At 38.7% G+C, this 66,352-nt stretch overlaps 1 protein-coding gene across 1 annotated transcript; it reads left to right on the top strand.

Annotated features, from left to right (window-relative positions):
* The first annotated feature begins 7,921 nt into the window (after positions 1-7,921).
* R3HDM1 (R3H domain containing 1) lies at positions 7,922-59,782 on the top strand. Its single transcript, XM_010192028.1, is given in 26 exon segments — positions 7,922-8,108; positions 9,002-9,212; positions 16,623-16,664; positions 17,106-17,195; positions 22,650-22,764; positions 25,246-25,324; positions 26,711-26,770; positions 26,852-26,992; positions 29,477-29,585; positions 29,682-29,777; positions 31,129-31,166; positions 31,249-31,299; positions 31,441-31,667; positions 34,308-34,562; positions 37,662-37,816; positions 42,815-43,072; positions 43,911-44,031; positions 48,785-48,939; positions 49,132-49,229; positions 49,231-49,266; positions 51,339-51,442; positions 54,978-55,141; positions 55,368-55,512; positions 56,960-57,042; positions 57,841-57,925; positions 58,924-59,782. Coding segments are annotated over 25 exon segments (3,246 nt in total). The 5' UTR covers positions 7,922-8,108; positions 9,002-9,041; the 3' UTR covers positions 59,292-59,782.
* Positions 59,783-66,352: the final 6,570 nt, after the last annotated feature.

Raw genomic sequence — 66,352 nt, forward strand, 5'->3', positions numbered from 1 at the left:
GCCAATAACAAACTCCTGCTGATCTCCATAAGGACTTCAATACTGTAGTTTCCTATCAATATGTAAAATAAAGATGGCTCTAGTCTTGCTGGTTGTTAAATTTCTCAGAACCAGCTGCCTCTGTGTAATTCTGGTTTCTATCTTGTAATTGTATAGAGCTGCTTTGAATTTTCTGTTAAATGAATGGTAATCTTAAAATTAGCTGCTACAATTTTATAAAAGCTGTGTAGTAGATATTAAAACTCTGAATACCTGAGCCACAGAGGTAAATAAAGCACTGATTGAGAGAGGGAAGGTGGAACTTCGGTTGTAGACCTAGGCTCATGGCTCTCAGCATCAGTGAGCGTAGCTTGATCTGTTCATGGGCAGGAGACTTCTTGTTCCCTGTGAAATCTTCCCTTGCTCTCCAACTCAGGACTTTTAAGGTTGTGTGGGAGGTTTGTTTTTAATTTTCCCTTCCTCTCTTTTATCACCTGAGGCAGTTTCCTCTGGTCCTTTCCCTGCCCCTCCACTAAGGAAGGTTTCCCAGAAGGGACTAATCTGTTAATATCAATGTCTATTGGCTCGTTCATCTTCAGTCTCAGGATTCATCTACAGGCTCTCACTTAATAGATACTTTGTTTAAAAAAAGAAAAAAATAAAGTATTAACCTACACCTTCACATAGCTTTATTTTAATTAGACTGGTGCTGTTGAAGATTGTCCTTAATTAACTGCTGGGGCAGAGCTGATTATAAAAGTCACCACTGCAAAAAGAGGGAAGTAGAGCTGTTGCTCTGTCCCTCTTGTTGCTTACTTCATGCTGGTTAGTGCTCATATAAACTTCCTGTGCACCACCATAGCTCTGTAGCCTAACAAAAACTACCCTCTGTGGTTTTTGGTCACTTCTTGTTGAATCACACCTTGGAAGAGTTCAGCAAACGCCAGATCTGATGTGAAGGCGGAGGTGGGATCACGCTTCAAGAGCATGGGCAGAGGCTGCTGGGAGAAGAAGCAGCAGCAAGACCTCCCTTTTTAACAGCAGTGAATTCTCTGTCTGAGATAGGGGACTAACTTGCCAAAATGGTTTCTCAGAACCCTGTGTAGAGAGTGGTCCTTGAGAATGAAGCAGTAACTGGATGCAATAATTTTCTTTTAGTTAATGTTTTTGTTACTGTAAGAATGAGATCATTTTGATTGGTATCTTTCTGCTTAATGTGTGACCATTTTCCCCTTTCATCCTTACAAAGAAACACATGTAACTTTTTGAGTGTTGTTGGTTGGAAGGGTTGGTGTTTGTTCTAATCACAGGAACCCTGAGGTTATGATGCTAATATAAATGTTTATATTGTGTTTAAATGTTTCCTAAAATAATTGAGGTAAAAAGTAGCTGGAAAAAAAGCTCTTCTTTTGTTTTGTTTTTTTAATGCAGCTACTACTACAACAGTTCGTGAAATAACATGGATCCTGTACAAAGTTGAGGTCTTCCAGAGGAAAACCAAATGAATGTAGATTCCCCTTAAGTAGCCAGTACAGGTTCTGATGAGGACAATACTAGTCTGGGCTTTTTGTAGTAAAGGTAATTGTTTGGTGCAGAGCATCTTTTAGGTGTTTTTCTCCCTTCCTGGTACTTCCTCTCTAGAGAGGATTATCCTTATAATCCTGCTTCAAAGAGAACAGCAGTAAACCCAATGTTGATTCTTCTCAGTGTAATGAAATACAGCATAAATAGTATAGAAATTTACCTACTGCTGTGATTCCTCTGGGCATGTGTACATGCATAAAAAGGTCTTTCTTTTAAGCAGAGAAATGTCAGCGCTGTGACTCCAAGCTAGGAGAATTAAGAAATAAAATGTAACGAAAGCAAACCAACAGTGCAAATGTATAATTGTAGATTATCTTTTATTGGATTAATATTGTCGCTTCTCAACTCTGTCCCCACTGGTTTGAGCACATACCCACCCTCTTAATTTAATTGTGAAGGTGGTTCTTGTATTTGTTAATGTAGATTCCTGATGCTGATCAGAAATCTTCCTGTGTTCGTCTTCCCTAGCATTGCTTTTCTGAAAGATATGAAAGACTTTGGAAGTGTGAAGCGTTTTAGAAATTTGAGGTAGCAGAGAGAATCAATTTCTGTTTGTATCTCTTTTCACACTTGTGTATGGGAAGCTGTATGGGAGCTGTATAACAAGTGTAACAAAACGATAGAAATTGTTCACGTGTATGTAAAACACTGGGGCAACCACCAGACTTTCTTACTGCCTGTCTCTGTGCCTTGACATTTACCTCCCCCCTCCAGCTGCTTCTTGGTCCTGTATCTCACCTGTCTTTCCTGTGGTTGTTGGTCTTCTGGTGCTGGGATAGACAAACAACTCAACTACTACTGCTTCCTTCTTTCAAGTTTATTACACTGATTGTTTTTATCGTCGAATCATAGAACTGTTTGGGTTGGAAAAGACCTTTAAGATCACCGAGCCCAACTGCTAACTTAGCGCTGTCAACTCCACCACTAAAACATGTCCCTAAGCACCACATGTAGAAGTATTTTAAATACCTCCAGGGAGGGTGACCCCGTCACTTTTCTGAGCAGCCTGCTCCAATGCTTGACAACCCTTTGTGTAAAGAAATTCCTCCTAATATCCAATCTAAACCTCCTCTGGAGATTTTTACTTTATTTTGTGTAAAATCTACCATAGATAGATATACAGTACAAGTATGGATTTGTACTGCTTCACATAAACTTGGTCTGGTTTCAGGGGGAGTACAGATGGGTAATTCCTTTAGTGCTCAGATAATAGAGTTAAAGCCATTTCAGAGGAGAAGTACAGCTTTACATGTAACTAAAACAAATGCTCAGAGCTAAGACAGGGCGCTGTACACAGCCTGGAGATTTCTGAATGACTTGCAACAACTCTTACTGGGAACTTACCACTGACTCATTTTGACTGTCAGGTTAGGAGGTAAACTACTTAAAATTGTACTAAAAGTGAGGTAGGTGGATATTGCCCACAACAAGGGGTACTCTCGACCTGTGCAAGGAGTCTATTGAGATATCTGGTGAACAGAAGCCTGTTTAAGACATAAATTTTCATTTTACCTTTCCACTGGTAGTGTCCACTTTATGTTGAATGCAGATTTTTTTTTCCCCCACCCCCACCCTTCTAATCCAATTTCCTGCCCTGAATTTGATTGATACCAGTTATTTTGACAGCTGCTCTTGGGGTCTTTTTCACAGTAATGGTATCAGTAATAGCTTTAACAAAGAACAAAATGATCACCTTCTGTCTTTTTTCTTCTTTTTAAAAGAAAAAGATTCAATTTCTTCCCTCATGGGCAGAGCAAAGCTTCCTATCTCCATCTACAGCGCCAAGAAGGAGGAGATAGAGGTCTCGATGCTTATTAGAGAAATTGGATTAAGTTGAGTAGCTCCTGTTCCCAGAAATATCCTCGCTCATTACAAGACAATTTAGTGGGTTTGCATATGATGATTTTCAAGTCAGAACCTGAAATGAAGGACCCAGTGGTTTTCCACGTATCGTGGTTCTGGAAGCTTGTGTTATAAAGTTCAGCAATGGCTTTGCTTGATGTCTCTTTTTTTATCACTTGTCTTCTGGGTTGTGTGAAAGAAAGCAAAGAGCACAGCATGGACAGTTTTATGATCTTCTGACTGAAAAGCATATACCTCCATTGTACTGGACTTCCATCTCACAGCTGATAATAATTTTACCACTGAAAAGGGGCACATTCAGAATAGTTGCCTCGACAAAGTGACTACCACTCTTCAGAAAGAGATTTGATAGAAGTTAGGGTGAATGGTGGTGGTGTAGTGTTACCTATATGACAAAGGGAGGGGAAGAGCATACATTTCAACAGTAAGTGTTGAAATGGGGACAGCAATCCTGAAGGTTAAAGAAGATAAATATGACCTATTATCCTCCACTCTTGCGTAAAACTCCATGTACTTCCTGTCTATTAACATAGGTGCCTGTTGTCACCGATAAAAGATACTGACTTGGAAGGCTTTGTTCATGAGACCTAACTAACTGTTTGAATCTTTAAGTGCAAAAGCAGGTAGTGTTCTGCCCCTAATATTCAGTCTTTATAGGGCAGAGATGTCATGTCTCTCTTACTAAAACCTGTTAATCTATATTGGTCGATATTGCCATCCAGTCTATGGCCAGTGTTGGGAGTTGGTGTAAATCAACTTAATCGGTTTGTTTACTAGAATCTATTTTCTCTCCAAACAGTAGAGTGAGTCTTTCTTCTCCTTTTTGCTGTCCTGCATGGGACACAAGAAATTAATACCCAACTATATGGGGAGGTAAAAGAGGTGGGGTTCATAAGGATGGACTGTGATCTGTCCCCACCTTCAGTCTGCAGCACAGAAAATTCCCCAAGTCTTTTTTTTTAATCCAATCTGTGCAATTTTGGAAACTAGAGCCAAATTATCTCAGCTATGAAAATTGTCTAAATTGGAGGAAACTTCATGGATGGAATGTTATCCACGTGCTAGTAACTCACTGTTGTGGGTCACAAACACAAGGTTGCTTTACCAATTTCAATGAATGTATGGCTGTTGTTATTAAAAAACCCCACAAACTCAAACCAAAAAAACCTCAAAGAGGTAAGCAAAGGTTCAGGTTTTGGTTATGTGTGTTTTGCTGTTAATCTGAGGCAGAGTTTGTCATTTACTCATAGGTGTGCATGTAGTGATTCCAGTTGACTCAGAATAGCTACGCTTTATAAAGTGTGAATTGAAACTACACAGATTTTCCTTTTTTCTGTAGGTTATATAGCACAAAATCTGCAGGCTTTAAATCTATCTGCAGGTGAAAAATCTGTTCATAACAAGTTACAAGCTGATTTACAGTTAGGTGGTTGTAGAAAATATAGGGACTCTTTTCTTGTGCATCAGTTTTCTGGATTGGCATAGGCAAGCAAATGTGTTTGCAGCATGAGTTTTGTTACCTGAGTATACTGATTTTTTTTTTAATTTTATTTTTTTTAAGTAGTGTTGCAAAGGGGCAGGAGTTCTTAGTGAATTTGATATAATTAAAAACAAACCAAAACCAACCCTTAAAGATGTTGATTACAGTTACTACATTTGTGACTTGTGTGGGGAATAGCAGTTAAATTACACTTAATTTCCAAGATTATATTTGCAACTAGACTTCTTTTTTGCTGTCTTCGACCTGTAGTTTGTTTTAACATTTCTCCAATACAATGCAAATCATATGTCAGTCAATAAAATCAGACAGCATCTCTAGTCAAGTCTTGTTTACAGTAAAGGTTGTTATATGAACTTCTTCATAAGTCTTAAATCACCATCTGGATTGTCTGGAAAAACTAACTCGGCATCCGAACAGTGCTGTGTATCCTCTGCTGCATTTCTGGACCTTTTTATTTCCAATTTGTACTTTCAGCTGTAATCCTTACCCCCCCCCCCCCGTTGGATTCAGTGAGTGGGGTCTTCTACAGGCCTGAATCTTAGCTCGTCTTCTGTCTTTCTTTGCAGTAAGATCTATTAAGTAAAAATGTCTGTAGTATTTTATACTTCTTATGAAACTGTATGTTTCTTAAGATCTAAAAAACTAATTGTAGGTAGGCTTTTAATCTCACCTGCAAGGAAACCTGGGAGTCTGTGGTCTGTAGTTCAGCACGATGAGATGTTCTTCTCGGAGTTGTAGCTGTTTATGATAAACTAAGGTATCTTGACACTTAAAGAAGAGGTGTTAAATGCTACATTCCTTTAAATGATAATTTAAAATTATTCTTACTCAAGAACTTACCTTTTTCAGAACTATCTGTATTTGGGGGCAAGGGGAAGGTACATTATTCTTCATGTAAGTGTATCTTCTTGAAGCATTGCTTTGTGCTGTTTTTACAGTTGTTTCCCAGGAAGAGACTAAGAGATTGTGATGTCTTTGTGTATACAAAACAATTTGAATACAAGGCTGGTCAAACTGTTGTGGAATGTAGAAAATATAAAGTATTTGCTTTCCTTTGTTTCATTGCAAATGAACATTGTAACATTGTTACAAAGTAACATTGTACTTCCCCTCTTCAGTTCTGTAGGTTTTCCTTCAAACAAGAAACAGCTTTTCTCTCATGTAAAGTCAGTATTCCATTTAGCTAGCTTTCTGTTTCGTTATTTTATATTAAACTCTTTGCTGAATTATTACATTGACAAAGCATTAAACCCGATAAAAGGCTGGGCACTGTCACAGCCTGACCTGTCATTTTGATATTCATTACTTTCTGGTGACCTCATACTGCAGAATCTTTAAATGCTTTAAAATTCTTTCGGCTCAGCTGCAACTTGTCGCAGACATTAGGATCTTGTACGACTTGTCTTTCCATCCTTTCTTCCTGCATGTAGTGCAACTCTTCACTTTGAAAGAGAAGAGTTTAGGGCAGTTTCTTCACCTCCATCAATTAAAATTGTGTTTATAACCATGGTGTAAATGTCTAATTTGATTCTTAATTTCACTTTCTCACTTCCTTGTTTGTTTTCCTGAAACAATTCTAATTAGCATGTTACTCACATGGAAATTAAGTAGCTCAATTGAGGTGACAGAAGGTATTCTTGATTATTATAATTTGTACTGGTTTTAATAAGCCTCTGACTACTTATGAGAAGAGTGTTTGGGAAATGCAATACAGCTATGTTATTTCAGTGTATCTTTCACAAATTTGAGAGAGAGTTATTTGTGTTCTTTGCTTTAGGCCGTTTTTGCTGTGTTCATAGGTTACATTTTGTTTGCTATCAGATGTCTGTAGTTGTCTGCCACTTCAAATGCAGGCTTCCTTATGGATGGTGATATTACTTATTTCTCAGAAAAGCAAATCTGAAAAAGAGGAAAGATGGAACTGTGTCAGTTTTGTAGAAGTTTGTAAATCCTCATTCAAGGGCAGTTACTTTGTGGAATAAAATAAAATTGTCTTCTGTATTCATGTTGCCTAAAATACAGATTGTGTTGTGCTTGTAGATTATTAACTATGACAAAGAAAAGAATGTTGTAATGCTAACAGGGAATTGGTTACTTGTCTGTCCTGCTTTAGTGGGTCAGAACTTTAGAGTCAGTTTTCTCTTGAGGAAATCTGCAGTTTTGTAAGGACTGCGGCACACTGTTTTATGGGAACAAAGGGATAAAACTTTGTTGTAGGTTTCAGCTTATCCTGGTGTACAGGTTGCCATAAGTGCCCAAGATCTGTGACAGTCTTGAGTTGACTAGGTGCAGAAGTTAGGAGGAGCAAGAGCCAATTAATAATTATTCCATACCATAAACACCACATTCACTATGAATTGGGGAGTTTGCTGGGGACCGCACTTCTCTTCTTCCTCCTCCTGTTCCTTCCTCCCTATTCCATGGCTGACATCTCGAGAGGACCTTGTTTATCATCCTACCCCTGAGGCCTGCTCGCCCACAGTATTGGCTGAATATAACTCTGTGTGTTTTAGATTATAACAGTTATTACTGCTAGTTGTTATTATTTTATTAAATGTCTTTCTATTCCAACCCATGAATCTCCTTTCCTTTTCCCAACCCCACCCCTCCCTGGGTGTGAAGGAGGCATCAGTGATAGAGCAACTGTATAAACCACAACATCGTCCTCATTTGCTGGGCTGCTTATTCCAAAGTTACTCAGATCCTTCTGGAAGATACCTACTTGTTTATAGAAACAGAGTTTCACTAGGAATGCCAACAAAATATTTATTATGAGTACTTGTTAACTTTGTAATACAGAAATAGCATGAAAGTGTAATGAAAAATACTATTACTGCTAAATAACAAATAGATGTGACAAATGCTGATGACTTCTGTGCTTTTTTCCTTGAAATGACTGTTTAATTTTTTGATTGTCATCATCTTCCTTCCCACCCCACATAAAAGTATCATGTATTTCCTTTGATTTTTAGGCATTCAAAAGGGATGTTCTTGCTGATTCAAGACAACACAGTTCTGTCCAGGACTCTACACAGGGGATAAGGACATGGGACTCCTCTTGCCGGATTCCAGATGGTTCATTACAACTGACATCTTGGTTGACAACTGTGAAAAGGAACTTTGGATTATTTTATTTTTTTTTTTTGGGAGATCACAATCCCCAAACTGTAGGACATATCAGGTACTAAATCAGATACTTAGACTCTTCCATAATGTTATTTGTGAAGGACTTTTAAGCATTCGGATCTTATTTGTTGTTTCTGTTAAGAAATTGAAATTTTGCATCTTTACATCTTGCACTGTTGCTGAGTAATGACAAGAAGTTGTATTTCTTAGGGAAAACTGGGGTGGTTCTGTTATAGCTTTAATCATTAAAATGATTTCTATTTAAAGATATTTAAAAGTATTTAAAGTATTTAAAATTATTATTGTAAATTATAATTACTGGTAATGGTTGTTATTATCCTCATTACCAAAGTCGTCTCTTTCTTTCTTTTTTTATTGCTTTTAAGAGACTGCTTAATTTTATTAAGACTCGTTTCACTACATTTAGTAGGTAAGATAGTTCCTGCATTCAGAACTTATCCAGTTGTTACCTGGCAAGTAGGAAGCTTAAGTTTTAATGAAACTTATGAATATTTGCCTACTTGGTACATGATGATTAATCTATTTACTTTCAGCCCTTTAAAAATAACTCTGTAGGTAATTTTCTTTTCCTTTCAAATGAGAAAAGCATCCCTTGTTTCTGCTGGAAGCTGATTTGATTTGGAGTATCTGAATGCTTGGATGTTTATTTTAAAATACGGAAGGGAAAATCTGCAAGTGTTATCTTACAGTGTAGCTCTTAGTTCTCATTTGTATAGATGTCTGTTATTATAAGCCTCTTGCTAAAATTGGTTAAAAAGAAAATAGTCACTTTCTCCCTCTGATACAAGACAGTGAAAAATATCATGACAGGAGGGGGAATCCTTTTTATAGCAAAATAATATTTGTTTGGGGTAGCTGTTTAGGTATGTAATTTTTTTTTAATTAATTGAAAATTACTCAGTGATCTGCTCTTTCTTTGTCCTAAAGGTTCCATATTTCTTGTAGAATTTTAAAATAACCTTTTCTAATGAGGATGTCTGATATTCTTACTATAAAAGATGAAACTGATACAATGAAGGGTTCAGAAGCTGAATTTAAAGATACAGACCCAGTTGAAAACCTTATAAAATCAGGAAGTCAGGAGCAGATTCAAGTGGAAAAGGATGAAAATAGTCCTGATAGCAAAAACAATATGCCGGTAAGAAGATTTTTGCTTTATTTTTCCCTAGTATATCGTGTTAAATAAGTCTGTGTCTTGTTCTTCTCCCTTTCTCATGATCCTCTTACATGTTTCTTTGGTACAGGTCAGGAAAACGTGACCAGTGTTAGGATGATTATTGCTTCCTCTCTCCTCCTTTGCCCCAGTTCTGTGTTTATATTTGTGTAAATATGAGTGTCAGTAATTTTTAATTGTTTGAAGTAGAGGAGCAGTTCTCATGGAAACCAGACAATTTTTCCGTATTTGTTTTTTTGAGTGCATGTCTGAAGCCAAGTCTTTTCATTGCAGCAGAACAAGGGAGAAACTCAGCACTCAAGCTGTCCTTTGCTGTTGCTGAGTCCCGAGTTTCAGACTGAGGTCTGTTAAGAATGCACAATGTAATGATATTTGAGATTTGATCAAAACACTCAAATGTTGAGTGTTCTTTGTACGAACAAAGCACTACAGCACAGCTCAGCATGTGTGCCCTCAGTGCAGCCCTCAATCCAAGGCTCTTGAGCTACGTGCAGCTTACAGGTGGCTCAGGTGTAACTTTTACAGCAGAGCTGTACAGCATAAAGCTAAAGTAATCCGATGTAGGTAATCCAAATCTCCGGGTGTCAGAGGAATCAAGTCAGCAGGGCTCCTGAGGCCAGTAGGTCTGGGCGCTGCCTTACCCACCAGCAGAAGGTCCAGCCTTTCTCCCTACATCAGTGGCAGGGTGAGCTATCACCCCATCTTGGCTGCTAGGCAGTGCTCCCTGTACCTTCCCTTTTCCTCTGTTCTTCACTACCTGGCAATTTTGGTACATGACTTATTAGGTAGGAAAGCTTAGGCAGTCCTCCTGCATACACTGAAGAGCTGATGCATATAAATGTATGACCTTTGCAAGGTGGGAGATGTACCTATAAAGAAATTGTGGCATCTGATTTCAAGTGAGAAAGAGAGGGGAAATAGTATGAAAATATTTTGTGTTAAAGGAAAACACACCAATAAGGATGGGTTGAGAATGTTTGGCAGCAGATTTAACAGCTCTGAGGTTCAGTTGTGCAGTTAGTGTTTATTTTCGGGAGTCCTGAAAGATACAGGTCTCTCTCATGGGACAAACTATTGGCTGAAGCTGCTCACTTGGTCATTGAAGACTAGGTGTCTTAGGTGAGGAGTTAGGGAAAGCAACTGAAATTTTCTGGCACAACCTAGAAAACAGGGCAAATTTCTAGACAAAAAATAACTTTCTATAGGAATTTTTAGTCTGTGGGTTTAGCAATAAACAGTTTTCTGATAAAAACCCTGATTTGGGATGTGGAGTATGGCAGTATTCTCTTCTGGGTTGCAAAAACGGGACAGTAGCTTATTAGATTCTGCTTATTGAGAATTGAGTAAAAGGTTCTTTTGGGAGTAGTTTGTACAAGAAGAACAATTCAGATTTCCACTGAGTGAAGTAAGCTCTGCTATGTTAAATTGCTTCCAAATGAATCTTGTAGACCACATAACGGTGCAGTTTTACACTTTAATATCTGCTGGCTTTATTAGGGCTGGCATCAGCCTAAATAGCTAATATTATGGAAAAAACAAATCCTGAAAATGAAATACTTCTCTAACCTATGAGAAATAACTGCTTCTGGAAAGCTAGTAGATATTATATCTGAGCTGGTATTTTCTTTAATCAATGGAATATCCCAGCAGTGAGTAATTTCGGGTTTGTTTATTTTCATATGGTTCAGTAACTTGAAAAAATCTCATTCAAATTTTCTTATTCAACAAACCTCATTCAACACATTTTAGTGTGGAAACTTCTGTGAGCCTGAAGTGGCAAATCTGCCTTCCTGGAAATAAGTGTTGCTGTAGTCTGGCCTAGTCTAGAGAAATGAATCTGTCGGTGCTGTCAGTGGCTGTGGGGTTTGACGAGGGGGTTGGCTGCTTGGTTTTGTTCTTGTACAGGAGTAATAGCTGATGGCTGAAATAATCATCTAACATGCATGAGGAACCGAACCACTGTGTAATGAAGGGTGTTTGGTGGAGACAGCTTTACTGTCATCTTCATTTAGTGTTGATGTGGTTGTTGTGTTCAGCAGTCTCCATCGGAATCAGAACGTTGCTGTTACATGAGTAGTGTAATTGAAAAGCAAGTTTGTAGGCTGAGAATGTTGATTTCTAGAGTGGTAAGAAGTCAGTTACACAGTGGAGCCTTGCTGCTTTAAGCCTTTTGCGACAGCTGAGATCAGGAAACGGTGGTGTTGCTTGAACTGAGATAGCTATTAGTACAAATATATGTGTCATATGCATGAGATTTTTTTCATTGAAAGTGTGTCTAATGCTAACATACAGAACAAAAATGTTGTCCTGTCCATAGTAAACAACTTCTCTGAATGGTAGAGGAGTCAGCAAGGTTTTAGCTAATGGTTGATTAAATAGTTCGACTAGTGAAATGTCACTGGATGCACTACGTTTCGTTACTTTCAGGTTAAATGTAGTGGTGGGAAAAGGAGCAAAGGATTTACTGAGAATTGTTAGAGATGATTCTCAGAAGCTTATATATATTATATGTAAATATTAGAATTTGTTGTGTTCTCTTGTTTACTGAGTGAGTACATCAGAGGATGGGCTGGGGGAGGGAGTTGTATGGAGTTTGGTTTTGGCTTTCCTAGCTAATAGCTAATTGCTTAATAGGTTTCACACCTATTGGCAAACTACAGTAATATTCCTGAGTACAGTTACCACTTGATTTTTGGGTTGCTATTTAACTCCTTTACAGCCAAGTAGCAAACAGGCTGTGAGGTTTCCTCTGTCTAAACCTATCATGAATTCAGTTATGTTTCTGGATCTTCACAGTTCCAGAAACTGGTGATTATATTTTGAAATATAACCGTGGCTCTATATTCCAGATTATTTTGAGATCATGTGCATTAGTAACCTATTTACTGTTGTGTATGCTCTTGGAGGTACAATGTGAATGGGAAAAATATCTTACTAGAGTATATGGCTCGCCCTCTCAATTTGTTTAAGCAGTGTGAGAGCAGTATAATTGATATAGAGATAATTAGGGAAGGTTTTTGAACTGTCAAATTTTGAAGTGACCATCAAGTAACATTTAGATGGGACTGGAAATAAAATGCACTCATATGAAAAGTACTTTCCCAGAAGTCAGCACGATGGTAGTTTTTGTGATCAAAAAGGTTTTGGTTCAACTATAGGCACTATAAGGACTGTTGTTACAAAGCTAACATGTCAGGAAATTAAATAAACAGCCTGAACTTACCTTACAGGATAGTGCCTTTTATTCACTATTAGGAAGGCCTTTTTTTCTTTTTTCTTTTGTAAGCCAGAAAATATTTAAATGTCCATAATAATTCACATTGGCTTATGTATAATCCAGAAAAGGAGGTTTGTTCTGATTCGACACTCCACGCAGTATGGAGGTTGGGAGGAAGAAGAATGTTAGTCTTAAATACTGCCATCTCTGCACTGAAAAATCACCATTAATAAGTAGCTATAAGATCCTTGATGGGATGATGATTGCCAAGGCAGTAAAAGACAGAGCAAACAAGCTGAATACCAGTACATATCTGGAAAAGCACTTGCAAGCTGTGGAGATTAAAAGGAAAATACCACCAACAGAAAAAGCCTCGTGGAAGGATGGAGGCTGGTGCATGAATGCAGAAGTTGTTTGCATCCACTCTGTGATAGGGGCAAGGCAAATGTTGTATAAGTGAGTATAATTCTTTTTTGGGATTTATGCTGAATAAGCAGATATCCTTGTCCTTCGGAGGAATTGGGTTATTTTTTTTACTTAGTAACTAGGCATCTCTCTTTCTACAAGGTTTTTCCCTCCATACTAGGACAAACCTCTGTTTTCTCTCTCTGTTCCACTGCTTGAGTTCTCTGAAGCCTTTCTTTGCCTCCTCCCCAGCTGTTTTGGTCTTGTCAGGATTTACCTCTCTCTGTCTCCAGAATACGACGTAATACTTCATAATAGATGAATGATTGGGCAGATTCTGTTTGGTTACTTCTGAACTGTTGAAAATGCCTCTGTGTCCAATGGTGAAACTATTTTTCCATCAGTCATCTGCTACTGTGTCATGGAAAATTGCTGTCACTGCTCGCTAATAGAGGACAGCAAGTAACCATAGACCACACTGTTCTTTCCTTCAGTATTACAAAGCTATCTGTGCTTGTTAGGATTGCAGCGCTTAACTGGATTTAAAATTAAGACCTAATTTAGAAGAAATTTAAGACCTAATTTAGAAGAAAGGTGAAAAACTGAATGTCCTTAGAACACTCTTGGTTCGGGTATGTCAAGTCATGCCTGTCCTCTGAAATGCCCAAATGGTACTTCAGAAATAGATACAGTACCTTCTCGCTAAACCTTTCACACCTCTAGGTTTGCCATCTTGTGCCTAACCTGTTTTTATCCAACTTGTTCAAACAGCGTAGTGATGATAGAGGAAGGTGTGTAACAGGTCCAGATCTTTACTTCATATTTAATATTTAATGTGATCTGTGGAGGTGATTAGGAAAAAATAAAATGGGCAGATACTCCTACTGAAAGCCCGGATATATATGCTTGTGTGTGCTTGGTAAACTCTTTATTCCCTTTTTATTTTGTAGTTGGAAATGAAGCATAGTAGTTGGTCTTAAGTTGCTGGGTTTTTTGTAAGCTTTATTTTTTATTTTTATTAAGATGAAAACCTAATCATTATTTTCACTATGCAATTGTTTGGAGTACCGGCCCATAATGACTTAAAAATAAATTTATGCTTCATTTACTTGCTTTCATTAACACAGTTTTTTCTCAAGTCAGTAGAAGTCTGAGAGCTGCAAATACAAGGAAGCTGCTTAATGTGCACTCACTAAGGATTATGTATTCTAAAGTAGGTATAAATTATTTTTTACAAATGGGGAACATAAAGATGCTCTGTAGGAGCAAAACTTAGTAAATGCAGAGCAATTAGTACAGATCTAAAATTTACAGACCTGGGAAGACCTGTGCCTTTGCAGCTACAACAGGCTTTGACTACCCTATTGTTGTGGAACTCCAATGGAAATGTAGTTATCCTCAGCCAGCATGGTTTTGCCCAGAAGGGAACTGTGCCCCACCATCTTCAAGATTCATGAGTGCAGTTACTGTTGATACCCCAGGACTTTGGGTTTTGTCTCTCCAGGTGCAGACCTTACTTCATCGGCCTTTTCTCGTGTTTGCTGTCCCTGCAGTCCATCCATGCCAGATTTATTGCAGTGCTTCTTACCTGTCAAGTGTGTGGTGCTTATTCTTCTCAGTTACAGCTGGATGTGGGGGCTTGTAGTTCAGGTTTTAGCATCCTTAAAATCATGCAGGAAAGCAAAGAATCCATGCCTATCAAAGGATAGTTTTACGAGGTAGTTTCTTGATAACAAGTCTCAATATGATGGGTGGGATGATACTTATCTCATGTGTGTCTTTGAGGTTTGAGTCATCTCAGTCAAGGGAGAATCTCCCTCCTACAGTGCCCACCCAGTTCTCCCCAGTGTTACTGGTATGGGTTTGGTCCCTGAAAACTCTGCTCATGCAGTCAAGCACCATGGTATTCAAATAGCTTAGTTTACTGCCCTGAATATCCTATATTGCTTTGATTAACTTTTTCCCCATAGGTTGCAAACACCTATCTTTAAAAGAAAAAAAAGCAGCAACTTAGGTGTAAAGTCTTGGTTAGCAGTGTTAGAAATACTGTTTGGCTAGTTTAAAATGTCTTGCGTCCCATGTAACAAAGTTGATTTTTTTTTTTTCCCTCTTCCACACCCGTCCTCCCTCTAAAATGGTGGATGTGGGGTTTTTGCTTCCGTATACTCTTTCCAGTTATATACTGACTTCAAAGCTTCCAAAGTTTTACGAAAGGAAAACAATTGCCAAGTGTACATTCTTTTGCCTGTTGTTTTGGTGGTGAACTGAGGAGTCCACTGGCAGTGCTGATTTGATTATAACTTTGCATTGCTTGGTTTGAGCCCAAGTAAGATAATTGATGCTGGAGTACTTGGTAAAACTGGGAAATCGCCTGGTTCTTGAAAGTTGTATAGCTTGGTATAACAGGAATTTTGCCAAGGATATGCAGAGTGCCAGCTTTCAGTAAGCAATGTATGCTTTCAGCATAGCTCGTTGAAAGAAAAAAATTTGTAGGCAGCAGCAAAACTCAAAGTCTGTGTTGTTCCAGGTATGAGAGCATTTGAACTGTCTTTGCTGCTCAAAATCTCGGCAAGCTTCCTTTAAAAACAATGGTGATGAGTTCAGTTAGTTTTCAGTGCTGCTATTTAAAATGCTGTTATATAGAGAAGTGAGCTTAAATGAGCTTCTGCTGCTTTTCAGCTAAGCTGGCACAACATTGAAAAAGACATTTGGGACTTGAGAAAATGAGATAAATAGCAGTGGTTCTGTCTTTGTGGTAGAACCCTTTACTGTAGCTTAGGCGTACTTGTTAGCAAGATGTGTGTCCTGCTAAGAAATTAAGGTACTGGACAGACATCTGCTTCTGGGAGCCTAGGCCAAGGAGGGGTGTCTTCATGTCCTTTTCAAACAGAATTTTTTAGTTTCCTTCTGAAAGGATACCCCTTTCATAAAGGAGGAAATATTCTCTGTTAAACTGCATTTGAAATTATATTACCGATGTTGAGCTAGTTTTAACTGTGCAGGAAGAAATTGTTAAAACACTTCTGTTGATTCAAATGTACCTTTCAATCATGCACATTGCGGTAAAATTCTAGTAATGCTTTTTTTTTAAAAAAAACCAAAACAATAGTAGAAGGGATCTGGGAAGAGAAAGACGAAGTTAGTGCATAGTAACTTACTAAAGCGACTCTGGAAGGAGAAAGTATATTCATGCATAGTAAGTCACTAAATTAAAGAAAAATATTGACAAGTAGTCCATTTTAAAGTCCACTTACAGAGGCCCTAAGATGAAAGGAAAAATACCTCCTTTTTTTCACCTGCTTATGATAGGTCGTCATCTGCTTCCCTAGTAGAGGCAGTGCTTTTTCTTTTTTTTTCCTTATCATTTTTCCAGCTAGGTTTCAAGAATAGGAAGATGATTTATAAAAACCGTGTCATGTTGCCAAGGAAATTAGGACACGAGAATTTAAAATGTAGGAGCTGGCTGAGAGAGTTAAACTGCTTGGATCTTACTGAATAAGAATAATTCTTGCTTCCTAATGAATTCCTGTGATATCTGTTGTTGGTAAATGAAGAAGAGAAATCAAGGACAAGCACAAAGAAATTGGGAGAGGACATAATCCTTCAGCCAAAAGCACCTGCTGTTCCTTTCGCAGATTTGACCATCATGTCAGTAATAACTGTTAAAACCTTTCTCTTATACAGGCTTTTGCCTTAATAAAATTGTATTATTGAGTTTAATATAAACCTTTTCTGTTGTGCCTATCATTCAGCGGCCAGTGCAGTCTTTTGGACAGACAGCAAAAAGGTCGAAGGTACGGTAGACTTGTGTGCTGGCATGCTAAGGAAGCCCTTCATGCTTGATGAAGCTTTGTTACTTTGTGAAAAGTGCCTTTAGTTTTAATTTTTGGCATTGAAGCTTTGTTTTATTCTGTTGGATTTTTGTCTTGCCTAGTTGTCTGCTTTTGTGGTTTGCCTTTATAGTTTTGGTGGCTTTTTATTGTTATGGAGAGAAACACTTTGCCAAAGATTTTATTTACTTTTCATTAGATGTGCGCTATTGTGCTGACAGTGCCTTCAAAAGCTGCAATTGCTTGGGTATTTTCATCCTAAAGGAAATTATTCAATTGAAAATATTCAAAATGCTGGTTTCAGCCATTTTGTTTTGCATAAAATGAATGAAAAAATAACGGCTTATGGTATATTGATATAAGTTTTGTAAGCCATAGTTTTTAATTTTACATACTTTCCTTCAGTCAAACACAAAGTTAAAGTTAGTTCGGAGCCTTGCTGTATGTGAAGAATATCCACCACCTCCCACAGCTGAAATATCACAGGACCTCCAGGTAAAAATCATGTTACTGAAGTTTCTGATACAATTCAAAGTAACTTACTGTTCAAAAGAAAATCTTTTGGGTACTCTTTAAATATGCACACACCATATGGTTTAATTGATTTTTTTAATACAGCTTTAATTGAGCTGGGAATATCAGATGAGGAATTTGCTGCTTTATTTTTGTGAAATATAATGGTTGATATCTGGGGAACAGGGAAAGGGGTTTTGTTAGTTGTTTTAACTTTCTAGAGTTGCAGTGCATGTGAGGCAGTCTTAAACTGCTTAAAGTGCAGTTTGCCATCAGTAAGACAGAAAAATGGTGATTAATGTGCAGCATAACTTATAGGCTTTTTATATTTAGAAAATTTAAACAGTTGTAGGATCTGGTGTTTTAACTGAATTTCTGCATATTAATCATAGTTGCTGGTACTTCTGTTAACACATGCCTGAGATATGTCTGAAGACTAATCTATTAAGATGGTATAACACACTTAAAGAAGTTCCTAAATGCTGGACAAAATATGTAAAAATAGGTAATTTAAAACAAAATTTAGCTTTCTGGACTTTACCTTCATACTAGTCTGTATTTTTAAAGCAAAATACTGTTACTGGTTTAAGTTCTATGTATGAATGGGGGGCATCAAAATGCATTTCTTTTTTCACTCCTAACAAAGCTGAAATGGTCCTTAGTGGCTTACTCAAAGCATGTTGACTTATTTTGCTCTTACTTGAAAAGCTTCTAAACCATCTTATTATGAAAAGTCTCTTTTCTTAACAAGCAGAAGGAACCAGTAGAACAGCAGGGTGTGAGGGGGTTTTGCTGGTGGGGGTGGTAATTCAGTTTTGGGGAGGGTTGGGGACTCTTACAGGTATTTGTCAAGCTAATAAAATTGTGTAAGATTGAACCACGAAGTAGGTTGTTTGTTGTTTTTTTCCTTGGGAAAACTGAGACAATAGTATTGTTCATAGTCCTTCACTAATATTTGAAGAGTTGACTGCAGATATTTTGAAACTGGGCCTGCTAATTTGATGAAAATCTAAGTCTTAGACTGTTATAGGCTGCAGAGCAGGAAATTAAAAGACAGCAGAAGAGCTAATGCTATTTACAGTGTTTTACAACCCTGTTGTAATGTTTTGCATAAGATTAACAAAATTGTCTGAGAGAGGTCTAGTTCAGGCTTAGTTGTTTAGTCTGAAGCAGTAGGGTTTAACTTTTCCAGTCACTGTATCTAATTACAGGAAGAGAGAATCCTAATTTGATGCACTGGTCATCCACAGTATGTTCCAAACATAAGAGACGTTAGGATTTTAACAACCTCCAGCACTATGTAGCACCATGTATTTAATGGTTTGAAGTCAGACATTCATAGTAAGCATTCTCTGCAGATTACATTTGTCACCGTGTCCTCTGGGAATCTGTCCTTAGCTGCGTACTACAAGGTGGTTCTTGAAAGGAGTTACTGTAGTAGTAGAAGAGATGTAAAGGTCAGTTGTACAGAATGAATTTATTTGTGTGATAATCTAAGTTTGTACAAAAGGAATTCCATCAACCAAATTGTATATTAAGAAACAAAAATTAGATCTAGCTGTGAGTTTTCTGTAGAAACAGTAATCTAGAAAAAATGGAATCCCAATAACTATGTAAACGATTTAGAGAACAAATTGAATGCTTGCCTGTAGAGTAGAGAAATGCATGCTGAAGAGAAGAGTTAGAAGACTGAATTTGTTAGGAGTTCCCATGCTGGAGTGCACATCCTACGGGGCACAGCTCTTCCATGGCAATCTGTAACAACTCCTACAGGCGATTCCTTCACTCATTTTGCTTGCTTTCCCAAAGAATCTTGGGGAACGGCATGGAAGATTTCTGCAGGCACCCATCGGCTGCTGGCTGCCTCAAGCCCCCCACACTTTGACGCATGATGCATATGCTTTAATGGTGCTGGGGACATGAGGAGGTCCGCTGGGTAGGTGACGTGAGAGACTGTCCTGCACAGCCCTGTCTGGCAGCACGAGGACAACCTCTGCGATTGCTTCCTCTTGCTGGAAACATCTCTCCTGCATTATATCAGTGATTGCAGCTGAAAAATGACCTCCAGTTCTGTGTTTGAACTTAAAATGGCTTTTAAGAGCTAGGAAGACTAAAGTTCAGGATAATGTTGCTGATAATACTTGAAGAATCCCAATGTTTAATAATTAGAAAGTGTTGGCCTTGATATGATGAAAAATATACTTACTTGGCTAGAAACTGGTGTGAGTTTTTGGGATAACTCTTCAGTCTGGCCTGTGGCTGTTTATCAGTCACCCCTTCCTCGCTAGCGTGAGCGACAGCCCTTCGCAAGGTAAAACCCCATGGCACAGGCAGGTGTGGAAGTCACTTTGCAAGTCACTGCTGCTGCTGAAGTCTGTAACGAAAGAGGTTTGACAGACCAGACATTGTCTCGAGCAGATGGATTTATTTTCTGATACACTTGCTTGTATTTTCTTGAGCAATTGCAACATGATAGAAGATTCTGTTCCTTACTGAAAAACCTAGGTAAGAGCTCACAAATTTTTAAGCCTTAATTGTTAAAAAGCACTGGGAGCACTTTACTAAAAGGTGCTATGAAAGCACAAGCTTATCAATTTATTGCTGGAGAAAGGCCCTGACAGATTTATTTTATCTTATATCTTTGTAAATACACTAACTCTTTATTCTCTTGCCGTCCTTTGTCTAAATACAAGGTGCTGGGGTTGTTCTGACTCTGTATGCTCTAATATGAAGTATGAACACTACCAAAGGATGATCTTTTTAAGGCAGGGCTGTTTTCACATGATTTTACAGTTGTTATTGTGGGTAACAAGTAAATAAACCTTCAAAAGATTGAACTTTTTCATCTCTAGCAAAATAAAACAACCCCAAAGAGGGGGAGTGAGGGGAGAAAACCAGGATACTGACCTGTGTAAATGCAGGTTGTTGTTGGTTTAAGAGGTTGCTGGTAAAAAGCCAAGATTGCAGGACATAGGCCTTTCAGTAATACACTGTAACATTTCCTGACTCTTACCTTTTTCTCAACTGTTTTCAGCTGGAGGAATTATTGGGTCCTGGGGGTTTTGCTTCTTGTTTTAATTTTTCTTGTTTAATTGAGATTTAGTGACAGTTCCTTCCACTACACTGTGGACTTCAGATAGGTGATCCGAGTTACAGTGAGGAGTCCGTTAAATCAGTATTGACAGCAGAGAGCTGCTACACACAGGCTGAGATTAAAATAAGTCTAGGGGAATAGAAGTTAAAAGGTTTTTTTGGCAGCTTTCCAGTCAAGTAGGTCATACTTAATGAGATGCTATAGTTTTTATAGCATGAAATCACAAGAACGTGCCCTTTGGTGCACAGTGCTGTTGTATCACACTTTGAAGTAGAATTGGTGGCTGTTCAGATGGCTCTTCCTTTTTTAGCTCTTGTTGGGGAAAGAAGTATGAAAATGATTACTTGCTGAAATCCTTGGACTAAACTGTTGCTGTATGCTTTTACTTTGGGTGAATTTAGAGTATGCATCAATCAATTTTCTAGTGAAGGCAGATCAGACTGAAAATTCCCTTAATTTACTGATAGTTTTGTAGAGTTCTGTTGTGCAATGGAGAACAGCATATTGGTGAATCCAGCTCAATTAATTTCTTAGTAAGGCATAAACTATGTTTCTTTCGTTTTCAAATAATGGTTATGCAGCTACTAGGTGAACAGTAGGTGTAATGCACTTCGTAGTGACAAATAAATTGCTCATTTGAATTGTATTCAGGTTTATGAGATGAGGAATGCAAAGATTTATTTTGGACTCTTAAGATCTGTAGCCAAGTGAGTTCTCAAGACTAAGAAAGAACTATACAAAGGGCGTCATTATTAGTGGTTGGTAATGGTTTTTATTAGACTTGGCTGTAGATAATCTCATAAAAGCTGAGAAATCTTCACACTTATAATGCTGTTTTGCAGGGTTTGTATTAATTAAGTTTAATTAGAATGTTTAACGTGGTGAAAAAATTGTAATGAAAGAGAGATGATTAAAAAAAATAGCTGATAGTTTTCTGTCTTTTGAAAGAGTTGTTTCTTCAAAAATGCATATTAAAACTAGTTTTTAACCATAACCTCAGTATACGTAACCTTAGTATAGGGTTGCCATTGCCCAGCTCAGAAGGGACCAAGGGAGAGAGCGAGCAGTCTGGTGTGCTAGGGCAGGGAGGAGCATTACTGCAGGTTGTGCAGGGCTGTTTGCATGTGAAACGGTCTTTAGCCGTGGTGAATCCTGACTATATTTAACTCTGGTCAGCTTACACGAGTGAGATCAAGCCTGTGGAATGACACACGAGGAGGAGCTTAGTGCAGGTCCCTGGGTGTGGGTAAGGATTGTTTGAAGGCAGAGTGAGGACTTGCATGTGAAAGGATCATGTGCAGGACAGAGGAGCAATAGGCAAGAATGGATGAGGGGCAGGTTCTTCAGCGTGGGGAGGATCAGGTGTTCTTGGCTGGGGAGGGTGACAGCATCAACTCAGTTGGCATCTGAGGGAGCAAAATTGGCATTTGAGGGAGTTGAAGATAAAAGGTGATGGAGAAGTCTTGCTCTTACAGGACTCCTCTTGGAGTCACTCTGACAAATGGTGTCTCCCTCTCCCTCTACATCTGCTTTTGCTGTCTGAAGTATGTTAGTCCTTCACTAACCGTCTTGTTAAAGAGTAAAGAGGCATGAAAAACAAAGTGCATCTTCCACTATTTAGTGGGCCATTATGTCACTAAAATTTCACAGGCTGACTCTTTTTTGCTGTATTTGGGAAACAGGTATTATGATAGCTCATCTGCTTGTATAAAACCACGGATTTTTGTGATGATTACACACAAATCTACGCTGTCAAATCATACAGGGTTACAAGTTAAGAATCTAAGCCTTGATGACAGTAAGGTTTGCAAAGTTTGCCTTAATATATTGTACTGTAAATACTCCCCTTTTCTGTGGATCTGGGTATGCTGCTCTGTCTTAGATTGAAACATTTGCTTTCTTTGTTTCTCTTGGTATAAACAAAACTGAAACCTGAAACGAGCTTTTATAGTCAAGAACTGTGAAAAATGGGGGGGAAAAGTATTGTGGATGATGCATTACTTAAATTTAGAAGCTATATAATATTTATACATCTAAAACAGGAATATTTTCATGTGTATCAAGATACTTTGGATTTGTTTTGAAATAGCATTCAGGGCCTGGAAGGGTGTGTAAATTCTAAAATGTGTATGGCACTTTCTATGTCTTCTCTAGAATGTTTGTGTAGCTGATAAATAATTGTGTTTTGTGGTCACATAAGGCACATGTGGGATCAGAAAGAATATGAAGGCAATTCTTTTCCTTGTAACTTCTTTATTTTGCAGGCAATATAGTACAGAAGCGTTCTCCTGAAGGTATTATTTGAAATAATTTCCCTGATGACTGGTTTTTACTTTTGACAGGAGAAAATTCAGATCCAGTTGTCACAGTCTTTTGAAAAAGAAGAAAAGCCTGCAAAAGATGAAACGGAAAAGGAAAAATCCAGTGATAAACTGCCCAGAAAAATGTTATCGAGAGGTTTGCTATCTGTCATTATGCTTTTAAATATACTGTGTAGATAAAGAGCATTTAGAGAAAATGCAGTTTGCTTCCTGGGCATTGCATAAACATGAGGGTTTTTTTAGCAAATGAAGCAAATAGATCAGGCATCTTTGAGCTGGAGAAGGAATACAGTGTTTTTGGAGAGTCTCTGTCCCAGAGAATAGAGTGTTTTTGAGGTTTAATTAAACGCCTCCCTCCAGTAAATGCTTTTCCTTTCTCACCTGTCCAGCTGTGCACATCAGCATAAGAGCAGTTGTGCTGCCTCAGTTGTGTCCAAGTGTTCTTTGGAAAACTGGCTTTACTGGTCAGCGGAAGTTACTGCCTTATTCCTAGACTTTGTTGTTACAGGTTTTGTGAAATTTTAGTGAGAATGACAACTATCTCTGTACTTTTTCTGATCTTATGCTTTAAATAAAGGATACAGGATGTTTATCTACAATCTTGGATTGACCACTGTGTAGGAAATATCTTTAAAGGTAGAATTCTTTTTGAGATGGGTAGCATTTGTCCATCTTGTGTCCCTCAATTCCATAAGGCCTTCCTCATGTGGCATTTTTGTCCCAGCTGGCAGCAAGGTATTTGTGAAGTAAAAGGCACTGGAATGGAGAACTTATGGGCATTTATAAATATCAGTCTTTGAAATGATGCCTTAAAAAAAACAAGGTTTTCTTTCAGAGCTGACTTGCTCCACTGTTAAAGTACATGCCTACCTTCTAAAATAAAAAATAAAATGTAAAAAAAACCCCCACAAACAAACAAAAAACACCAAAGCCAACCCCAACCTGCCTCCTTCCCCCAAATACCCACCATATTAGGTAGTGCATGAGGAGTTTAGAACAAAGTTACAAAAGGCTTAAGGTGGAGGTAGCTGTTTTAAATTTACCCAGTATCTCCTGTGGAGGTTAGTTACTTCCCAATTTAGGATATGCCAAAATAGAAAATGATGAAGCATCAGTCTTCTGGTAATTATAACTAAATAATTGCTCGCTTGCAAAGTTAGAAAATTAAAGTAAATTATTATTCCATCTTACAGTTGTTTTACCAGGCATACCTTCCCTGGCCCCCTCCCCTTAGAATCGTAGAATGGGTTGGGTTGGAAAGATCAAGTCCAGCCCCTTTGCTGTCCCAAACTGTAAATGGTCAGACTTGCTTGGTTACACTTATGCTCTCTTGATAATATTTGGGCACAAGTGATAGCATAACGAGCTCTGCAGATAAAGGAGCTCACTGTCATTTGTCTTTAGGGACCTAGACAGTCCCTGTCCTTAGGTGGACTTGGATGCTCTCCAGGAAAACATGTAGGCCTCATTTTGAAGACTGGACACATTGGTCACCCAGTTTCCCCCTATGCCAAGGGACTGCTGTGCTGGCACTGTTGCTTCTGATGAAGAACCTGCACGGGTTCTGTCTCCACGGTGTCCTCCCCTTACCTGGTCAGTAGTGCCCTCACTGCTGAGAGAAACTTATCTGCAGTGACTGCTCTCCATACCGACGACAACACCTGGAACAGCCAGGACGTAGGCATGTGTTAGAGCTGTGCCTAACCTGAGACTAGGTTGACACGTAAGGAGTTTTTGGAAGAAAGCTGGTTCCAAAACTTGTTAAAACACCTCAAGCTTTTACTTCCAAGACCTGGAACTCTGGAAGGTGCTCATGAAAAGGAAGATTTGGTTTCAAATAGTTTCTTTCAGTGACAGATTTTAGAGAACAAATTGTAGCTTTGAATACTTTGTTTCACTGAAACCAGAAGAGAGACGGAAGGTTGTGAGACTTCTTTTTGCTTTCACAATGTAACATTTAGAAGTTCTCACAGTCCAACGGAACAAGAGGTTTTAATAACGCAAAGCTACATGTGTGCCGGTTAAACTGTTGCATTCACATGTCACACATGTTACATTCATGTCACACATGAGTGACAGTATTATTTCAGGCAATGTGCAGTAATTCTGTAGATGAGCTGCTGGTCCACAGGAGCGTATACAACAGTGCAATGCAGTGTAATGAGAAAGCAGGTGACTGAAGGTGATCACAGAATCACAGCATATGAGGAGCTGGAAGGCATCTTGAAAGCTCATCCAGTCCAAACCCCCTGCCAGAGCAGGATCACCCAGACCAGGTCACACAGGAACTGGTTCAAAATATATAGCCATTTGTTAATAGATTGGCAATGTTACTGAAACTTTTGCTTCTGTATTATGCTTGAATTAGGGGAATGGGGGAGGTGGTGTTGGGTTTTCCATTTGATTTGGTTTGAGGCTTTGTGAGGTTTTTCCATGAAAAAAAAAAAGAGTTTTTTTTATTTGTGAGGCTTTTCCATGAAAACTGGAGATGTTTAATTTTGGGAATAACATGCCTAATAGTGATATAGTATTGATCCATATGTTCAGCAGTAATTGTAAAAAATAGTAGTAATGTTTTCTCAAAGTGTAACTTTGCTTTCTTCTTCCCTACTCTTAGATTCCAGCCAAGAATACACGGATTCCACTGGTATAGATCTTCATGATTTTTTAGTAAACACATTAAAAAACAATCCCAGGTAAGCATCAGCAATGTCAACTTTCTGTGTTGTTTTTTTCTTGTCATTGCCCAAGGTATAACACCACCTGTTTTTTGTTTTATTTTGTTTTTCCCTTACATGTCTAAGACTGTATGTCAGTTATGCTGGATGAGATTTTGTTGTATAGGCTACCTGAAGCACCAGTCCACTGTAACTTGTGATTTATATGAACAGAGGTTCAGGGCATTGAAATGGCTTAAAAGCTTTTAATGTTCAATAAACAAGTAGTGAGTTCTGTCTATATGCAGTTCTGTCTCTGAAGGGACTCTCATACTTTGTCTCTAAAACTTGTACTCTTTTTAGCATCTGCGTGTTAGAGACTGAACTGCCTTCTCTTGCTTTAATCTGCCTAGCACTGAATTTATAGTCAAAAGGAACTTTTTTTAAAGCTGTACTGTATAGCCATAGTAGAGCATCTTTGCACGTCAGAAACCAAATCTGATCTAATTCAGTCCATCATTTGTTAGCAACAGAGCTGATGTGGCTTCTGCTGCTTTGAGGTTTGCGGTATGTTGCTGTCTGTCTGGTTTGTTGTGTTCCTCAGGGGGGTTTCACACCAGGTCTGTGGCTGTACATACAGGGTAAGAAATTAACTTGGTGGAATTGTGCTACTGTCACAAAACCTATACCACTACTATTTGATATTCCTTAGTATTATAGTTATGATTTTCAATGCGATAATGTATTGGGATTCCACTTTATTGACAAAAAATGTAAAATGAGCTATAATTAGGGGCCAACACCACCATTTTGTCCCATAGAGGAAAATTAGAAAGCACAGACCTCTGTTAGGCTCTTCTGTTGTTCCTATTTGAAGTAATAAAGCATCTCAATGAAAATAAGAAATTGTAGTTGAAAGCCTGCTGTGGGTTTACAAGTGCATGTGTGTATTGTAGGAGTGCCTCCCGTTAGCACTGTCCTAGGAGAGAGTGTCCCCCTCCTCTCTGTCTCAGTGATCCCATGATGTGCTTCAGAGTCCAAAGGCCAGTTCAGGCCTCTGTGAATCTGTCTACCCATGCTACCAACAAGAAACAACCTGGTCACTGCTTTTCCTTCTTCTTGAGGCTGTCTTCTCAGTGACTGTCTTTTCTGTTGAGCCTACTGGGCAGAGATTACTTGGAGGATCTTTGTATTCTGATTTTCTGAGATGAGAACTGCATGCTTCAATAGGCAGGTTCAATTAAATGTATCTTAGTGAAAAACGAATACTTTGTCTAAAAATACTGCATTTGACACCTCGTGGTTCTATTTACAGTCTGCCGTCATCCCTTGATCAGAAATCTCATCTGTGTATTCTTAAGATGAATACAGCTGCAATTATTGGAGTGTCTCATATGTGAGTTGCTGTGTTGTTTTTATTTTCAGGGACAGAATGATGCTGCTGAAATTAGAACAAGAAATTTTAGATTTCATTGGTAATAATGAGTAAGTACTGTACTCTTATAGGAAAAAAGCATTCAAGAGTGATCCTGTTTGTTCAATAAAGTTACTATTCCTTTCTTTCAGAGTTCCAAGAAAAAAGTTTCCCCCAATGACATCTTACCATAGGATGCTGTTGCACAGGGTAGCTGCTTACTTTGGATTAGAGCACAACGTGGACCAGAGTGGGAAGGCAGTCATAGTAAATAAAACTAGCAATACGAGAATGTAAGTGTGCAAGCCTTGAAACAACTTTTTGGTGCATAGATTTAATGCCTGGCTTATGTTATGCAGTGATGCTGCGTCTGTAGCAGCAGGGGTCTATCTACTCACTGAGAACCATGCAGCGAGGAGAGGCAGTTGCAAGGCCTTTACTGCTCATGTTCCAGTGCTGTGTAATAATGTGATCTGTTTAATGTTTAACTTTTTTGGGAAAAAAGAGGATGGTGTCTGTAAATTAAGAATTGTTGTTGTTTTTCTTGCAGCGATACATTGCTAACTTGTTTCCATGAAATATGAATTTATATCAAGTATTTTCCTGTTTAAAGATTTACACCAGTAAAGTGGACAAAGTGCATTTTTGTTTCTTTCGGAAAGCAGAGCCAGCCCTTAACTTGGAACGAGGCCACTTCTCATTTGGTGAAGGGAGGGGACAAGACTTGCACAACTTTGCCTTTTGCACTGTAAAAATCTACTGGGAAAAGTCAGACATTGAAGTCTTTTGTTGGAATAATGTTGCTTACAGATCTCACATGGCCTTACAAAATAAACGTAACAGGGAAGACAAATCTCATCAGTGGAAGTGTGAAGCAGCTTAACAAGCCATGGTGTGCTGCTTACTGGGAGGGCTGGGGAGTTCCTGGAGAAACCGCTGGGCAAATCCATATCACAGAACTGGCACTGTGGCCACAGCAGCTCCAAAAGCCATGACCTTTTCATTCAAAGGACCCAGGTGTTCTCTCTGTCCTCTGCACTTGCTCTGTCTCCTCATTTTCTCTCAGAAAGGCAAAGGACCAACGTGTTGGTATACTTGTGCCACCTCGTTTCTAGTTTTAACTTAAACCATTTGCCTGACACCATTTTTTAAAGTACTCTGATTTAATCATGAAAATTGGTGTTTGCAGCTTCTGCATCCTAAACTCAGTCTCTGTACATTCTCCATAGCTTTGGGAGAAAAAAAATCTAATTATCCACCCTAATTTTAGAGTCAGTAGGTCTGAAATAATATACCACACTGAAATTTCACTTAAGTAAACAGTTTCCTCCTCAGAAGTTTCTGGAATATATGTAGAGCCTAAATATATGTTAAATAACTTCTGTGGTTTTGGTTTGGCTATACTTTCTCTGTCTAAATTGACTTATGAAGCCATACATTTTAAAGTCTGTTGCCTTTGCATCTATCAGCATCTCTAGACTGAAGCTTCAGTCTAGCACTTCAAGTGTGGAATAAGAGCTATTGAAAGATTATTTCTTTATTTTTATTCCTTTTTTTTCTAGGCCATTTAATTTAAATAGCTTTTGGCCTCTGGAAGCCCCCTATAGGTGTAGTTACTAATTAGCAGGCATTTCATCTAACCTACAGACAGTAAGATTCTTAATGTTTTCAGTATTCTTATTTTAAATCGCTTTGGATATAAAATAAGAATTTAGAAAGAAAACCTTGGAGATCTGCTCCATGTTGAATAAAACCAAACTTACCTTTTCCTCATAGGCAGATTCCCGGCTCCATCGCCGATCAGTGATGTTACAGACATCAACAACCCAGTGCATACTGGGACGTCTCAGTGGAGTGGGAAGTTGGTGATTGCAGGGCAGTAAATTCAGGGACCTTTAAAAGAAAGAGGTAAGACAGTCTAAAGGTTCTCTGAAATGCCTGCTAATTATGTTTGGGCATCCAGTAACTAATAGCTAGGCTTGGCTGTTCTATAGAGAAAGATCTGATTTATACAGATGTCCTGGGTATTGAATAGCGAAACAGCGATAGAGAACAGTATACCTATGTTTTGTCTTTAGGGAAATTTTTCCTGCTTGTCTGAGAATTTCTCTTACAATAGTAGTAGTTTTATTGTCTAGGTACTTGGCACCTATTTTTAATAATCAGAGTTTGCAAAATATCTCATTTGCTTTCACAAAGTAGATAAAATACCGAAACAGTGTACATAATCTGTTGCTTCATCTTCTCACTATGATCTTGTGAAGCTCTTGCCTGCATTAAACTGTCTCTTGCTTATTTCTACTTAATTTTGTTTTAGGAGTTTGCAAGTTTCAGTGCTTTCTCCTCTGTCTTCTTATTTTCTGTTTTCCTTGAAATGAGTTCTGAGGTATTTCAGCTCTAGCAGAAAGCACCTACCTTCATGTCCATGCATGCCCAATATCCATTGCATGGCACCAGTCTGGATTCAGGAGCACTTCCCATTCCCCAAGGGCACATGGTTTGCTTGCCACCTTAATTGGAAGTTGAAGCAAAAGCTTTGACGGAGGAAGAGATTTTAAAAGCAGGTTTGTTGTGCTTTAGAAACAGGACTTGCTAGGGGTTCACCTCATCTCAAGTTTTTGGTATCTCTTCCATTGCCTGGACAACCAAAATCTATTGCTTCAGTTAGAATATTAAGTGCATTTAACATTAGTCTTGAGTATATTTCAGTTTGTTCCACTGTGTGTAGTAAATGTTTACAAAACCATAAATCGTTTCTTTCTAATGACTTTTCATAGACCTGATCAAAAGTTTTGTGAGCATATAAAGGATGAGAAGAGTGATGATTTCCAGAAGCGGTATATCCTTAAAAGAGATAACTCTAGTTTAGACAAAGATGATAACCAGGTAAATACATATGAATTATTTTCCTCGACTAGCTGTATTTGACTCTGTATTTATACTATTTTCCTGTAGAAGTTGACACTGTATCACTTAATTTAGATGAGAATACGATTAAAAGATGACAGAAGAAGTAAATCCATAGAAGAACGTGAAGAAGAATATCAGAGAGCTAGAGAGAGAATATTTGCACAAGATGTATGTATCAAAGAAAATCTTACGGTGTTTTGTATGAATACTTCACACACAGGGATGCACTTGTGTTTTTTTCTTAAAAGATACTTCTTTCCAGGACACTTTCCTTACTGAAGGAGGCTGAGCAGATCAGAATCATTAGTGTGGCCTGAGTGCGTTTTAAATGATATTGAAGTTACAGGGAAATTTTCTGTTTTCTCTTAATCACTACTGTATGAAACTCAAGAAACCTGCAAGAATTATTTTGGTACATTATCTAGCATTACCTATTCCAATGCATTATTTTGCCCCTTACTGAAATTTAAGTTAGAGTTTTGGTGCTGCAATTATTTCAGTTGTTAATCAGATTAATAATTATTTTTAAAACATAACAAAATAAAAAACCCCACAAAACAAAAAACAAAGCCAGACCTTTCTCACTTGTGTCTATATCAAACACACCTTATGACAGGTCCCAGTGAAATTTCAGTCAGAAATGTGGAAGTCTAGTCTCTCCTGACTGGAGTTCTCACACAGGACAACATTGTAAGCTATAGTTCAGTCACAAGTAGTGGTTATATTTCATTATATTGAGTGAAACAGAACAAATATGTCTTACAAAGTATGTGTTACTTCTAATAATCCACTTCTTCTGACATTTATCTAGCTCTTACACGTACAAAGTCAGATTCTTGCTCTGAAGAAAGAGTAATGAGCTCAGAGAGGCTAATCTGTTATATCCAAATATTTTCCAAAAGCCTGGGTTTTTGTTCACCTTGGTAATGAAAAGAAAGAATGGTCTTCTGGATATGAAATTACCTTTTCTTTTCACATACTCATTTACCGCGTTTTATGCCCTTAGAAGCTTTGTACTGAATGTTAGATGTCCCAGTCAAGGACAACGTAATTGAAGTTAATAATAGCCTTTTTGGTTGTATTTTCTGTCTGCTTTTTAGCATACATGTGCTTTTACCCAAAGAATTCAGTACAATTACTGCAGTAGCCAGTGTCATCTTCTACTTCACTCTTTGAGCAGAAGCTATCAGCTGAAAGTTACATCAGGCAGCGAAGACCCAATGGCAAAATTGTAGCTTCAGAAAAATACAGATATAAACAAAATGGTCAGCATTGTAACTATTGTAATCCTAACTTTTATTTCCTGCAGATTGGCCTTTTATATTGGCTTGGTTGTTTTTTTTCTGTAATGTGGGAATAATCTACCAAAAAGGTTTTCAGGCAGCTTAATATAAAGAGGATGCTGTAAAAGTCCATGTATAGTACAAAAGACTCCATATTGCAACATGTTTTGTTACCGCGCTGTAGTAGAGGTTCTAGATGTCATTCATATTAATTTCTACACTTCTTTGCCCCTCAGTCCCTGTGTTCCCAAGAGAATTATTTCATTGATAAAAGGTAAGAAAATTTGCAGTCTAATTCTGTTTCATTTTCCTATTTTCTTAATAAATATTAAGCTATCTTATTAAAATGTCAACAGAATCCAGGAGGAAGAAACTAATAGTACACAACAAAGACGACAGATACTTAGGTATTTGATGCTTTCTTTAAAAAATAATAATCTTAAAGTATTCTGCATGCATTTCACCTTTTATTTCTTTTTTTTTCTTTTTTTCTTTTCCCTTATTTTGCAATTGCTGCTTGTGCTAAAAGTTTAGTTTATAACTTACAGAATCAATAAGGAAGCATCAGGGAGATCAGCCAACAGCCATCAGAGCAGTACTGAGAATGAGCTGAAGTATTGTGAACCCCGTCCCTGGAGCAGCACCGACTCCGATAGCTCCATCCGCAATCTGAAGCCAGCTGTCACGAAAGCCAGCAGCTTCAGCGGGATATCCGTGCTGACAAGAGGAGACAGCTCTGGAAGCAGCAAAAGCACAGGCAGGCTGTCTAAGACAGGTATAATAATATCTGCACAAATACACTGTTACGTAGCGGTGAAGTTCTGCATGGTTTGATACTTGATGCGTGTTGCAGATGTGTGCGTGTGTCGAGGCCTCGGTCTCACAGGGGCTCCGTGCATTCAGCTCCCTCTGGATACAGGGGGTGCTGCATACGTGGGGTGCCTGCAGACCTGTAGTTATGCCCTGTAGTGTGTAACTACCTTGGGGAGCCACAAAGGATTTGAAACCATTTATCAACATAAGTATTTTATACAAATAAAAATTTAAAGTTCAGCTCTTTAGTCCCACTGTGGCAAAGCTGCTTTGTGCAGTCTGAGGACACTGCTGCTATCCTTCTGGCTGGGAAACAGCATTAAAGCCTACAAATTGTTAGCTATTTATTGTGTTACCTTTCAGTGCCATTATTAATTTTCAATAAGTACGAGTAAAAAACTTAAGACTTAAGTTTTAGATTGCTGAAAAATCAGATCAGTGGAACAAGGTGTACTCTTTAATTTTAAGATTCAGAAACATTGGGGAAAATTACTCATAAGAGTCTGGATTTCAAAGGTGTGTTAACTTCTAATTCATGTCAAAGTCAGAAAATATGGGTATAAATCTTCTGTGGATCAAAAATGAAATTTAGTAAATATTTGCATTCCAAATGCCAATATAATTTGATCCAGTAGATAATCGTGGTTGTGGAGAATTTTGAGGCTTATGGGTGGGTTATGGATGCACTACTTCAGAATTTGAAGTAGAACTGAAAAAAACAGAATATCATTGCTTGCCTGTATTACGCTTGACTTTGATCTTATTTCTAAAACTTGTTTCTAATGAGGGTATGTTTAAATTTTTTGCTTTCCCTTAAACCACCGCTACATTATAGGTGTGTCACCACACTTCTATAACTTAACTTAAAAGAGTTACAAATTCTGTTTGTCCATTGTATTAAAAACTACATTCCAAGGTATTCCTGCATATGCTGTAAAACTGTGCCATCGTATTGAGTTATTTCATTTAGCAATGCAGTAATACTATTTGGCACAGCTTGAAAAGATACCACAACTTGACAGTAGTGTGTATTTAAAATACATTCTTAGAAATCTGTTTTCTAAATTGCAGGAACATAAATGGGCTCTTAAAATTTTGCAGGAAACTTTATTTTGGCATTCTGAGAGTTAACATTCAAAGTTCACAATGCCTATCTTGGTGGTTGTTGTTCACTGCGTTACAGGTTGTGGTGATTCTGCATGTGTTGAGACTGGGTTTGCTTGTTCATTTTGATCAAGGGTGTAATTGGCTTTAATTATTATGGCTTCAGCCTACTTTCTCTACATAATCTAGAAGTGGATATACTTGTAAACAAATCTAATCAAAGTAACTGGTCAGGTGAAGATTGTTTTATAGAGCTGGGATGTGCTGATTTGCCCAGTTTACAATTAATAGCTTTGTATTTAACTTCATCTAGTGATAGAAAAAAAAAGGTTCAATAGTGAGCATCAGCAAATGCTTCAAGCTATACTCTCTTTTAATACAACCGAAAGGGTTACAATTAGACATTTTTATGAAGGACTGCAAAGTAACTTCAAACAGCAGATAAATTTTGGTGCAGCCCTTTTTGAGTCTTGCTTTCTCTTCTAGATTGTATAGAGGCTCCTAAGGAAGAGTTCTTAAATTTAAACAACTATATTCTGTCTCCAAGTACTACAGGTATCATAGCAAAGATTTAACAACAAGAATGATGAACTGTATACGTAGAGATTTAGATACACAGTGATGTAGGAACAGTGCAGTTCTACAGACCTCTCCATATTAGACTTTTGGAATATTGTTTTAGCTGCATGCATTGGCTTTCAGAAAGCTCAGGGTCTGGTTCTCCACTGCCTTGCAATGTTTATAGTCCTTCTTATCTATAAAATGATTATTGCTTTCAATCAGCTATTTCATACTCCCTTTGAACTTTGAATTGTTGCATAAAACTAGGGTAACGCTGCCGTATTACTATGATTTTTTTCATCTCAATTCTTGATTTCAATCTGAAAATGGTCAGAGAAGGGCTAAAAAAAAAAAAGTTAGTTTTTTTCTGCAATTTGTCCAGCAGGTGAGTCAGAGAAGGTCTCTGACATTCAGTAGTAAAAAGGAAATGACCATTACTTGCATCCAGGCTCTTTCTCCAGAGCATGTGAACGTAGCAAGCGCACCTAAAGGGACACAGGGCCACTTCATCTGTTACCCTGTGGCCTGTGCACTCACAGTAGCTGTAGGCTGTGATCATCACACCGCTGTATCCAGTTGATACATGGGCATGCATCACTTTGGAATAAGTGAACAATCATTTAGATGAATTATGGATGAACTGTACATTAGCACATGTGCATGCGTGCAGGCATGTATTTTCTGTCCAGAAAACCAGAGCCAGACATGGAAGCCTCACTTTACAGTGCAAGGCAGTGCAGAATTGACCCTTGGTTCAAAGAGCAATCTTGTAATGGTATTGCAGGGGCGATGAAGGGGGAATTGATTGAAAGGGCCACTGTTTAATAATGTGCTGAAACGCTGAGCTTTAAGAATAAGCATTTACAAGTATTTATTTTAAGTGAGCATGCTGTTTCTGTCTCTAGGTAAAAACGATTTCTCGTTACTCCTTTCCTAGGTTCAGAGTCTTCTAGTAGTGTAGGGTCATCCACGGGTTCTCTTTCTCACACCCAGCAGCCTCTTCCAGTGCCAGCTCTAAGCCAGCCCTCTCACGGCTCGCCTGCCGTCTATCCAACTGTCAGCACTAGTAACTCTCTTACCTTTGATGGTGGCATAAGCGGGCAAGTGGCACCTACTAGCGCTAGCTTCTTTTTGCTTCCCTTGGAAGCGGCAGGCATACCGCCTGGCAGTGTTCTGATCAACCCCCAAACAGGTTGGTACACGCTTGTGGATGTTTCTGTTACAGTTGAGAACGTGGAGAAAAATGCACGAGTGTTTACATGAGTCTGCATGTCAGTATTGTCCTTTCTTTTGTTCTCTTTTTTTTCTCCTGTGGTCGTGTTTGTTCAGTGCACTTAATTCAAAGAGAAAGCATGACTCTAGGGTTGAAGGAATAAGTAAACTCACTTTGTTTTCTCTTGTGGAGTTTTAACTTGTATGTAAAATTTTAATGAGTGTTTTGCACAAAATATGAAAATGCCATTTTTTATTAACCAGAACACAGAATAACTTAAATTAATTGGTTTGGCTTTTTTGGGGGGGAAAAGGAAATTCTTTCCCAGTGCTGCTGTAAAACAGTAACAGTGAGGGGAGAGAGCCTGAAGAAGTATTCATATGGACTTGAAAGAATTTCTCATCCTTCGTTTTGTTTGTCACAACATATTTTTGTGTTTCTATGCTCATGACATTGACTTAATACAAGTGAAAGAAATAAGCATGACATTACATACTACTCCTAAACTTCTGTTTCTCGGTTTAAAACAATGATTAAATCAATGTTGGCATCATTGGCCAATACTGATATTTTTAGAAGGCAGTAGGAAATTGATACTTCATAATGTAGGAGCAAGGAGATGTGTAACTACTTGTCTGGATTAAATGGCTAGTGAGCATTCTCTGGGGGAAATTTATTGTACAAGTTAAGAAATTCTGAACATTTTAGATTGCCTTTTATACAGCACAGGGTAATCTTTGGAAAACAATTATATTTTAATTTTAGTTTAGAAAGTGTAGAAAAGGAAATACTTCAGGATATATTTCCCATTGAAATAGAGAAATTTCTCTTTTTCCTTAATATAAATCAATTGTCATTATGTGCAAAACTTGATGTTTTTAATTAATGATTCTGCATATTCATATGTTGCCTAAGCTTTACCTTAAATGCCTTGCTGTACAAATGAATAGTCTAAGCCAACACTGCTAAAAAATTTGTTACAAATGAGTAACTGTAGTATCTAATGTTCACAGATAGCCATTGGATTTGGAGGAAGATGTATAAGTGGGTTTAGTGTCTGTATGTACTAAAGTACTTTGTGCTCTGCATTAAATATGAAGAATGTTTGCTGTTATTTCTCATATTAAGAGTTTACATCATGACCATGATAAAATCTTAGGCTTATTGTACAGCAAAACAGATATTGCAGGCACTGAAACAGTACCATCAGCTTGAAAGTGATTTCATATAAAACATTATACAGTTTTTTTTAATTTAAAAGAGCAGGTTTTGAGTCATCTTCACTTATGAGTTATGTCCTTGTCAATATTTTGCATGTGACTGGTTTCACTTCCTTCCTCCTGCACTGCTGGTCACTTTCCCTGTTACATTGATGGCACTTCCACATCGCAACAGGGAGGGCGGAGAAACAAATGTGACTGAAAGTTTTTCATCTGAAAGTGTCTTGTACTTAACCTGGGTCAGAAAAGGCTGCAGAATTGTAGACTTGACTCTGTTTCATATTCATTAAAACCTAGCTTGATTTTAAAATTCTTCCTGTGTTTTATCCATTTTAATGTATTTAAACCAATCACTAATAGTCTTTCATAACAGAAGATTATGTAAATATCTAATGAGTGTCTAATAGAAGATAAAAGTATACTTCCAGAGCAATATCTAGTTTAAGATAAAAATTTGACTTAAAATGTGCTCGAATCATCATATTCTGTAATTGTTCATCTGGATTTATTGTTCCAAATGACAGTCGGAGTTCAGAAACCAGAGATTGGTTTCTCAGCATTTCTGACAGGATCTCGTCACCTTAGGTCGGCAGAGTCGTTCTCCTCAGCAATCGTTAGGAAAAGACAGTTCTTACTCAGGTATTGCAGGAAACAAGTTCCAGTGATTACCAGAAAGTTGCAGAAGGAAATAAGAAAATCTGACTCCCTATGTAGTAAACACTCCCAATTTTTGAGCATTAAAGAGAAATCCATTAAGCTAAACTGTACCTAGCAAGTCCATTCATGCTTCTTATCTCTTCCATTAATTGCCTCAGGCCTCTCTTTAGTTCCTTTGACACTTTCACGTGTGCCAGTTCCATGTAAGGCCAATGGGACGAAGAGGTCTGAAGGAGCGTTAGTCTGCTTTGACAGCACCCCAGCTGGGGCACAGAGACTTCAGTGTCAGGTTAAACCTTTCTGGAAAGAATTGCAGACAAGACAGTATTTATATTGGAGGACACAAAAATTTACATCAGTATTTGGACCTTAAGCATGAAAATAAACCAGTGCAAGACACATGCAACTAAGCAGCCAGACACAGGTCTTTGCTAGCTCATCTGTTCTTCCTTTGATTTGTTTTGGTTTTTTGCAGCCTGGGCACCAAAATACATCACTGTTTGTTTATAATTTACTTTCAAGTAGTTTATTTTTTCTTTTTCATTAGTCCACTGCTGCAATATTGAAGTTACAAATTATTGAATAGGAGATTAGTAGTACGTTATTTCATTTTAAAGCTAAAAGCCAATTCATCTGTGAACAGGGGAAGAGAGTTCTTTACCAGTAATCTCGTCAGCAGTTATGGAGCACCATTGCAGCTACTGCTTTATATATAAATTTTTAAATACTTGCCTTTAAGCTCTCCTGTGTTCTGACTGGTGTTCAAGCTGATTAAAGGAGATACATTTAATTGCCTTTTAAATGGTCCTTAAAATAGTATCTTTGGTAGGGTTTTCCTTTATTACTCCTGCCCTTTTCAATCCACTTAATTAAAAATGAGTTTTCAAGACAAGCAGGATATAGCAAATATGTCTCTGTGTTCACTAAGTAAAGACTGGGCTTTCTTTGTCTACCTTAAATGTTTTGGTTTTAAACTGCATGTAGTTTGTCCAGTGAGGCCTGTTTAGTCACTGCTATTACAAATGTAGTTGTGGGGATTTGGCATAAATCTGTAATATAAAAGAGTATGACTCACTTGTTTTCAAATTTTACTATTTCATTCATTTTGCCTACTGTAAATACATTTGTGTTTCTTTTCTCCAAGCTTCGATGATGCGGCTGGCTATCATTTGGTTGTGTTTGTTCTCTTTCCACTTTGCAGGTCAGCCATTCCTTAATCCAGATGGCACTCCAGTTGTGTACAATCCTCCTATGCCTCAGCAACCTGTTAGGACCCAAGTGCCTGGACCTCCGCAACAGCCACCTCTTCCCGCACCACCTCAGCAACAGCCAGCAGCCAATCACATCCTCTCACAGGTGCACATGTCAAATACATGATGCTTGTATTGATGACTGATGCTGTCGTGTTGCTGACTGGCAACAAGGGATCTGTAGGTTTGTTCTGTTGAAGCGTATGGTAAGAAGTAACAGCCACACAGATACGTAAAATGGGAATTTTTCCTCCACAGTCCTTGGAACTATCAGATCTGCTAATAACTGAATGTGGTAGGCAGCTTCTTCTTGAAAATACAGAAAATATTTTATTCTGAAAATTTGATGGTATCAAGAACATACCAAGCGTAGATCACTGTAGGAAAGAGGTTCTGTCTTCATCAGTAGTCACTGTGCAGTTACCCCGGGCATTAGCAGTAACATAGTTAGCACTCTGGAAAGACAAGTGAATCCAACTGAAATCTTTGTTTCCTTGTCTGAAGGTTATTTTTCAGCCAGATGAATTCTTGGGCTGTACTGCACAAGCAGTACTGGTGGCACAAAAGAGGGAGCTTAGCACGAGTAGAGTAGGAGCAGCTCTTTAGTAGCACTTCAGCCGACTGCTCACGAAACTGCACACTGAAGAACATGATGTATTTTATCAGTCTCGTCTTGTACGAGAGGAATTTAATAAAACAGGCTAGATTAAAGATGATCTCAACCCTTGAAGAAGGAGGAAAAAAAAAGGAAAAAAGTGTGTATGGGCAGGAGAAGGGAGGGTTCTACTTTTTTTACAGCAGCTGTATCAGGTGCCAGGCTACTGGCTATAGTCTTCTGTGGTATTTTCAAATTGTTCTCAAATTTTATGAAAAAGTTATTTATAGAACCTCATCTAAACCTTTATCCTTGTTCCTTTTCCCTGGCTTACATCTTCTGTTCAGGATACCTGCGTATGGCACAGCAGAGATGGTCTCATTTGTACTCCTTCCTGTCCAGTTTATGGAAGTGTGTATGTGGTGGTTGCAATTTCTTCACAAATTCTTTACTACTTCTATGATTGCCTTCTCAGTGGATACTGGAGTTGAACCTGACCCACATATTTCCAGCACTGACACCTCTCTGATGTTCAAATAACCACAATCTAGAGAAAATATTTCAGTATCGTTGAATAAGTCAAAGTAATACATTTTAATCTGTGGTTAGTGAATTCATTCTGTATTTAGATGCTTTGAAACAACCTGTGTTTAGAATGTGTGTGTAGCTTTTATTTTATCATTTAAAGAAAAATCTCTGAAAGAAACAGTAAATGTTCCATAGAAGCAATTTTTTGACTTATAGCTAGTATAACCTATAACAAATAAGGCAAATGTATTCCTACTGGTAGAGTGAGATACTGAAAATTACTTTTGTTTAAATTCTATGCAGTGTATAGCTTTAAAGAAGTTTTCATTCTCTTTCTGATAATGGTGCATTGTTGCTTTTTTCTATTACAAAAGACTTTGACTTTGTTTTCACTTCTCTTACTCTGATGTTAACCGTGTTTATAAACCTGTTATTTCTTCAGCCTATGCGGCCTCTGCAGCCTTCTTCCCAGCCTGTTCAGTACTCTGCAATCTCCTATCCACCCCCGCTCCTGCCAGTCTCCTCCACACAGCAATATTCTGTGGTATTACATCTTCTGTTCATCTCCTCTCTGCATGGGTTAATCTTTAGTGGATGTTGACCTTTGCTGTGTCGTTTGGAAGTGGTGTGTGATCCCAGTGTAATGACTGGCTAGCTTTTCAATCACAGTAAAATATTACCTGAGTGGAGGAAAATAGTTCCTGAGATTTTAACATGTTTATTTCAAGTTCATCAGAAATGCATACAATTAAGGCTACATCTAAACATCTCTGTGTTTAGATATGTTATTTCCCTTTGTAAAGGATCAGCTTTTCAATGTTGTTTTGTTAGCCAGTCAATACCTCTTTATGTGTCTGGATTAACCTCTTTCCATCCTTTCTTCTTGTTTGTTTCTATCTGCTCTTTCTGCTGCTGAACCCAATGCCTTTTGAGCGATCAGCTGTGCTGGTTTTTTGAGGTTACCTTTTTCTAGGGTCTTTGCCAGAACTCTTAACATTCCTACTTCACTAACATCCCTTGTTTAATAAATAGAAGCTGGAAATAAAATACCTTAGTCTTTTGTGTTTAAAAAAAACCAAAACAAACAACAACAAAACACCAAAACCACAAAATAAACAAAAAAAACCCCCACATGCATTGAAACTGAAACCTAGTAAAAGAGAAGAGGTATCCAAGACAAAATCTGAAGTAGAGACCAGGACAAAACTTGAGGCTTCCCAGTTCTGCTCTGACACTCTAATGAATGAATGGTTGTGTTGGGTTTATGTGGCAAGGTTTTGGTAGTGGAGGGAGTTGCTTCTGTGAGAAGAGAACAGGAACTGCCCTCATGGCAGGCAGAGCCAACGTCAGGCAGCTCCAGACTGACCCTGCACTGCTCAGAGCTGAGTCAGTCATCAATGCTGGTGGTGTCTGTGTGATAATGTATTTGAGAGAGAGTAAAAAACGCTGTGCAGCAGCTGTGAACTGAGAAACAGCTCTGCAGACACCAAGGTCAGAAGGAGGAAAGGGAGGAGGTGTGCCAGCTGCTGGGGCAGATTCTCTGCAGCCTGTGGAGATGATGATTGTAAAGCAGGTTCTCCCCCTGCAGCCTGTGTAGGATCCTACACCAGAGCAGGTGGGTCTGCCCTGAAGGGCGCTGCAGCCCATGGAGGGCAGAAGCAGGCAGGAGCTATGGCCTGTGGAGAGGAGCCCATGCTGGAGCAGGTTTGCTGGCAGGACCCCAGGTTGGAGCTGGGGGGAGAGCGAGGAGGAAGGAGAGGCAGTGATGAAGTGCTATGAATCAATCACAACTCCCATTCCCCTGTGACACTTTTGGGGGAGGAGGTAGAAGAGCTAGGAGTGAAGTTGAACCTGGGAAGAAGCAGTGAGGTTTGAGTGCAGCTGTTGGTTTGGTTTTTTTTATTTCTCACTATCCTCCTCTGTTATAAATTGGCAGTGAATTAAATTAATCTTCCCCACATCAGGTCTGGTTTGCCTGTGAAGGTAGCTGGTGAACAATCTCCCTGTCCTTTTCTTGACCCATGAGCTTTTCATCTTATTTTCTCCCCCTGTGTTGCTAAAGATGGGAGAATGATAGAGTGGCTTGGTGGACACCTGGCAGCCAGCGAAGGTTAACCCACCACAGTGCTATACAATAGCTATTTTAGTATGTATGCAGAGGTTTTATCCGAGTTCAATAGCCTGCCTGTTGTAACTGTCTTCTGTACTTTAGGTATACAGTTCTAAAAGGAATTGCACTTATTAGAGGGTGTGTTTTGGTTTGCTTTTTTTAAGCACTGCTGGTTTTCATGCTGTTTTAGAGTTTGAATCCATGTGAACTGCAGCCAGTATAAGTTACCTCTTTAAAAACGAAATGAGAATGGTTAATTAACCAATGTGAGTTGTAAACTTCTGTGTGAGTTTAGCATAAGAGTACATTGCTGTTAGCAGCAGCTTTTTCAGGTGTCCCTAGACTAGGATTCACAGTCACTGGTAGGTATATGCTTGTCAAAGCAGAGAGTGAAGCTCTGTCCAGGTTTGTAGTAGTTTCAGAGCATTTCACATTCAGGAGATGAGTTCAAATACAAAGTGTGTCAAAAATTTAGTCCTGCTGATGGTAACTTAGGTAACAGAGTGAAAAGGATTGATGGCCTTGGTTCATAATCTAAATGCAACACATCTGTAGTGGGTACCAGGAAAGTTTGCTCTACCTGTTTGTTGGCAATTACATGTTCCAGTGATTAATCATGCTTGTGCTGTACATATCACTGTAGGACAAACCGACCAGAGCCGAATTTACTCGTACTGGTAGCATAACAAATAAATGTGCATTGCTTGGGTTTATCCTTTGGACATTTTTAGAGGTAATATTAACTCATAATTGAATATCAGTATCTTCTCTCTAAACTAGGCTTTATGACAAACAGAATGTAAAATCCAGTGTAGAAAAGCATTATAGTTGTGTTAATAGGCATCGTTAAAGAAGGAAATGCCAAAGGCAAAGTTCGATTGTTGATCTAATGAAAATAGGGCTTTTTAATCTGTAGCATTATTCTAAATAAAGTCGTAGGTGCAAATTCCTATTTCCAGTGCTATTACGAAGATCTTTAGCCTGGGAACTATAAAATTTTATCATAAAATGTGAATATAGCTAACGGGTAAAAGACAGAGGTTGCACTTACTCTTTCTTGATTAACTCCTGTCTTCTTCAAGATGTAAGAGAAGATCAGGTGGTCTTCAAATATTTTTAATGTTTCTCCCTGTTTGAGAGTCTGCTTTTGAAGTGTGAACCAAACCTCCTTCTTTAGCAAAAAAATTACAATAGCAGCGATCACTTCTAATTTCCAGGATGTTGATAATTTGATGGAGAATTGCTTGCAAAGAAAAGGAGCTTGGGGTTACAGTAATAAGAGGTTCAGATTTCACAGGAATCCTGCAGTGCTGGTGCAATCAGTATCATGGTTTCAGATGTTAATGAAATACAGCTAATGGGTAACCATTAGAATACATTTCTTGCAGCTGTAACTTGATTTCAGACTAAAAAAATAATCCTTGCATGTAGTATAATACCAAGTTAGAGGAACGTACGTTGTTATTCAGGATTAGAGCTTCATTAACTTAAGCTCTTAAAACCAAAAATTACTTCAGCAGTACTCATGCCTTCTGCTGTTCTAACTGGAGTTAGATGTCTTCACTCAAGCTTTGGAGTCCAATCAGAAAATGTGACACAAATTCTGACTTTATTTTTGGCAACTGAATTCTTAGAACAAGTAGCAGAGGTATTCCAGAAATTGAATATTTGCTGTGAAATGAGTGAAGTGTCTGAATGTGGCTGTTCTCTCCTGCTGTCAGCTCTGGAGATAACTTCCTGCTGTGTGCCATCGTGTTCTTTTGCTGATGTTGCTAATGCACAGTAATTTGAGACATGCATATCTGAAACTTACTGAGATTTTTTTTCTTGAATGTCCATTTGTGAATGAACTTTTTTTTTAACTATTTCAGCAAGACAACCTAGGATCACAATTTAGCCATATGAGTCTTGCTCGCCAGCCACCTGCTGACCCAGCTGAACCTCATGCTATGTTCCAGTCCACTGTGGTCCTGCAGCCCCCCCAGCAGCCTGGTTATATCCTCGCAGCTGCTCCACCTCCACCACCCTCTGGCCAGCCAGTGTCTGCTCCAGGCTACTCAACATCTGGCCACCCGGTCAACCAGCAAGTACTTCAGCAGCAGGGATATATGCAGCAACCTGTGCCACAGGTACAGTGGCTCTGATTCCACCCTCCCAAAAGCTGTGTTTAAAAACTGATCATGTTGTTCTATGAATGAGCTTTTTATATGGTGTGGGCTCCCTGTTAAATTGCAGGTGCATGCATTTATTCTAGGGTTGTGGTTTTTTTCCTGGCTTCCATGCTTTGAAATGAGTGACTTCTGTTTATTCGAGAAGGAATGATCACCCAGGTTTTCCTATGTGCCTGTAGCTACTAAACCTCATGTCCTGCATAGCGTTCTAGTGTCTCAGATGTTTCTTTGTGGAAATTGGGAATTGTTACATCTCCAGTGGAAGTAGAAGAAATTGGCTGTTAAAGAGGGAATAAAGAGAGAAAAGGAGACTCAGGAGAGACCTTACTGCTCTCTACAACTACCTTAAAGGAGGTTGTAGCGAGGTGGGTGTTGGTCTCTTATCCCAAATAACAAGAGAGGACATGGCCTCAAGTTGCACCAGGGGAGGTTTAGATTGGATGTTGGGAAAAATTTCTTCACTGAAAGGGTTGTCAAGCATTGGAACAGGCATCCCTGGAGGTATTTAAAAGACGGGTAGATGTGATGCTTAGGGACATTGTTTAGTGGTGGAGTTGGCAGTGTTAGGTTTGCAGTTGGACTCGATGATCTTAAGGGTCTTTTCCAACCTAAATGATTCTGTGATTCTGTGAACTTACATAGTGTAAGTATTTTGTAATCGCTAAACCATTTAACATTAGTTGCACCTTTTATGAATTTACGCATCTGTCTCTTATCATGTGATTCTTTTTACATTTAGATGTGTGCCTTCTATAAACTTGCAGGTAGTGAGTCTCTAATTGTTGTTCGTTCTCAGATGCCAGCTTGTTACTGTACCCCCAATCAGTATCCGCACTCCAGTCAACAATACCGCCCCGTTTCTGTCCATTACAACACGCAGCAAAACCAACCCTTGGCACAGCCCGGACAGCAGACAGGTTCGTTGGACTTTTTAACCATTTCATTAGAATGCTTAGTGTGCATTTCCTCATGGTTTTGCTTTTTAAACTTTGCTGTATAATTTCAAATAAAGTAGAAGTTCAGATACGGGATACGAAGTGTAACTAACCTACGGTGGAAAAATTTGAGTCAGTTGTTCATGAAACTTGAGATTTGTTCTGTTACTATGAGTGGCTTATGCTGTAACTTAATTACAAGACAATATTACTTTCTTTTTTTTCTTCTTTTTTTTTGTAGTTTAGAGCTTAATTTAAAAAACTTAATTTTTTAGTAGCTTGCGAAGTAAGATGAATTAATACCTTTAATTTAGGTAACATTACAGAGATGTACCTTAACTGAAAGTTCTAAATAAAAGATGCTAATTCTAGATGTTGTGGCATGAAAAGACTGCTATGGAGAAGATTCTGGTGATACTGTTTTGTCTTTCTGTCCTATGATTAAAGGTATCTGGGTATTGAATAGAATATATAGTGAGACTTAAGTGGTTAGAATTAGTTTTCTGCTCCTCCTGTTTTTAGTAAAGCCTTTTCTACAGCTTGAGTTGCCTCTCTATGAATGTTATCAAGCTGTATTTCTGTCTCCTTTCTTTCCTATTTTCTATATTTTTCTTACAAATCGTAACTGTAGCTACCATTATCCTGATAATCTCTACTTTGAAATATTGTTATGACTTCTTCAGTAAGATTTGGATTCCTGAAACAAATGTAATTCTGAGTAGTATCTTGACTCACAGTCAGAACTTCCAGAAGTAACTAGTGAGGTTTGGAGGCAGAGATCCTTAAAAATCAGGCTTTTATACCACACCTTGGTTGAATACATTGGACCTGGTGTCCTTTGAAGTTTCCTTCGTGAAGACAGAAAGAATTCTGGCCCCCAACTGTGTTGCTCTACAGAAACAGGATGAAAGATCAGCTTTTGCAAATATTAACTGGATTTCTTTATAGCTGTTCTGTGAAGTAGCCTGTAAGAGGGACAGCTCCTTCTGCAGTTCTAGGAAGTGCTCCAATAGCAGCAGCCCTTGAAGTTGTTATTCAGAGTTCAGGCCGCAAATTTAGGCAGGATTATTTCATTGCAGAATCATCAAGATGGGATGCCTGCTTATGGTAGGGTTGTCAGATCATATTTTAAATACTGTTAGTACCTCTTTACTGCAAAATAGAATGACCACTTTTCACTCTTGAGAAGTGAAAGTATATTGACATCTTTTCAAAGGAAAACAAATTACTCATTTCTGCAACTTGTTTTACCCGTTGGTGTTAAAGATGTTATCCAACTGTATTGCACAACCTGTTTTCCTTCCTCAGAATTTTTAATACCTACACTACTTAACAGCAAAAGGTCTGGGGTTCAGCTTGGGTAACTTCCCCATTTACAGAAACGCCCTGTGTGAGTAGCACACAAACTCTCTAAGTCGGAGAGAACCCAGTTTGTGTATGTAGCTAAACAAAATAGTCTGAATTTGAAAGCATGGATGATGGTGCATCAGCACCAAGATGCAAAGGGAGGAATCTGTTGCTATTTGGTAAGTAAGTTTCTCTCTTGTATGTTTTTAGCTCTTTATATTTTAACTGACTTCACTGCTTGTAATGTGGCCAAGGTGAGAAGCATCAGCAGCTAAAATCTCCCTCTGTGTCCTAGAAGAAATAAGACAGCTGTGCAGACAGCTGCTCTGCTGCTTTGATGATGTACCCCGTACCTGTAGTCTTGACACCAAGGGATTGTGTTCAAGTAGTGAAGGGGTGGTTCCATTCAATCCTGTTTGGTTACTTCGTGTTTACTAGCACTAATGGCAGAGAGAAGTATTTTATTAGCAACTGCCTAATTACCGTTGAACTTAAAATCTCCAAATTTTTGCTGCCTAGCGATTGCTGGCTCTCAGTCACTGCTTTACAGGCAAATCTCAATCAGTGTTCTAGAGATGGAAGGGTCCATGTCATGTTTTCTGTTCTGTAAACTGCGCATGAGGTGGTGTATTTTGAAATTGTCTCCCTCTTTGTATTAAGTTCACACAAAGCTACATCTGAAATGGTTGATGCTTATTGGCAATGGCTGTTTTTGAGACAAAAGGCACCGTGGTACTTGGCTAAAATAGCCATGTGTCTGGTCAAAAATGAGAATTAACAAATCTTGTGTTACAGAAAAGCCGTGGGTTTTATTCATCTTAAAGCGGTTACTAACTATGAAATAACTTTTCAAACACAGATTTAGGTAAAAGGGGACAGCTTCTGAGAGTGCGGCAACTGAAGCCACTTCTGGTTTAATATGGTGGAGTGGCCTGGCTTCATTGATGAGCTGTTGGATTCGGGGCCGTAACACTGTCTGAGAGGTTTACATTTCTCACAGTGAACCGGTCTCTTTTTCAGCTGCTTCCCGGCTTCCTTTTTGAGGGGTTTTCAAGTGAAATATTTGGGGATTCAGTTTAATAAAAACGCTTTGGTTGCCCAAAAGATGTCGTGAGAAGAAAATTCTCTTGAAGAAAAAGGCATTTCTGATAATGATAATGAGGGCCCAGTTACCATAAGCCCAACTACAGGTTGATTAGAAATCTTATCTGAACTAAATTGCTGTAGGAACATCAGCTGTAGTTCAGCTTAGCTTTGGCTAATGGTGGAAAAAAAAAACAGATAGATAAAACTGCTAACCCAGTGATTGTACTTGCTGTTCTTTTCTCAAATAAAAGCTGTTTCTCACTCTTAATGTGTTATTCAGGAAGTGTTTCTGTATTCTGTAAGTTAACATTTCTTTTATTAGCAGTGACTTCTTTTTCATTATGTGAATAGTAAGAAACCTGCTGCTTTTTTTTAATCTGCTGTTTCAGAGTATTTCTGTGTAACGAGCCAGTCTGCACTGGCAGGGGGGGGGTTTCTGCTGAGTGCTGCATTTCTGCCAGACCACTCTATGCAGAGGTGAAATTGTGGGGCTAAAAATAGAGCATTCTTTGGAGCGCTGTGGGGACCCTTCTTGGCAGTCCGTGCCTATTGTTCCAGTCCTCTCTGCTGGCAAAATTGATGCTGGCTGTCTCTGGAAGTGCCAGAGAAAGCTGAAAAGTATTCACAGCTACGCTGCCATTCTGGGAAAGGAGGGGTTTAGATTGCAGATGTATTGATTGTATCTGTCATATGCTGCAGCTTTGCATTCTGCTGCTGTTGAGGTGCCACAGATCACTGTGTAACAAAGTACACTTAAGCACTGTTGTTACAGATATGAGATGGATTTTTGTGCACAGTTAAAATTTAGGAGTTCTTAAAAATTTGAATTACTAATCCTGCTTCAAGCATGCATTGTTCTGAAGTGTTGTATAGTACTCTGAAAATATTTACAGTGTGTCGTGTGTTTCTAACGCATAGCTCTCTTGGTTTTAACAGACTGAACCTTCTTCCCTTTAGTTTTCTGGAGCAATATTTGATTATATTAACAGTCTTTTTTTAGTCTTTATTGTTGCAATTTCTATAGACAGCCAGCTGAGACTGTTACTTCTCAGTGCTCACTGTACCCTGTATGTATGTAATCAATGAACACTGGTGGCTCTTGTTTACCAAAAATGTTTTGTGTTAACTGAGTAATTATTTTCAAAATAGACCACACAGTTTTTAAAAACACAGTTCAACAAAAATCAAAGTGAGTTTTTGCAGCTCTATTTGCTTTATTGTAGTTTCAAACTAAGGTAGGGAGCATGGGGAACGTCAAGGTCAGTAGAATGTGAGTGTGTCCGAGTTCAATGCAGACTTTTTGCTGTCAGTGCATCCTGACAAGCCCAGTGTTATTACTGGGGAGCACTAAGTGGCTTTGTCTCAAACACTGACAGTTACGGGTTTTGGTGATGTGGTAAGTAGCACGTACCTGTGTAACAGGACGAAAAGAACTTGTGATCTGCATGTCTTTGATCATGGGAGCAGTTACCTGCTATACACTCTAAATAAACCGAAAGTGCTAGTTAAGGTTAGACCTAAGAAACGCACAGATTTCCTGTTTGGCACCTATGCTTGGGTTTTGGAGGGTTTTCAGGCCATTTTTGAGAGACAGCAGAGGATGCCAGTTCAAGCAATAATTAATTGTTTTAGAGGCACTGTAGAGGGGTGAATATGAACATCTTTCTGTTTTTCCCCCAAGGTAACTCTGAATCTAAAATGTCCTCCACTGAATATGAACATAGCTTTTGCCTGAAAGATTTTTCTTAGTTCCCGGTTGTTTCTAGCATTACAGATTTCAGTAGAAATTGCCCTTATAAAAAAATTTGCACACGTGCATTGCACAGATTTTCTTGGAAGCGCGATTCAGTTTTGAATCAAGAGACTCTCTCACTCCTAGGGCGCCTGAGGTACAAATGGAATTTAGCATAATTAGAATTTCCAAACTAAAGTACCTAGAATGGCCTTGTTCATAGTAACAATTAATTGGTTTTGATATTATCTAGCATGCTTTGTTCAAATGCTTTCAGCTTTCACCTATCAAATCAAGGTGTTAATGCATGTACCTCACTAGAGTGTAAATAAATACTGCAAGCATGTGAGAGCAGCATTGTATGTGTAATAATTCATGCTGGATCCAAATGAATAAATCTATTAATTTTAATGTTGGCTTCTTCTTATCTGCATGATAAGTTCAACTCTTTTATGAAGCTGCCCGATTTAAAAAGCTATTGAAAAATGCTACAAATACACTTTTCACATAGGCAACTGTGTATGAAAGGTGTGCATTATTTCAAAATAAGATTTAAATGTCTGTTTTCAGGTTACCAGGTTTTGCCTAACCAGCAGCAAAACTACCAGAGTTTAGTTGGAGTTCAGCAGTCTCAGAATCAAAATCTGGTCAGCAGCCAACACAACAACGTTGGGAATCAAATTCAAGGTGTGATTGTTCCATATCCTTCAGTGCCATCTTACCAGGTGAGTGCTTTATTCATACCCTTCCAGTCACTGCCGTTATCACTACTCTTCTGGATTTAGAGAGCTCCAGCAGATCTTTGTTTCTTTTTGTTGCTGTTGGCTTTTTTAATTCTTACATAAACTAGGTGATGGTCAAGAGGTAGAAGGAAACATTGTCTGCAGAAAAAAATCTTAATGTGTTCTCGATTTTAGGTGTCGGTGCCTCAAGGTTCCCAAGCAGTGCCCCAGCAGACATATCAACAGCCTGTTATAATTCCCGGTCAGTCAAACCAAGGCTTGCCCGCAGCAGGAAAGTGTCGTTCCATCAGGTCAACAGAACAATTTAGGGTGAGTTTAACTCATTTATTTGCTTCCTCAGCTACTAGGATTAACTGTCTTGTAGTAACTGAGAGGATCTGCTATAGTATTGCATATATTAGAAGGTATTTTGAAGGGAGACTTACAGACACTTTACTGTCTATTTATTTCTGCTCTTATGCAGTTAACTAAATACTTGTTAGACTGGAAAGCATTGTTTCTGTATCACTTTCAGCAACATTTTACTACAGTTCCACATCTTAAGTTTTCTGCATTCCATTTCTTATCTGAGAAACACCAGTGTGTTCAGTAGCAGTGCCTTTTTGCAGTGGCATTTGAGATGTCTATCCGTATTCACTGGTTTTGTCAAGGATACTACTTTAATAAGGTGCAGAGAAAAGAAAATTTTAATCCCAACAGAAGACTGACTGACTTCCTTTTATGAGCTCTGTCTGTAAGGAGCTTAGCTTACTTTGTCTGTGTAGCTAACAATGCCTCCTGACACAGCGCTGGCTATGAAACAAGTACAAGAACTTTTTCCTGTGCTTGGGGTTTGTGTGATAAATAACTTTTTTTTTTTTAACCTACCTTGGTAACAGCAAGTTTTCTGAACTTAGAGATGTGCATCATTTAAAAATACCTTCCTTGCAGCTTTTAAACAAAACAGCAACAGTACGAAGCTTGCTTCATCCTTTTGTGAGTGCAGACACTTAAATAGTATTTGCATGATCGCTGCATGGCTTCATCTGCTTAAATCTGAATTCTTGTTCTTTGTATCTGAAGGTTCTTTTTATCCTTTTCTTCTGTAGTTATATTTGAGGTTCAATGAAGTCGTAGGTAGACATAATCCCAGACTTTTTTTGAAGTGAGTTTTGTAGCTTGATCTTTTGTGTCCCTCTCTTTTGAACAGGGAAACATTTGTTTGGAATTCAGAGCAGACTAGCAGCTAATGACAGCATCTTGGGTTTACCAGAATAGTTCTGTTACAGCACTCTGACAAGGAAAGCAGAACGCTGTTCTGCAGGAACTGAATAGTCTCAAACCTACAGGTCACTATTGAAAACTGTAATCAGTAGAGTGATGAGAAGCTGTGTGAGAGCACACATCCCATGCAGATATAAAACCATCTGTTGTAGCTTTCACTGAGTGTTGTCTGCTTTAATGGAAGGGAAGCTTTAAATTAAAATTATGTAATTGAACTGTGTGTGGGACAAAGGATGGAACAAACTGCTTGTGACAACATAGGTAAAAATGGTAAGTCCAACAGGAATGCACCTACTTTTTTCCACAATTTGAAGTAATTTTTTTTCTCAGTCCCTCAGAATGGTTACTTTACCTGCTAGTACAGAAATGAAGTACAGGATTCTGTAGGCACTCTTCTGATTATGGTCCACCAACCTGATGTCCTGGCTCTGGCAGTATGATCAGTTTAGTGGTACGATAGAATTTGCCTATGTCTGTTACTTAACCTTTTTTTTTTCCCCTGAATGTCCTGAAAAATACCTGACATGAATAAACGTTTGAAGTTAGCCTTTTCCTACATACTGCAAACAAATGAAAGGTTATTTATGTCCTTGAGTCATCTTCCTTTTCCCACACCCGGTTTGGTAAAGCCATGGAAAGGCAATTATCTCTTTAAGCTGTTACTTCACGCTGAAGCAGAGGTGTGCATGGGGCCAGCCTCCCCCTGAGGGACTCGTCCAAAATCCTCATGGCAGGTTCTGTGGTGATCATTTCACTGAGACCTAATTCTGGGTAATTGGGCAAGACAACAAATTATCTTAGTAGTATTGCTGCTATTCTACATTTCTTGATACTGAGATAGCACTATCTCCACCAAAATAGTGTATCAAAATAGGTGAATTAGTGCAGCTTTTTATTAATGTATGCAGGGCATAAGTTTTTGCCAAGGAAGAGAGGTGACATTCCAGTCTTCTGAAGAATGAGTAGATTTGGGGGGAGGTGGGAATATTATTGATTTTAAAATTAACAAAATCTCAGTGTTTTGCAGTAAGTGTAGACAGTAAATGCAGCAGTCATGATTAAAAAAATGTGTAGCATGAGTGCCTCTTGGTCATGTTCTGTTCTTATTCTTATTCCAGTTCCTCAGTAGGATATCTGCAGCCTCCTGGATCAGAGCAAATACAGTTTCCTAGAACGTCATCACCATGCAACTCACAGCAGCTTCCAGGACAGCAGTGTGCAGGTTGGGGGATAAAGTTTTTATTGAAAGACTTCGATAATGTCTGGCTGGGGGGGTTGGATATTTGCTGTTCAAGGTTTGATTTAGAATGAACTTGTATTGTATTTCCTTCTGTGTTCTGTTTTTGAAGCTATACTGGAGGAGGTTAACTTGACACCTCAATTTGTTTATCAATGAAGGCTCTCAAGTTTCTTAGAATTCAGTAACGTACATCTTAACACCTTGCATGTCTGCTTGGGAGTTGAGACAGACATGGGAACTGTACGTTCTCAGCTAAATGACCTTCATCTTGTCCTGAGCAGCTACACAGGTCTGAAAATGTTGAGATTTGGGTTTACATTGATAGAACAAGTGCAAGGTACGCTTTGGAAGCAGTATACTTGGCTCTTCTACTCAAGAAGCATTCTAGATTTCACTTAATAAAGTAGGAGCAGTGATTTTCTGAAGAGTTCCTGAGAAGAGGGTGAACACTGTACGTGTTCTGGGTTTGCATAGAGGAGAGGCAGCTTTTTCACCTGCTGAAAAGCTAAATTAAATCCTCCAAAGCTGTGTGGGGTGTTTTGGTTTTGTTTGTATGGCAGCCTTATTTATTGCTTTTACTTCCATAGTTTATAGCAACCATTCAAGTCAGAAGCCATCACCTCCTACATTATTGCCACCTTCATCAAAGTCAAAGCCACAACAGGCTACTTCCATTGTGCACTACAGCATAGTGTCTCCACCCTCATCATGTAAAAGCTCGCCCACTGGTCTTTCCATCATGCAGCCAATAAAAGGTATATTTTATTGGGATTTTCATCTAAGCCATTCTGTCTGGAAACCTGTTGTAAATTATCAGATTAATTTAATGGCCAACTGCTCAAGCAGCTGCAACTTGAGTGCCATCTCTGCAAATAAGGGATTTTTTCTGTAATTCCTCATCTGAATTGCTATTACTGTAACTTTAAAAATGACTACTTAGAACTTAAGTGAAACAATAGCTGAATTCAAGAGAGCAGCTTGGAGGAAGCCTTCAGCAGATAAAAATGTCACTCAGCAGGCACACTTAAATCAGGGTTCAGAATGCTTCGATCTGCAAAATATTTGGATAAATTTTTAAAGGTGTACGAATAGCAGCCTTAGTGGTGTGTGAACATAGAGCTTGTCATATCCATGAGATGTTCATAGATGTTAATATCCAAATACTAAGAACTTCATATTTCCAACCATAAAATGGATGGACAGGTCAGGAAATTAAGAGTACTGGTGTTAGTCTCCAAACGACGTTCTAGAACATCCCTGTGATCACAGCGGTGCTGTTACTATTTTAGCAGGAGGGAATTGGATACATGAGAGGTTTGGTTGTTCAAAAAGGAGTAATCTCAAATACCACTACCTCAGTACTTTGTGAGCAAGCAATAGATTAAACAACCCTAGGTCAATGACCTGGATTCCACTGTACCTGTGATGGTTCTTACAAACGTTTATCTTTCAAGATATTTTTAGAGTGTGCTCGTTAGTAAATAGATGACATGGAGATAAGTGGCAAGATAGCTGGATTAGCAGTGTATTATAGTTCATGGGCCTGTTTGGTCTAGTTTCCATTTTGCTTCAAGTTTATTTGGTTTTAATTCTGGAAAGCTGTCATTTCAGGATGTCTGACACCGGTTTCACACTGGTTTGTTCTTCTTCCCTCCTAATATATGCTGGTAGTGTGGGTTTATGCAGCTTTGAAGGCCTGATTCAAACCTGTTAGACTATGATTTGAAGAAGTTTGGGGAAGGGCAAAGCCCTCCATGATATAGGGAGAATAAGTTTTGAGATAATAGTGTGCACTTCAGCAAGTAATATTGAGGACATACATAGACAAGCAGCAGAGCTGTGTTTTGATTCATTTTAAAAAGTTACAGAGGACCAGTCTGCAAACCTAGGGAGCCTTTCAAGGATTTCTTCAGGGTTTCCCTTCTCCTGGGTTTTGACAGCTGCTAAGTGTCTGCAAACTGACTTCTGCATTCTGTGACACTTCAGCAGCACGCTTGTTTAGGAAAAAAATGCCATTATTTTCATTTACAAAAATGCTGTGGAACTAGAAGTAGTAGAAACAACGAGTTTTTCTGGCTGTACAAAGTCTTCATTTGCAGTTTAAACAGCACTTTCAGATTGTGACACTTTTAGAAATGGTGGTGTAGATGGCTTTGAAAGACAAGAGTGTTTTGGGCATTCAGGTCTCACAGAACAGAGATCGGTCAAAGGAGTTGTATGCTGAATACTGCAGAATAAAAGGCATATGGAAGAGTAAGATGTAAATAAGTATAATATTTATTAATATATGCATAAAATATTAAAACCAATTTTCTTGTGTAAAATGTCATATATATATATACACACACACAGGTGTTTGGTAGATCTCATGTTTACGTACAGTAATTAGGTAAGTTTATGGCTTCACCACTTGGAAACTGTTGTGTTATATAGTTTACAAAAGCTAATACAGTTTTAATATTAGGAGTTCATCATTCTACATTGTTTGGTTTGCTTTTCAAAGGAGTCTGTTTCTTTTTGTGGACCGCAGGGGTAGTCAAAACAAGCAGCCCATTTTAAAAAACAGAAGATGAATGCATTTCATAACCTGTATCTGACTGCTCCTAACTGATGCTATGACGTAGGTAGTAAATTGAGAAGACTGTAGTCTCCCTCTTTAAAGGTGGATGATTAAATTATGTTTAAACCATGTGTTTTAATTGTGGTTTCTGAGAAATGCTGTAAACAGAAAAGGAAATTGCAGACAACCATTTACAAGTAAACAGGACGTTTATATAAACTACCTGGGACAGAGCTAGGTCAGAGCGGGCAGACAGCTTCTCTCAGGCAGCCTCTCCTCAGCTCCTCATGCAAAACCTCAGGGAACAGCGCTGGCTGCTGAGCTCTTCTCCCCTCACTGGGTGGTTCTGTGGCTACCCCAGCAGCCGAGTGGTGCAGGATGTGGGGATCCAGTCGCAGTCCCTGCCCAGAAAAACGTTCCTGTGTAGGACTTGTAAATGAGGGCAGTTTTGCCTCAGGCTGAAGATTGATGCCAGGTCTTTCTGATGTATGCCAGCATATCAGAGGAAACATTTTGAGTCTGTATTGCTGTATATCCTGTAAAACTAAACAGGTAACTTCTTTTTACATAAAGCATCGTTTTGCTCACTATCAGTGTGTTCTTCAACACATCGCTCTGACAGTAACTACAGTGAATGTTGGCTGCTTTCAGCTACTATCACATAGAATGTTTTCTTTCAAAAATATTCTCAGTAATGAGTTTCAGTGGTTCTATCTTTTGTAGTTCTGGGAAGCCTTCTCTAAGTTAACTATCACAGATTTGTCTGATAGGGGAATATAATTGCACACAAGATACTGCTCTGGTTTTCTAGAATTCAGCAGCTTATTTAGCAAAACAGCGATTATGTTAATTCCTTGTTTTATTTTTTTTTTAATTCACATCTGTTCTGCTGAAATGGCAATGGAAATGTATGGTGGACTAACTGTATTCTACTGACTCCTTGCCTTGTAGCAGTAGCACCACCACCAGGTGGAGGAGTAGTAATGATGCAGCTAAATCTACCTAACAACCCTCAGCCTCGGAACCATTCACCTCCGCAGTGGAAACAGAATAAATATTACTGTGATCATCAAAGGGGGCAGAAGGCCACAGAACTTAGCACTTTAGACGGTGCTGCACAGGTATGAGTTTGTTGGTTTGCTTTCCAGGATTATATGCGATTTGCATAAAACAAACACCTTTGCATGCTTTTTTCAAAAGTTTTTTTTTCAGAATAAAAATCTGCTCTGCTAGTACTTAATACAGCTATTTTAACTTCAGTCTTTGTGATAGAATGTGAGAGGTGTTGTTTAGCTTGGTCAAATAAATACCTTTTATCTACTAAGCTGTTGTTTATTCCAGTTGCAGCATAGTCCTCAACTAGGTAGTCCTGTCACCTCACCGGCCCAGTCGCCAGCACCAGCTCAGCTATCGAACATGAAGAACATCCGTCCCACGTTAACACCTCTTTCCATCGTGTCCCAGTTTTCTAGACCTTTTGTCCCTGGACAAGGTATGTTTTCAGTTAACTAAAATGTGTGTGGTTTGTATTTGGATGTTTTAAAATACAAATTATATGAGGATTTTCTGATGAACTGGGGCTCGCTTTAGTAGAATGCTCTTGAAGCAGGATCATCAAAATTATCCACTCAAGCATAATGTAAAATTTCACCTTATCTCTCTGCACTGATACCATCCCCTGTATTCTCAAAAGCTTTTGATCTTGTTACTGTGAGAGCTTCTATAACCCACTAGCCTCCTCATATGTGAAATTCCTCATTTCGGCATTGAAAATATTAATAAAATGTTTGATGCAATTTAGCTTTATTGTTTTAACAATAAATCAAGGGCTTGACACACACTGTCACAAATTATATACTTTTAAAGCTACAAAGATGAAAACCAAATGTTGGACTAGCTGATCTCAATACATTAGGTGAGCATATTATCTTTTAGGGGAAAGGACACAGAAATGTGACGGTGAGATAAATGTTCTGCCAAACAGACCTATTAGCTGATGATGCACTGAATGAAACCACTGCCTAAGCGAGAATTCTTCATTCCTGTGTAGAAAAACCAGTGTGATGGGACTAGAGCCTCTAGCCAATACTGCTGCTGCTTTAGTTAGTGTTTCAGATAGTACCCACCCAAAGACAAAAAATTCTTTGTAGAAGAATTTCAGTCCTCTGCTGCCACGTTAACAGAAAAACAGAAAATAGGGAGTTTTCACTGAGGTTGTGATACTTGATAAGGTTTAAAAACCAAATTATTAAAAAAAACCCCAGCCTTTCAGTGAACAAAGACATTCTGGTGTAGTTCCCAAACTCAAAATGAACGGGTATTTTTTACAGAAAAATGTACAGAAAATTCTCTGTCTTCCTTATCGATAAAGAAAACCTTATTTTCTTGTCTGTCTTTGTCTTATCTGCTGCATAATCTCTGTCATTGCTTTGTATTCCAATGTTGATGTAAAAATTCCCAGTTGCCTGTTGTGAAGTATTCCTCACCTTTCTTAATCCTCTGTGATTACTAAAAACTTCTGTTCCTTGTCTTTTGTGGGTCCTTGGAGCAAACAGGAATGTGAAGATGTATCTGGCTCTAATCAGGGATATACCCATGAAAATTATCAAATTAGTACTCTGAGAGGAGCTTTACCTTTACTAAGCTCATTCTGAAATGAGAGGATTTAGATAAGACTGCAGTGAAGAAGAGCTTTTAGTGTGTTTTTCAGTGTAATCCTTAAATGCAAGAAAGCTCGTACCTTTCCACCTCACGATCAGTACATGACTGACTTGTATTTATTTAATCATGCCAAATCTTATTTTGTGAGCCTAGCCAAACACACTGCTTTGTGCATAGTTATTCTGCTTTCTCTTCTGTGTAAGATATACGTTGTAAGAGGAACTTGGAGGAAGATTTCATGTAACAGAAAAACCCTTCTAATTACCTTTCTCTTTAAGGAGATGCCAGATACCCATTGCTTGGCCAACCCCTGCAATACAATCCACCATCTTTGTTACGTGGACAAGTAACAAGCCAACAGGTATTAAAGAGAACAATCTCCTGGCAACACTGAAAAATCCCAATTCAGAATGACCACCGTGAATAGGGGAATATGTTACGGCATTAGAAAAGTGATTGAGTGGAAGGTGCTTGCTTTCCAGTAATGGTTTTATTCTGTGTTGATACTTCCTGTTGTTCTTGTTTGTTGTATTAAAAAAAGTTGGAAACCATTTCCTGAAATGAAGCTTTAGGCATAGTGGTGTAGATTATGGATTAATTTTTGTAAGCAATTCGCCAGCAGATCAAAAATTACAGTGAGAATGTTTGCAAAAATGATTTTCTTTTACCTGAACAACAACTTCAAACTAAAATAGAAAATGCATGTGGGTATTTCTAAACAAAGTGTATCTTGTATGAAAAAAACAAAACCAAAATATTAGTGTTAGCAAAGCTAAGAAGTTTTTCCATCTATTTAATTTTTGGGACAGACACGCAGTCTGGGACAGACCACCTCTACCTTGCTCGGCTCTACCTGAGATGAGCCAGAGGTGGTGGACTGGGGGGAAGGTGGTGGGGTGGTGTTCTGCCAGGAAGATTGAAGGTGATTTTTATTTTCATCATTTCCTCCCATTCTTCTGAAGACAAGGATTGAATGTGACTGACTTCAGGATTGCTAAACTCCAAGATTAAAATTGGACATGAAAATCTTGTCTGTACCATGGTAGTGCAGGTTATTTTTCCAGACATTCCTCTGCACCATTTTTCACTGAGCTAACCTAGAAACGTTCAGATACTGGTGCACGTCACTAAAGTACATCATTTATGTCAATCTTTCCAGTGTCAACCTGGAAACAGACATGGAAACAGGGGAAAGAAACCGGCAAAGAAGGCTGCTTCAGCAGATCTTGGTGCAGGAGAACCAGGTACAGAATTGCCGATTGATGCGGTCCTCCAGCAAAATGAATTATGGTGATGGGCTGGGAATTTAACAAGAAAAGCACAGGTGAGAAAAGGGCCAGAATGGAGAGTAATTGGACAGAAATGGAGATGGCAAACACTGGAAACACAAGGAAGGAGAGAGACTTGATCAGGAGAGAGGGGAAAGAGGGAGGTTAAATGAGGGAAGTGGAGTTTGGAAGGCTGGAGAAAAGACCAGAGAAGAGCAGGATTGGACAGTACTGAAAGGAGAAGCAAGTTTGTGAGTGTACTGGATGTAAGTTCTATTACATTGTTACATCAAATCTTGTTATATTAAGTATACATACCCTTGCTTCCTTTTACGTGCACGGTATGTGAAATCAAACATAAACCACAACTTAGTTTGTGTTTCTTTTTTTTTTTAATTTTTTTTTCCTTCTAATATGACTAAGTGCATGGATTTGGGGGACATATTAGGTGATCTACAGATTAGCTCCTTGGAGCTGATAAAGATGTCATCCATATAAAACCTGACATCATCTATCCTCATATTTTTACTGGGAAGAATTTTTGTTGCAAGTGTTACCTATTGTCAGCTCTGCAGAAATCTGCTTTTTCTAACAATAAACTGGAGAGGATTTTTTGAGAGCAGACAGACTAGGTTTTTAGCACAGTGATGCATGAAGAGTTAACAGGCAAAGCCAGTCAGATGCTACAGCGAGTTCTCAAACCTGCTGTGAAATTAGATGTTGATTATTTTACTACTTTTTCCCTCTCTTTTGATGAGCTCTTTGTATTCTCACCTTCTATTTGTATGCTTGTAGCTATAAGCTAAGCAGTGCTAAATGTGAAAGCAAAAGGCTCTAAAATAGCAGAAGTTGAATGCCTGTGTATTTATTATCAGCCAACTGGAGATAAAGTATGAAATAACTCATTTTCCGTTGTGTTTGTTGTATCATTAAGTACAATGACCAATTTTGATTCAATGCTTTTCTTGTTTCAGTTGTGGGAAAAGTTCTAGAAATTACTGAGCTGCCAGAAGGCATAACTCGTATGGAAGCAGAAAAACTATTTGGAGAACTTTTAAAAGTTGGTGCCAAGATCCGATGGCTAAGGGATTCGCAGTGTCTACAGACACAGCAGCAGCACCATCGTCGTTACTGTGGCAGCGGTGACGGTAGCGTGAACACTGAGCCATCCAAACCCAGTGACTTGGCTTCCACTTACACAGTTCTAGCTACGTTCCCTACCATGTCAGCTGCTCAGAACGCATTGAAGAAACAAAGCAGTACCTCAGTGAACAAGTTCAGGCTGAGAACAAGCAAGAAGCACTACGACTTTCATGTTCTGGAAAGGGCTAGTTCTCAGTAGCAGTTACATCGGTGGACGCTCAGCCTTTACTACTTCCATGTCCTCCTCTCCTTGATTGGCTTCATGTTGTGGGTTTCTGTTCTCTTCAGAGAAACTCCCAGGCTGTTTGTCGTATGACATTAGCCACTGAAGAGCAGATAACCCAGGGATCCAGCAAGATGAAGAAAAATACAGAGTTAATCCCAGTCAATAGCAAGGAATCATCTTTGAGACAGGCAGCTTTCTACAAGGAATGCTGTTGAAATGCCCCCTACTTTTATAGTAGTTTTGTTTTATATTTTTGAATTCTTGTATCAGATCCAAAGTTCTATTGTACAGCAAACGTTCATAAAAATCCATATTCAGATTTGTATTTTATAAGCCCTTTTCACAGCCAGCACACGCTGTCCATTCCAAGGCAGGAACCTGAGGATTGGTGGAGGGGAAAAGAGAACCATTTTCAAGGAATTACACTCGTTTTATAGCAAACTACCCCAAATCTTCAAGTTAACCTGTTCAGTGTCCCTTGTGGTTTTGGGTTTTTTTTCTTTTGTTTTTTTTTCTTTTTTTCTTCTTTTGAGAAAAACAAAAATAATTTTAGTAACTAACTCCTTAGATGGTCATTTTCTTTTGAGATTATCTCAGTGTCAAAAGAAATTAAAAGTAGATTGTACCCTTGAAGCATTTGCTTCTGATCAAACAAGTTTAATAATTTAAAGGGGAATATGAATAGGTTACAAAGAATGTTCACTGAATCACATTTTACTGTTTCTTCTTTTTAGCAAAAGTGTGAAGAAACCAAAAAGTACCTTCACAAGTGACAAAATGTTTGCACTTTAATTGTGTTCCCACTAGTATGGATCTCTCTCTCTTCCTTTTCATGCTACGATAATTGTGTTTGATAAGTGCTGGAAACCTTTTTAATGGTTTAACTTTTCATCATTTGCAGATGCTCACTGGACATTAAAGATTCATTGCACATAAATGAAACAAACTTTTTTCAATTTGTGTAATTTGCAAGGCTGTACAATGTGTGCTGATGCAAGCCTTTTTCAGTTCAAGAAAATAAATGTTTACAAACACAAACTTTTTCAGTGTACTTGTTTAATCTTCTAGGAGTCTTCTGAAACCTGGATGAACACATACTAATGGTTTGGATCCCTTCAGATGTGAGAAAATCACTTTAAAATATCACAAATACTAGGACTTCTCGAAGAACCACTATTGCTGTTCCTCTTCTTGAAGCATTTATTTACCTTATCCTACTCTAAATGTTTCCCTATGTAAGTAAAAAAAGAGAAAAAATCATCAGATACCAGAGAATTTAGGTGCCTAAATCAGCATTAATTTTCATCTTATATATAAAAAATGCTATCCTTGAACAACCAAGCACAAACGTGAAGCAGCAAAAACAGTCCTATGCGTGTTCAGTTCAAATCCTTCATGTGATGAATCAAAGTACTTAGAAGAAAACTGACCTGGCTGGGAATAATGGAGCCTAATAAATTAGGTACGTGGGACTTGATTCTGCAGATCGCCATAGTGACAGTGGTGTTTACGTGACTAGAGGTAAACTTGCACACAGATGCTGCCCTAAAACAGAGGGGGTTCAGCATCAACCTCCCAGCCAAAAGACCAGCCTACGTATCCCTGTCTGCTTTGCTACAAAAGGATGGTGGTACTTGGACTTCGAGTTCTCATGCTGCTACTTGAATTACTGTACTACCTGAATGAGGGGATATATTTCTTCCTCCTCAGGTTGGATTGCTGTAGTTTGTGGCACGCAAAGAGGGTAAGAACCCCAGCTTCTGCAGGTTCCAATATTCCCTTCCTCTGAACAGGGCAGAGGTAGCAATGTGTGGATTCTGCCACTGCCACTCGCCAGTTTCCAGTGCTAGTTTAAGATGATGGTTTTAATTGTGTATAAGTCATTAACAGAGTAAAAGTCTGTAATGACAAGTGCCACAACCCAGAGAGGCAGCTGATGCCTGTGATGAACACATGCCAGGACGAGATCTTTCATGGATGTAGAAGAGTACTCAGTAGCCAAGAGCTTCCATCTGTCCTGAATGAACCAGGTGCTAAACCTAACACCAAATGGTGCATGACTTGCTTCATTTAATAAACTTTCTCCATAATCACCACAGAGAAGAAAATATGAGCCATAGGTACAGAGAACACAGGTGATCCATTTAAAAGGGGGGGGGATACACTGATTAGGAACAAGGCCCAGCAAATACTTAATTCTTACCAAGTAAGTTGTAAACTTGAATGAAAATTGCCCTAGAATAAAAAACTAGAACATTTAATGAGCCAGTTGTATTCTAATCCTGAATCTGATACCTGCAATTGCTACAGGCAGGTCACAGTTTGAGTATTTTCCTTTGTGTTAAATGGGCAGTCGATTTCTTACTATTTTTTAATCTGGACGTGCCCATATGAGCCTCACAGATACAATTAACAGGACGTGGGAAGTGTCAAAGGCATCTGATGTCTACAGCGGGCACACAATTCAAATATTTCTGCTTTATAGTCTTGTTCTCTTGTGCTTTTTCATACTGCTCCCTCGGAACTGGAGAGGGTTTAAACTCATCCAACCAAGACCATTTGTGCCTTCCTGGCTTTTACACCTCTGCCCATGTTGGTTTCTTAAAACACACAAGCCTAGGGACTCTGTACAAAAACCCTGGCACTATGTTTGTTCCAAAGATTTGGATCATGTTCTAGAAAGCAGATAAATGCACTTCACAGCGTGAAATACATGTTGTACATAAAACTAGCGTTCTCAAATGCCCTCAACAAATCTTCTAATACTCTAGTATTTGAGCTTCCTGTCCTTTAATATTAAAACCATTTTAAAGCAAAAAGGAATTAAGTGGGGCTTACACTGTATTGCAGTAATTTAATACATGTCTCATAACTGTTAAGGCTGAGGAAAAAGTGCTGGAGGAATAACCAGAAAAGCTGAACAAGTGTGGCTGTTACCTACTACACCAAAGGCCACTATTTCTTCACTAATTTTTAATATATAGTTATATCGTGTAAAATGCATCCCTGAACTGTGAATGGATTCAGTGTCATTTGTGATATTACAGTGACAATGTTAATTCAAAATTAAAAAGAGAGACTTAAGCTCCATACCCTGGGAACACTCAACCACATGGACCTGAGGCTAGACTAGGGTAGATGGTAACTGCACCTGAGAATCTGCTCACAGCCTCACCTGCTGCGTGGGTCAGTACGACTGGACCGTTATAAAGGGAAATGTTGGTAAGAGGCAGCTCGCTTCTCACCCGAGACTCCTCCCTGAGCAAATTTAACCTATGATAATCTGAAATCTGTTCCTTTCACTCACACATACTTAGAAAATTACATAGAAAGCAGTGGAACATCTACAGAGAAAGAAATCGCGCTGTGGTGCACTGAGGACTGCAGCCATCCCTAATCCTGCCGGCCTTTTGCAGAACAGGCGTTGTTTCCAGATCCAGGGGGTACAGGACAGTGGTATGTACAGAGATGGGAGTCCAGTTTTGTCCAAGCACGAGAAGTGTTTAGCTTGATGCAGCAAATGAGGTACTTCAACATGCCTTTCACAGCATGACCGGGTTTTTTTGTCTTGCACTATTCAAATAGCTCTACACACTTTGCCTCTCTTAGCGCCACAAACCACTTCCCTCTCAATATGTAATAAATAGTTAGAGTCTCATGCTATGATACTTGTCCCTTAAAATCTCACATTTGGCACCTTTGCTCTTTTCAGTTAATCCTGTACTAACTGTTCGGATGGCTGAAAGGGAGTCAATTAAAACTGCAACTAGCTTCTTTTATAAGTATCTATTTTAGCTCCATGACACATTTTCTCCCTAGAAAACTGGTGTGGACTGTAATTTCCTGTATTTGCCCTGAGGCAAAGAACGTTTATATGAAGTTTTGGAGAAAACTGATCAAACCACTTCTACATTACAGGTCATGAAAAATTATTGTAGTTGGAATTTTCATATAATCCCAACTGAGAAAGGCCTTATTTCAATCCCTTCATTTCTACAGATCAGTCTTCATGAAGGTTGATGTGCTGTCTCTACTGGATGTCTTGCTCCTGTTCACATTTAAAAAGTTTTGGATTTGGGTATTTTTGGCCATTGATGCCAACAAGTATAAACTTTAAATGCACGACGTGACTTCATTTTGTAAGCCTTAATTCTCGGATGTAGACCAGAACCATTAAAAGGGCCTCATTTCCAAAACAATCTAAAAATTAAGTCCCTTTAAGTTCTCTTATTCTGGAACTGGAGACCAGGGTCACTATTCACATCTGTGTTCAGCCTTGCAGGGCTGGAGTTTGGACCTCATATTTCACAGCTCCTTATTAGCAAGGTTTATTTTATATGCTGCTTGTAACTACTCGGTGTTTTGCAATGATTGCCATTTGTCAAAATTTGTCAGGTTGAAAGTGGATCTTGGTTAAGAGATGATTAAGAAGCATTAAAAAATTCGGTCCAGGGCACAAACACTTTAGTGTTTGCTGCTTTTTTTTATTTTCTGTCTTGCTGGTTGAGCACATGAGATGGGATGCATGCAACTGCAGTGAACTGTTTCTGCACTTCTGAAGAGAATCTCGAATGTCAGGTAAGACTTAGTGCTGTGCACCAAAGAGCTACATAGGAAAATCTGTACGTTGCTAACAGTTGTATAAAAATAAACTGTGCTGCTGTGGATAATGCTTACCAGTGAGGTTTATTGTTAATTCAGTCATGTCCCAGTTCGCTGTGAATCTGCATTAGGCTACGGATTGATGATAATGCACTGTGCTGACAGCAGCGCGATTCTTCAGATGCAGCAGAGGTGGAGGGCACACTAGAAGCTGGGTGCAATATGGACCAAAGTGATCAGTTACACTTGAGTTCCCAAAATTGCCAGCTAACAAAAGCCAGCAGCAATACTGCACATCATACCTGAGTGACAGAGGGCCTCGGTTTGAACTTGCGAGGGGAGACACTGGCGTTCTGCTTCTTTCTGTTACCTCTTGCCCTAGTTGTAGGGTTAACTGGAGAGATCGGTATGCAGCACAGCATTGCCCTTATGGTTTCCAAATCAATTACTCTGACACTTAAACAGCATTATTAAGTGTGCTATGACAGTCTATCACATTGATTTGTACATACTAGGAAATAACACCAGAGCTTGTCTTCATGTTTACTCACATTTGTTGCCTTTTTACCTGGCTTAGACTGATACTTTGATTTGTTAATAAACCATGGATTAGTGTGAAGCAACAATGCAACGAAAGAAAGTAATTCACCAATAAAAATATTTTATTTTTTAATCCAAGTAGATAGATCTGTGCTGTTTTGGGGGGTGGAATTAATATCTTAAAATGTAAATTACTGCTTTGCATGTATAAAATTACTGTTTCCAACAGTGATTGCTGGATCTGGTTTTGTGTGTTCACTCTAACAAGCTGGCTGACATTTCCACAACAGTGACAGATGTTAATACACACACACACGTAAAACTCCCCTAAGTCAGCCAGGGACTTGGCAGCACACCAAGGAACTGAATTCCAGGTAATGCTTCAGCTATGAAATTATTTTTTCTTATTTCCCAATAAAACTTTCTACTTTCCCCTCCCTTTTCCTAGGCCTTCAAATAGGGGACCACTGCTGTTTTCCAGGGACACCCACTCTAGGGGCTGTCAGATTAATCATAGCAGCAAAGGCACGTGCAGCAACTCAGTGACCCAGCAGTTAGAGAATTATACTTTTAAAATCGTAATTATTTGAGAACATAATATAAATAGTTCCTGATAACGTAAAAGATTGTACACCCTTGCAGAAGTTACCTATCCAGTCACTAGTAGGCCTTTCCACTTTTATGTTTATACAAAATGTCTTTCTTGCTTGAAGTGGTGTAGAAATTTTTTTAAATCATATTTGCAAAATAATTTCAAAAAAATACGGTGTTCAACTCTTCACTCACCCTTCTCATACAACTCGGCTTCCAACTTAAAGTTTCAAATGAGATGAAATAAATGCAAACTACAGCTCATGGGAATGCCACGAAAATTAGTGCAACACATCCAAATTCTCCGTAGAGCTTAAGATACTAAAACACATTACAACCCAACCTCCTCCTCTACATGCACACGTATAACAGAGATGTCTCTTCATTAATGTAAAAAAAAAAAGTTTACATTAATACCATCCAAATTTTGGCATTGTTCTTAAATCTGTTTTGTACCATGAAGAAAGAAAATACAAAAACCCACTACCATCTCAGCAGAAAAGCTGTCGTGTTCCGATGGTTACTTCTTGAAGAAACTTGCAGAAGCACACCGTGTGTACACGGAGCTTACCCAGCGAGCAGGACTGCTGTGACGTGTTTGACACACGCTGCCAACTTCAGAGACATAAAAGTTTGTGTGTATCGTTGACAACACTGGTTTGCCTCTTTTCACTGCAGCTTTGTAGGCTTTTTAGTTGTCATTATCTAATGACTTTTCTAATTAAACTCCAGGTTACATGAAGTACAACAGTCAAAAGCTTTCGAGGCTGAAAGGCTCTGTATCTTTTGGTCTTTGAATGTCTGAGTTTCTGCCTCAGCGATAGTTACCCAGACTAGTCACAGTCCCAGCTGTGTTTTAGAAAAACTTAAACACGGCATTTTTTCCAAAACGTTATAACCACTTGAAAGAAATGGCCTTGTCCTCGTTATTGTGAAATTTCCATCAAAGAGCCTGTCTTGCCCTTGCTGGCTGGGCCCTGCTAAGGCTGTGCTGTAAATGCTGTGCCATCCCAATCGTGGTCCCTCACGCAGCCTGGCCCACCACGGACCATAGATGTCCTGGCCTTACCCTCTGCCACTCACAGAGGTTCCGTGCATGCCACACTCCCTACTTTTTGACATATTTAGCATGGATTTCTGTCAAACAGGTATCTCCTCCATCATTTTTCCCCCTCTGTGCACCCCTGACCAGGTTCCAGGGTAGATGCTGGGGCCAGGGTTAACTGTAGCCATCTTGTCCTCACAGCCCCTCACCACAGGCGCTAGGGTGCGTGAGACGCACCCTGGGTCCCTGGGCTCCC

This window comes from Mesitornis unicolor, unplaced genomic scaffold, assembly GCF_000695765.1.
Source record: "Mesitornis unicolor isolate BGI_N332 unplaced genomic scaffold, ASM69576v1 scaffold31619, whole genome shotgun sequence".
Classification (NCBI taxonomy): domain Eukaryota; kingdom Metazoa; phylum Chordata; class Aves; order Mesitornithiformes; family Mesitornithidae; genus Mesitornis; species Mesitornis unicolor.